The sequence below is a fragment of the Aptenodytes patagonicus genome, chromosome 24 (assembly GCF_965638725.1).
Source record: "Aptenodytes patagonicus chromosome 24, bAptPat1.pri.cur, whole genome shotgun sequence".
Classification (NCBI taxonomy): Eukaryota; Metazoa; Chordata; class Aves; order Sphenisciformes; family Spheniscidae; genus Aptenodytes; species Aptenodytes patagonicus.
The window spans coordinates 2,615,876-2,684,951 of NC_134972.1; the positions used below are offsets into that span (position 1 = coordinate 2,615,876).

A 69,076-nucleotide genomic window follows, 5' to 3' on the forward strand; every position below is an offset into this window, starting at 1 on the left:
CCGGCGTGTGCTGTAACCAATGGTGCATTATTGCAGCCATCATCTCTTTACCGTCCCCCAAAGCCCTGTTAGCCGTCAGCTCCGGGCCCCTCCACTTGCACTTTATGACCTTTGCTCCTTTGGGCTAATTGCTCCCCTGGTTTGCTCTCATCAGCGAGTTTCAGGGTTGCTGCACTCTCTGCCTCCTGGGTTATTGATCCCGAATTCCCCCCCGTGGGGGACTTGCTCTCTTACTGCTTCGGTTTTTTCCCTAGCTGCTCTGCCACTGCTCCTCTGCAGACCCCCACGCCCCAGCAATCCCACGCAGCTCCCCAGCTCTGCTGCATCGAACACGGGAGCGTGCATTGCACACGGTGCCAGGCCTGGGAACACCAGGCTTTTGAGAGCAAACTGAACAGCAAAAAGCAAAGCACAAAGCTGTCAAGGAGGGACAGCTTAAAAATGGGCACTTCTGGGCGGGTAGCAAGCAGCGTTTTACCTGTACGGTGCAGCGCTGTGAGCTTCTGCTTCAGCTCAGTCTTGAAAGAAAAGCAAGAAGCGCTTTTTCCCTTGTAAAAGAGGAAAGAGAAATGCAACGCACCCTGTCATGCCCCAGCAAACCCCAAAGCCAGCCCTCTCCCCGCCGCCGGGCTTTTACTGCCTCCCCAGCTCATCGGTCCCAGCCGGGGGGCAGCTCTTTTCCCAGAGCTGGGATTTGGCCGCTGCTACTGAGCGCACCCAGCCCAAGAGCGGCTCTGAGCTGATGTACCTACAGCAGAGATATATATTAATGACTCCAGGTTTTTGTAGTCATCCTTTCATAAGTGCAAGGAGTTCTAGGACATGAGAAAGACTCTGCTGGCCAAAAAGGCATCGCCAGCCTTTTTGAGGCTTGTGAGCTGTGAAGACTGCTCATGGTGAATAACTAAGAAAAATGTGATCCTTAAGGGCTTTTTCCGACCCAAGCTGTTGCGGCCAGCGCCTCTGCCCGTCTCCACCCAGCCGCCGTACCCGGCTGCCTCGCATCCATCAGGATCCGCAGCATCCCCGGCCCTTTGCTTTTGTAGTTTGTTTGTTTGCGCTTGCCTGTCAGCTCCCCTTCCACCGGCATCCCAGATGAGAGCAGATTGCATGCTAATAAATTCTGGATTGGCAGCCGCACCCGGAGACAGGGAAAAGCCGCTTGAATTACAAAGGGAGCTTCGCTTCTGCACCTGGATTTGCTTCTCAGCCCAAGTTTCCTCTCCTGGGGCAGTGACGCTGTGCCCTGGGGCCGCTGTGGCCAGTGGCAGAGGCAGGGGATGGGCAGGGAAGGCAGGAGGTGGGATGCGGGGAGTGGGATGAAGGAGAAGCAGGTGATGGGACTTGGGCCATTATAACGGTGTTCGCACCGCGAACGGCCTGGCTGTACCCCGTGCCCGTACGTGCTCATATGTCGCCGCCTGCCTCCGCGGCGCACACAGAGCCAACCCAGCCCAGGTCACTCAGAGATGCTTCCCCAGGCCCCCGCCAGCACCCGGGATCCAACAGCAAAGATTAGGGCTGTTTCCTTTTCTTCTGCGAGGAGTGTAATCCCCCCTTTGAAAGGCGCATCCTCCGCTTGATGCTTCCTGACATTAATATTATCATCTCCAACCAGCCGCAGAGCCCAGCTGTCGCGTGCGATTAGGGCACTGACACAGATCGGTGCAAGATTTCACGAGCGTCTCATTACCGCTGACTCCGGTTCTGCACGGCTTATATAACTCATCTTGCATAAACCTGTCACCGGCGGGAGCTGCTCCGCCGCTCAGCCCCGGTGCATGCTGATGAGGGGTGGCCGAAGAGGGGAACGAACGCCGCTGGGGCCCCCCCCCGTTCCCGCACCGCTGAGCCCCCTCCAGCTCAGGTCCTTGCAAGGAGGTTTTTCTTCCTCTGGAGCAGCCTGTTGCCGCACCGGGCACCGGGCACTGGGTGCTATGGGATGGCAGACTGGTTACACTGGCAGGGGAGCATCTTCCAGGGGCATGTCGAAGGTCTGGTAGGGGTGACAGGCCCCCGGAGCCCCCCAGCTTCCCCAGCATCCCGGGTTCGCTGGAGAGCTGTGGATGGAGGGGCTCCTGCAGCAAAACACAACCTGCTCCAAAAACAGCCCCCAGCGGGGGCCGGGGCCAGGGCACGCTGAGCCGCACGCTAATGCTCTTGCCCATCTTAATTGCACAGGCAGGGGAGATCTTAGGAGGCAGAATGTAATTACTGTGGCTGGAGCCGGTCCAGGGCTTTGCAGTGAGCGCGGGGACTCTTTCAGAAAGCGCTGTGGGTTCATTAATGGCCTCAAACAGGCAGGAGCTCGCTGTTTGCTAGTGGTGGGGTGGGTTTTTGGTGCGTGGCTCATCGGAGAGCTGCTGCCTCCAGCAGCACGGTGGCTCCCGAGCTCTGCCACACAGCTTCGGCTCTGCTCGCCCTGCACGGGGACCTGTGGCACCGCTGGCCTTGCACCCTGTGCTGGGGACCAGGATGCCTCCTGATGCAAAGCTTCCTCCCCAGCCCTCTGCTGTAAAGGGAGGGTGTAAGGGAGAGTTTTTCCCAGCTCTCTTCATTCCTGCTCATCCTCACTTTGCAGATGCAGCTTCCTGGGGGCTGTGGCGCAGGCACGCAGCCTCCGAGAGCAGGACCAAGCACTGTCGCTGGGTGCTCACATGGAGCAGGACCTGTCCCCCAGCTCTGGCAGCTTGCACATGGGGATCAAGCTTAATGCAGTAACATATGCCCGATTGCAGGGCCCTTCCGCCGTGCAAAAGCAGCAGGGTGACAATCCATCCCGGCGAGGCTGCCGGCATTCCCCTCCCTGCATCCCCCGCTGCAAAGTCAAAAGCCACTTTCGGGTCCCTGTGCACCCCATTACTTTGGCATGGAGGTCCTGGGCCCCGGCAGGGACCGGGAGGATGACGGCTGTGCTGGGTGACCCGGCGTCAGGCACGGGGCTCGAGGGATCCCGCTCCTATGCCATGGCTGCAGACCCTCCCCGTGCACGGCTCCAGCCCTTCCCTGGGCAGGAGCAGAGCTCGCAATGTGACCCTGGTCCCCCAAGGGCTCATCAGCGATGCCAGCAGAAACGCGTCGCTTCCCTGCAATTAATCAGGGGAGCTATTTGTAAATGAAGGCGACCGCTGCTCATCAGCTGGAAAACACCTCTGCCGCTCCTCTTGCCAGGCGTTAGCTGGCGAGCTGAGCACGGCAGACAATTAAAATGAGGCGTCTTGGATTTCTCTCACGGCTGGGTCTTTTTTCCCCTATTTTCAAACATTTCGAGTTTCAGCCTTCTGCCTGAGTTCCCAGCCCGTGTGCCGGGGGGTGTTTTGCCGGCAGCTCCATCTCGGCTGATGCTGAACCCGTACGGTTCCCGCAGAGGAGCCCTTCGGGGTGTGCAAAAGCCTTCGCTGGGGCTCGCGCCTCGCTATTCCCTCCTCAGTCCCTCTCCGCGTAGCCGTGCGTGTGTAGCCGTGTGTTTGCCGTATCCGTTACTGGCAACGTTCGGGATCAGGCGCCCGGTGAACAAGAGAGCTTCACGAAATCTGAGCTCACCTAGTTGCTATGTAATTATTTCCACGCTACCTAAGGTGGGGAATTCATTCTCTTGCCAATAGGTTTATTGTTCCCAGACACCTCGGTGCCGAGGATGCCAGAGCATAGTTGCAATGGACAAAACAGCCTAATTAAGAATAAATCATTAATGACGAGCCCTGTCTTGCTGGCAAGGGGAGGGCTAAGCTCCAGTTTGGCTCCTCCAAACGCTGCCTTGCCCTGCTCCATGCCGGTAGCACTGGGGAGGGATGTGGCACGGGTTTAGCTGCATGCAAAGGTCCCGTGCACGCGCCGTGGGCATGCACGCTGGCCCTGCCACCTCGGATTCCTGCTCCCCCTTCCTCTGTGCCCCTCTTTCCCCTCCTGCTCTGCTCGCCCCGACACAGGGAGCAGCGTCGCTATTAACGCACCGATCGTGCGACATCTCTTCAAAACACCCAGCCCCTGGCCTTATCATTGAATGCAAATGCTGGGGAGTAATTGCTGGCAGTAGCAGCAAGGAGAGAAAAATGACAGAGAGCCCAGAAGCAGCTATTAGATGGGAAAGTGGAAAGCGTAAACAAAATATGGACCATTAGCCTGTAGTAACACCGGCCGTTTTTCCCCTCCTAACGCCTGGCACAGCTAGTTGGTGGCTGATCGGGGTTTCTCTTGCATTGCTCGGGAAGGAGATGGCAGAGAAGAGGGGCTGCATCGAACCACCGTGTCCCAGTGCCCGCTGTGCCCCCGGGGGGCTGGAGGTGGCCGTGGGCACCCTGTGCCGCTCAGGGTGGCAGCGACCCCTCTTCCCGCTCCACTTCGGAAGCGAAACTCCCTTTTCCTTGTGCCCTGGACCTGCTGGCGGGCACAGACGGAGGCGAGGTGGGAGCCTCCAGCCTCGTCCCCGGCTTAGCCTCGCTAATCTCTGCTTGTCAGCGCCGCTGAGGCTGTCAGCTGCCAGCGAACGGGGCTGAAATCTGCCTGCTAAATCCGACAGGATAATTAAAATCAGGTAGGGTGATGGCTATCAGCTAATTTCTGCAATGCCCTTCCCTCTCCCCAACTCCCAGTTTACTTGCCATCCCTCCCTGGCAGTCCCTGCCTCCTCCTCCTCTTCCTCTGAGGAAGCAGACAGGCTCACCGAGGATGCTACGGGTCTTGGCGGTCTCCCTGTGCCCCCCCGTCCCCTCCCCACGCAGCGCAGGGACCCTTCCAGCCATCTCCGAGGCTCCTCTCCAGCCCTGCCAGCCTGCAGGAGCAAATTCTCCAGGGGAAGAGCAACACTGCAATCAATTAGAAGCATAAAAAAAGATAATTTTATCAATGGAGAAATCTGAGGCAGGGAGGTGGGATTCTCTGTTCTGGGTAATGGGAGCATCATGTCTCCAATTAAAGTTTGGAGGATTCATCTTGGAGCCCGGGCCCGTCAGAAGCTGACATTTATTAGGCTGTCAAAGTCAATCTCTTTCAAGAGCTGCTTCCACAAGCACATCAGATTATGTATCATTTATGCCTTTTCTACCAGGGCACCGTTTTCGGTGGGTTTTTTTGGTTTACGTCTTGTTTTTTTTCCCCTAACAGGAAAGAAACCCAGTGGCACAAACCGATCCCATTTTATGAAAGCTATTTCTGATTAATTATCATTATTGCTATGCACCGAAACCTGGAGCAAAGATCAGGGCTTCCTCGCACTTGGCGCGGTGCAGACACAAGCAGCAAAGAGACCAGGGTCTTCCCGGGGTAATCGGAGAGCCAGCCAGCTGGCAAGCGAGGGGACACAGGCTGGGAAGCTCTGGGCTGTGCTGGGAATGTGGGACATCCCAAAAACAGGGGTATGGAGGGATGCTGCTGCCCTGGCTGTGTCTGCACCGTGCCTTGCTCGAGAGGGATTTTGGCGTTGCTGGCTTGGGAGGCAGGCAAAGCTACAGGCTCCCACCTGGGAGACCTGCCAGCCTCTCGCTCAACTTCTGGATGCCCCAGAGATGCAAAGAGGTACGGGCCAGCGGATGCTGTCAGTTTAATTGATCACGGCAAGGGCTGGCACCGGCGGCAGCGTCTCGTTACCTGCCGTGTGTGCAGCGGACGGGTGACAGGAGACTTTGCTGTACGCGTGTCTCCAGCCAGGACTATTTTTGCTCCCTTCTCAATTCCAGCGATGGAGGGGTGTTTTCTCTTGATCTCCCTCAATGTATCTGGCAAAGGGGGGAAAAATAGTCTCCTTTGTGCCTGCCTGCCAGTCCCGTGTCCCAGGGGGGTCGGCTCTGCTCCCCAGCCAGCGCCAGCGGTGTCAGCATCCCTGAGGAGGGGCAGCCGGATTGACGGCTCCGTCTTCTTTCATTGCTCGATGCCGGGAGAAGAACTATTTTTATCATCTCCTTTCACTGCTCCCAGCTTCCCTACCTGTGTGAAGGGATGGGAGGGGTTTTAAAGAGAGCTTTTATCCAGATGCCGGGATGTCCTTTGGCTCCTTTCACCCCATTTTTCCCCTGTCCCGGCTGCGTGCCTGGCGTGTGCGCCCGGGGGCTGTGGCCGTTCTGCCTGGGGAAGTCTCGGGGCCCTGCAGCTCTCAGCGTGCGCCGTCCCATATCGATCCCTCCTGCCCCTGTCTGAGTCTCTCTGTCCCGGTGATTTATCAGGCCGCTTTGGAGATGGGAATGTGGTATCTCTCACTAAGCCTGACCCTCTTTAGCATCCCTGGGGAGGCCCCACGGAGCAGGAGCGGCGTGGGGGTCTATGACGGCTGCATGCATGGGGGGGGCATATCCTTGCCCAGCAGCAAACCCACCCGCACCCCAAGGCATCTCCCAGAGCTGGCTGGAGGCTCCCCCCTGCCCAGGTACCGGGGAGGAGGGGGCTCCAGGGCTGAGCGCTGCCAGGGGACCAGGACTCGTGAGCCTCTGCCGCCTGCAGCACCCAGCCCTCGCCTGCTGCTGCGAATGAGCCTGGTCAGATGCCCTGTTACTGGAATTCAGCCTCCCCGGAGCTGCCTGGACAGGGTTATTACAGGATATTATACAGACCATTTGCATGGCCACCTCCAGGTCATTTCAATCACTTTAAGCTACTTATCTGCCCATTTTCTTCCCCATAATATTTGCCTAACTCGATTACTCTGCAGCCTCAGCATGCTGCAATGAAATAATCAGGAGATATTACCCAGAGCAAGTCAACTGGATCCGTGTTTCCAGCTGCTTCTCTCCCCAGCTGGCTCGCCTGCGGGGCTCTGCGCCTGCCCTTGCTCAGGGACACTGGGGACAGCCCTGGGACCTGTCCCTACTGCCGCTGTGCTCAGTGCAAAGGGCAAGGACTCTGTGGCCAAACATTACAGCCTGCCTTTCCCCCGTCTGTCTGTCCCATCACAGCCCTCTGTCCTTCACCCATCTCACTGCAAACTGAGCCGTTCCTGGCACGCTGCAACGTGCGCCCCAGGACTTGTCCCCTCCTGGTGCTCGGGGCTTTGGGCTAGATGAAGCGGCGGCTGGGTCGGCGTTTGGTGTGCCCTGGTCGCTGGCAGGGCAGGACCAGCCTGGTCCTGGGTCTGCACAGGGGAAAAAGAGCCTTTTGGCCGCCAGCCTTGGTTCCCCGTGGCTGCGTGGGTGCTCGCCTCTGCCCTTGTATCTGTCCAGAAACAGAGCCCGGAAACGCAGCAGCCGGGGAGGGGAGCCTTGCTGCTCCCAAGGAGAGCCTTGCTGCTCCCAGCCCGTCCGCGCAGCCTTTCCCGGAGCACATTACCGACCCGCTAAGCACAGAGCTCGTTTGTGTAATGACCTGTTTGCAGAGAATCAGCGGGCATTGCCCAGGCACCCACCAGCTCCAAGCCGCAGGCTCCTGCCAGAGCCGCCCTCCAGCGAGGTGTCAGCCCGTGCCTGAGGTGCAGGCACCCACATCTCTCCCTCCGGAGGATGCTGATGCTTTAGTTCCAGGCCAAACAAGAGGGTTCGGGCACCAAAGTCCTGGAGCTGAGCGGGAGCTGAGCTGCAGGGAGGGGAGGTGCTGCCGCTGCAAAAAAAGTTGCTGCCAACTGGCCTGTTGCAACGGTTTTTGGGGCAGGCAGGAGGGTCAGATGCCCATGGGAGGAGGACCAAGGGCAAGCCAAGGGGAGAGCAGAAGAGGCTGAAGCACGGCGAGGATGGGAGAGGGGGTCTGCTGGCCCTCCCCAGCCAAAGCCCCTTGACACGGCTTGGAGCTGGAGGAGCCAAATCCGCTTCCAGGCTTGTTTCAGCCACGGCAGCTCCGCGTGGAGCCCTGGCAGGCAAATCAATGCCAGGCCACTAACGAGAGGCCCTGAGTTAATTGTCAGGAGCGGCTGCCTAAACAGAGATTCAGTATGCGCAGGAGGATCTGGGGAACTGCCTGTTTTCGGAGCTGGGCACATCCAATTTGTGGCTGCAGCAGCCTTGGGAAGCTCAATTAAGCCGTCTCTGGCTTTTCTAATCAAACCCACTCCCGTCTCCCCACAGGGCTGGGAGGGCGGCACGGGCAGCAGGGCCGTGCCTGGGCGCTGGCTCTGGCAGCAGGATGGAGATGCCATCGTGGGAGCGTGCCCCACGCCTCTCCGAGGAGCAAGGGCAGATCAGCGCTTTGCTGAGCTGGTTTGAGCCCAGCAAACTCCATGTAAGACCTCAGCCGGCTCCTGAAATACCCAGCTTCGTTGCTCCGGGGACCTTGGGCTGTCTCCCTGTGTTGTGGTTTAACCTCAGCCGGCAACTGAGCACCACACAGCCGCTCGCTCACCCTCCCCACCCCCGGTGGGGTGGGGGAGAGAATTGGAAGAGTAAAAGTGAGAAAACTCATGGGTTGAGATAAAAGCAGTTTAATAATTGAAATATAATAATAATAATAATAATAATAATGAATATACAAAGCAAGTGATGCATGATGCAATTGCTCACCACCCGCCGACCAATGCCCAGCCAGGCCCCGAGCAGCGGCCCCCCCGGGCAGCTTTCCCCCAGTTTATGTACTGAGCGTGACGTCCCATGATATGGAATGTCCCTTTGGCCAGTTGGGGTCAGCTGTCCTGGCTGTGCCCCCTCCCAGCTTCTTGTGCACCCCCAGCCTTCTCGGTCAGTAGAGCATGGGAAGCTGAAAAGTGCTTGACTGGTGTAAGCATTACCTAGCAACAACTAAAACATCGGTGTGTTATCAACTTTGTTCTCATCCTAAATCCAAAACACAGCACTGTACCAGCTACTAGGAAGGAAATTAACTGTATCCCAGCTGAAACCAGGACACCCTGCTTTCAGCCCTCCAGCACGCCACCCCTGCCCCTTCCCAAAGCAGAAGAGGATGCAGGAGCCCCTCCGAGGTGCCTGAACCCAAAGCTTTCCTCCAGTGCAGGCATGGGAACATGCTTCTGCAGTGCTCCACGGAGAGGTCGGGACACAGAGCCGAGCCTGGGGATGCTCAGCCAGCTTCCGTGCCCACGCCACGGGGTCTGCAAGCCCCGGGGAAACAGCAGTGGCACATTAGATGTCTTGAAATCCAGCACCTCCAAGGACCTGCCATCGGGACCAAAGGGGAAAGCTCTCTCTTCCCAGAGAGAAAGGCATTTCGGGGGGCCCCGTGCGTGCAGCTCTGCCATGCAGCGCCGGGCTCCCTCCCCGCTGTAGGCTTAATAGGGAGCAGCAGATGCACAGTTGCTGGTTAATAGACCCTGACGCGGCCGGCTGCAGGGCGGCATTGCCAGCTTCGTGGCCGTTCAAGTGCCGCTGTCCATCCCGGAGACTGAGCCTCCTGCCGTCTCGGCGGAGCGGTGCCAGCCACGGCCGATGGGTGATGGAGGCAGTTTTGCTGCTCGGTGCCAGGTTCAGGCACCGGGCAGGAGGATTTGCTCCACATGGAAATGGGGGTTGGTGCCTGGGGATCGGCCCAGCAAGGTGCTGGGCGTTGCTAAGCTGATCTGCCCCACCAAAGCCTTATAAACCCCCCGGGGTGGGCTTGCTAATTTGTGCACGCTCATGAAATGCAAACCCTTTTCACCAGGTCCTCGGAGCCGCAGCGGTTTGCTGCTGGGTGGTGGGTGGCCATCTCCCCTCGCCCTGCATCCCTGTGCAGCTGGGGCTCACGGCATCCCGGGGGATTTCTCCCATCTACCTTGGGTGCGGGATGACCCCCCGCGGAGCCACGTGTGCTGCCGTGCCCCGGTTATCCAGGAGGCTGGAGCGCTGCCACTGAAGCAACCCAGAAAAAAAATGGGCTAATCCTGCCCGCTCTGCAGAGGCGGCTGAGCCCTCCGCATGTCGGTGCCAGTGCTGCTGGATGTGCTTTTAATAAGCTCTGGTTTCAACACCAGGTTTGCATGCGCCTCCCCTCCCCAGCGCTCCCTGCGCCGAGCATGAGAACTCTCCTCTGCGTATCTGCTGGGGCAGACAGCGACACTCCGCCGGAGGCGGCTGCGTTTCCCTGCCTTCACAGCTTATTAGTATTCTGCTATTATTATTTGGCTTATAAATAAAAACTGCATACTCTCCTTTGCAGAGAGGTAGGGGGGTTCCTGGAAGAAAGGCTTTTTTTTTTTTTGATGGTGCTTGAAATGGCTTTCCCAAGGGAGGCTCGCTTTGAGCTGCAGGATCTGCTTCTCAGAGAGGGTTTTGATTATTTGGAGTATTGTCATTGTTCTTTGCACCCTCTTATCCTCCTTGATGTTCCTCAGAGGAACCGAGGAGTAAATGACAGTGAAACGTGTACTCGGTCTGGTTTGCAAACGCCGTGCGTGTCTGTGCCCGCGCACACGAGCTCCGGGGTGCAGAGGCATTGCTCCGCCAAAAGGGAAGCGTTTCTCCAGGGCTTTCTCTAAAAGGGATCCCCTGCCCAGCGCCTCTGGTGAAGCCGGGCCAGGGTGCCCCGCTCGGATGGAGATGGGGATGGGCGCCTTGGGCTCTTCCCCCAGGGTGGGAGCCTGCAGCTGGAGCTCCCCTGTGCTCGGCCGAGCTATCCCTTGCTGTGCTGGGTCTCCCCAGCAGTTGCAACTCTCCCCAGGAGTTGCATGGGGATTATTTTCCCCTGCAACCACCCTTGAAAGCAACCCTGAGGAGCAGGAGAAGCAGCTCCCAGCAGCCGAGCAGCAGCACCAGGGATTTGTCCCACCGAGGAAGAGGAAGGCTGGGACCAGCAATAGCCCCCCCCGGTGCTCCCTGGGGCCAGCACACATCTCTCCTGCCTGCGTTTAGGAAGGGATCGCCTTCATTAAATGCTGCTCATCCCTCCAGGATCTGGAGAGCCGTAACCCAACCTGTGCTTGCCTGGGCAGCGTCCCGCACTAACAGTATTTCGATGAAAGAGAGCGCTGTGTGGGGCTGGGAGAGCTGCCTTGCCACCGCTGCCCCCCAGCTCCCACCCGGAGCAGAGGTCCTCACTTCCCTCGCCCCGCTATCCTGGCTTGCAGCGCTGCAAATATTATTAATGCACATAAAAATAGCCTTCATTAAGCTCAGCTTCCAATGCCAAGGAAAATGAAAGCAGTAAATCCCAGGGAGGAGGAGGGGGAAGCAGCTGGCTGGAGCCGTGCTCAGGGTCGCTGGCTCAGGAGCAATGGACACTCACCCCTACCCCTGCCGCAGCCCCCCCCAGGGCATGGACAGCCCCTTGGCAATGTCCCCTGGGGCTCCCTGTCACCCGAGAGCTGCCTGCAGACATCTGGAAGGTGTTTGCGTGTGAAACATGGTGCCCATGAGGAGCAAAAGCTAGCTGCAGAGAAAACGTGGCTGCAAGCGCGTTGGCCAGCCTGAGAAAGCCTGGAGTGACAGGTAGTGATCAGCCTGGGAAAGGATGCTCCTGACATCAGTCTGGGAGGAGAGCGATGCTATAAATACGCCTGCTGACACAGCAAGAAGGGCTCGGAATGGAAGAGAGGGACAATAAAAATAATCAAGGGACTTGGGGATATTGCCAGGGACCTGAGGGGCAAGTCATGACAGCGGAGCAGGGAATGGATTTGGACACCTCCTGCGATTTTTTTCCCGGGGGTCTGTCCCCTCTGCATGCTCTGATGTCTAACAGCGGGGTTGCACCTTCTGCTGCAGCCTTTCCCGCGGCAGGGATGCAGATCTGAGCTCTCTCGTCTATCCCCCAGCCTGTTTTATGAAATGTGTGGGATTTCTTCACTATCTTCCCAGCCCGACAGCCGAGGCAGCGTTCGCCACTCGGTGCCAGGCTGCCGGGTAGGTGGGAGAGCTGCTGGATGCTGGTGGGGAGCAAGCGTCCATGTCTGCATGGGATGGGGAGCATCGCCTGGCACCCAGAGACCACTGTCCAGAGGTTGCAGAAACATCTGGCGCACACCTGCAGCAGAGCCTGTCCTCTCCCATCCCTCCCAGTCCCCCTGCACCGGCAGCAAAGGACCCTGCATCCCACCCTAATTGCATCGCTGTGACAAGGGAAGCGTCCCACAACCTCTGCACTGCTCGGGGCAGAGAGAAGGCAAAGCCACTCCTGAAGAAGGCAGCATCTCCCCGACACCCCCCCACCTGCCACCACCACCACAACGGCTTTTCTCACGGAGCCATTTCTCCTCTCCTGCCGTGGGAATCGCAGCGGAGTTGCGCTGTGCCGGCAGTTAGAAATATCTGCTGATGGCTGTGGGCTTGCTGAGATTTCATTGCCCTTTCCACCCGCTGCTTTGATTTTTCCCCCAGTTACCTCTTCCCCCTCCTCGATCAGACCAAACCATTCTGGCTCCCCTGCCCTCCCCTGTCGTACCACAGAGAAAGGGAGACATCCCGTGTGCCGCGTCTCTGGTTTCCTCCTTGCCATCCCTTTGGTTGCTTTTATCCCTGTCTCTGCTTCTTTCCCAAGATTTAAATGATCCTAACAGTTCATAAAGCCATCCAGCTGCTATTTCAAGCTCCCAGTGCCCAGCTGAACCTTGCAGAGGTTCGTCTTGGGTGGAGGGAGGAGCAGGCAATGCTGCTTTAGAAAAGGGTGTGTTTGGGAGCAAAGATTGAAGAATACCCTTTTAAATGACACCAAATTCTGGGATTATGCCTGCAGAGGTGCACCGAGCATCGTTTGTACTTCAGCAAAGCCATTCTGTCCCCAGAAATTAGGAGGGGGGACAGGGAAGAGCTGGCATTCCCAAAATTTCAGATGGCTCGCGGCACAGAGCACCCTGACTCAGCTGCTCTGCTCCTCTGCCCTCGGCGCTGCCGGGTTGTGGTTATCAGCAGCGTCACTGGGGTTTTCGGTGGCCAACCCTGGGGCTCCAGGCTCCACCTCCAGCCCAGCCGCTGCACGTCGGACCCTTCTTTAGCAGAAACCAGCAGCGCTCCCCGTGCCTCCTTCCCTTCCCCTTGCTACCTGTCCTGCCTCGAAGCCTTGGCATCTTTGGAGGAGGATGCACGGAGAGGGTCCCCCCCGGGGGGAATGGGAATGGGGCAGGGGTGTGACACCTCCTGGGACCCTGCTTGCAGCGGGGGAGGATGGAGTCAGCCGTGCATCGCTGTTGCTGCCCGTGCCAACAGCCTGGCCGGGCACCCTCATGCTTAGCTCACCCTCCGTGCCCGGGCCGATGCGGAGCCATCTGCCCGCCTGCCAGATGGCCAAGGGGGTCGGCTGCCAGCACGCCGGCTGCCAGCGCGGTGCCGGGCAGAGGAGGCAGAGGAGGGAAGGGGACTCGCGCCATGCACCAAGGCTGAGCCCAGCCCGGCAGCAACTCCCCGCATCCCCCAAGGATGCGTGGGCACGTGCTGCAGGGACCCCTGCCCTGCCTGCAGCCAGGACCCCCTCCAGAGCGCATCTCTGCTGCCTGCACTGCCTGCGCTGCGAGCGTGCTGATATATAGGAATTTAATGCTGTTTCCTGACGTGGGCCCCAGTCCTGCTAATCCACTTGAGCAGCGAAGGCACGGGAAGCGTCATCCAAGGATGCCGTATCCACGCCAGCGCTCCCTGCCCCAGTGCAGACCGCGGCAATTACTCATTTAACATCCAGGGAGTGGATGGAAATCTCATTCCTCGGGACCAGGGAGCACGGGGGCGGGAGGGGGCTGCCCAGCCCGGCTTCCTGAGCTTTTAGTGAAACTCGATTTGCTTCATTGCCTGATTAGGGCTGAGTGCGTGACACTGGAACCAGCCCTCATTACCCTGCTTTTCCCCACGTCATCCCCAGAGCATCTGAAAAGCCCCTTTTCTCCTCTCTGCCTTTGCCTTCATCCCCGTGCCCTTCATCTGATGGGAACGAGGAGTTGCTTGCACAGGGAGGGGTCTGTCACTCTGTCCCAGGAGGGTCCCAGGCTAAAATCCGGGGTGTCCCCAGGCTGATGTGCCCAGCAAATCCACCTCGTGGGGCTCCGGGGCTGGGAGCCTCCGCTCAGACACTAAGGAGAGAGCAAAGTAAAACAAATATGTTCCTTCACAAGAAAATCCCCAACTGCTTCCCTTTCAGCTCGGTGTCTCGCTCAGGTGCCGTGGGGTTTTATTTAAATGTCAGCTGTAATTTGGGGCTGTGGAGGCTGACGAGTGTGTGAGCATGAGACCTGACAGCTCGACTCCGCGCGTCCCTAAATGGAGCTAGCTGGGCTGATTGTCCCCCTCCGAGTGCCACCAGCTGAATTGCCCGTCCCCTTTTGGGTCGCTGCAAACTCTGAAAAACTCATCGAGAGGAGGGGAACGGCTGCAGCATCCCCTGAGCAGACCATGGGGCGTGATGACGCAGCATCACTGATGGCACCTTCCAGCTCCCCAACCCTGGGACACCCCCAAGCACCGGGTGAGACTTGTCCCCTGTCCCTGGACACGCTGCCACCCCAGCTTCCTCAATGGGGAGGTCGCATCTTAGGGATAACCTGGCTCTGGCTTGGAAATCCCTGGCAGAGCGGGACCTGCTCCTTCCCACTGCCTGTGCGCTCGGCATGGGGCACGTAGGCAGATCCGCTGCCTGCACGGCAGCTCGTGGCGTTGATCGGCACCGTCAGCGTGCCGGCTGGGGCCCCGCGCCAGAGCATTCAATTAGCAGGGAGAATCATGTCCTCCCTGAACTATCGCTTTCTCTCTGGCAGGACAGAGCTGGGAATGAGATCGATAGGGCTGATGGCTGTCACCACGGCGCTCTCGTTAGCGAGAGCTGCAGAACGAGTGGAGGACGGGGTAGAGGAGGAGCTGCTGGCTGAGCCGGCCAGGCAGAGGGCTGAGGCAGTGATGCTCTCCGGTTCGGCAGGTTCGGGACCTGACAACCAGCCCTGTGTTTATTCAGAGGGGTCAAAGTGAGATTTGGCATTGGCTGGGCTCCTTTTCGTTCAGTGCCTCTCCAGGCACCACTTCTTTCCCCTGTGGTCCCCAGGACATCAGTCGATGGGGAGGCAGGCAGGGGAAGGGGCTGGTTTCCCCAGCGGAGGTTAAAGAGGGAGAATAAGCTGGGAAAACAGCAGCGAGGTCAAAAATAGCCTCTGCTTTGCATGTAGCTGTCGGGGTCCATCAGTGTCGGGGTGTTGTAAGGACTCCCGTAGCCAGTGGCTACAAGCTGGCTGCTGTCAGCAGTCCTGCAAATGTGATCCCCAAGGAGACACCCGGAGGGAGCGGGAGTGTGACTGTCTGTGCCGGGTGAGCCCCGATGGCATCAGCGGATTCAGCCCCTGGGGATCGGCTCTTTGAGGGCACCCTTGAGTGGCAAACCCTGGTCAGACACAGCGTTTGAAGGAGGATGGAGATACAGGGCTCCCCCAGCAGCAGCAAGCGTGCAGCCGGCTGCAGGTGCGCGTTTTGCACAGCGAGGAGCAGTGCAGCCTTTCCCCATGGGTGCCCCGTGCTACATGCATGGTTTTGCACGAGCAAATTATATGTGCACGCAGCAAATGCGCCCACAGTGAACCAGGACACGGCAGCCATGCTCCCTCCACAGCCAGGGCTCAGGCAGCCCCTTGCATGAGTTTCTTCCCCTCTTGTTAAAAAATAACATAAAATAGAGTCCCATCTGCAAGGGGAGGAAAACAAATGGGCAAAATCACAGGGCCTTGGAGCTAAAAGGCACTAAACAAATGGAGCACGCCTGCGGGCCCGGAAAGTTATGTGCCAGTGATACCTGCACGGCCGCCCTGCCGTAACTTAGTGCCTCTCGCAGCACGGCTGAGTTATGGGGCACTTTGGCATGGGGCCTGGCTCCCATCACTCATGGTCCCTGCAGAAAACCCTCCAGCGAGCGCTACGGGAGCTGCTGAGCGTGGGCTGGGGGTCACGGGCAGCCCCGGGGCGGGCAGCTGGTGCTGCACCGCAGGGAATTTGGTTTGCTACATGGCCCGGGAAGGCAGAGCCCTGACCTGGGAACTTGCAGCCCCAAACTGGGCTCTGCAAACTGAGTTGCAGCCTGGAGAGACGATGTGCTGGTCCCGCTCTGCCCCTGGGCTGCAGGACCCCCCCAGGACTGGGAGCAGAGGCAAGGTCCTGCCTTCCAGCCGTCCCTGGGACCCACGTGGGACCCTGCAAACCCCTGGAGGTGCAATAATGCCTGCGTGGGACCCGGCTTGCTGCTGATCCCTGAAATACAGCATCTGCTTGGAGAGCAGAGCCAGGAGGGGGAAACAGCATCCCTGTGAGCCCCGGACATCCAGGCAGGGACGTGTCCTCATCCCCTTGGCTAGGCGTCCCTCTGCCTGACCCCTGCCCAGCCTGTGCACCAGCTGAGGGCAGAAACCCAGCACAAAGCCGGGGACCCTGGGTCAGCCTCCCACTGCTCGGGGAGGTGCTCATGCTCTTCTCATAGCTGTCAGGACTAGAAGAAGACAATGAGTGTTGGGGAGAGCTCCGAGGCTGGTCCTGCCCCCATGGATTACACTGTTAATGCATAATCCATCATTTTAACAACCTTGACTCCCATTAATGTGATAACGCTTTGCAGAATTAAAGTCTAAAGTCAGGAGGGTAAGCAAATCCAACTCATATTAATGGGACTTAAACGGGAGGACGGGAGAAATCCTCCGGTCACATTTATCAATTCCTGTGCAGAAACAAAGCCCAGCTGCAGGGGAGCTGTCCCGGCCCCACAGAGAGGTCTCGTCCCCGCTGCTGCCAAGGGGATGCTTGAGCTGCCGGGAGTGGGACCCCCTGGAAGTGGCTGCTCTGACAATTTGGAGAGAGGAGCAGCAACCCGTGTCCGCCACCCGCTGCCCATCACTCTGAACGTGCCCGGCCCCGCTGAAGGCAGCAGGAAGCACCACAGCAACTGGCAGCAGCGCAGGCAGCCGGCGCCAGCCCAGCCACTGTGTTTCTGTAATCGGCTTTGGCAATCAGTGTTGTCATTTCACAAAGGGTCTGAATTTGCCCAGCGCTGTGGCGTAATAAAGTTGTTGGTTTGGGGTTGTTTTTTTTTTCCCCTAAGCATAAATATTTGCAGGGTTGTACTGGTGCTCGATCCTCTTCCCTGGCACGATGGTCCCTTGCAGGTGTCCCTTGGTCCCAAAGATTTCTGCCTCCCATCCTCCGCCCTCCGTGCCTCCCTTCTCCCTCCGACTGAGACCAGCAGCTCATCAATGGCCACACAGCTTCGCTCCAGACAGAGCCCTCTTTGTGCTGCCAGGGCTGCGGAAGGGAAAGCCCCGCGCGTGCCCCCACAAAGCTGCTGGTGGAAGAGCCGCCTCCGCCATCCCACCCATCTCCCCTTTTGCTAAAGGAGACTGCAACCCCCCCTGCCCCCAAAACAGGGGCTGGGAGGGGAGGCTGGTCGGCGTGATGAGCCCCTGATTTAAGGAGCTCCCAGTGACAGAGGCTATAAATTCCCCTGGAATAAATTCTAAATGAGAGGCCAGGTAGCTGGCTGCTCCTGATAATGCTAGAGCGGGGATGCACCACAGACAAGGTCTGCAGTGTGAGCACTGCTGGGATTAACCCCACGGGACGTGGGGCTCGATGCCCCTGCCCAGCCCCTCCGTCAGGTGGCTGCTGTGGCCGTGCTAATAAATGTGCTGCTTTAGCTCGGGCAATTAGGGGCGGGTGCTTTCCCGTTAGATCCCACGGTCCCCGGCACTGGCCGGGTGCTCACCCGGAGGATGAGCCGTGGCTGGGTGTGTTAATGTGTTCCCAGAGCCCCTCCGCCCTGCCTGGGGACGGGGACGGGGACAGGGACAGGACGTGCAGAGTCCTGGAGGGTTTGGAATGGGGTTGGCTGGACACTGCCCGCAGGAGCAGGCGGGGAGACCCGTCCCGCAGGGCTCCTGCACCACCCAGGGCCAAAGCGGGCTCAGAAGCCCAAGGCTGCCTCTGCTAAAAGCAGCAGCAGGCTCTGGCGTGGCGGGGCTGAGGTCTCTGTTGGCATCCTTGCACGTTAAGGAAACAAAATGCAGGGAAAACGCAGGTTTGAAGCTGTGCCTCTCCCTCCTGGGAGCAACTGTGGGGACAAATGTCCTCAGATGACACCTCGACGGGGGCTGAGCAATCCTCGCCCTCCAACACAGCCCAGCCTTGAGCCTGGGAAGGCAGGAGAGGGAGGCAGCGGTGAGGCCGAAGAGCAGCGAGAGGAGAGGAGAGGAGAGCAGTTCCCTCTTCTGGCGGAGGAAATCCTTTCCCTCTGCTTGGCTCTGAGGTGGCATTAAAGCAGGTATTAAAGCAGGTGTTCGCCTCCCTGAGGAAGAGGCAGAGGTGCCTGGCGATGGGCTGGAGCTGCTGTTGTTCCTGCTGCTGGGATCCCATCTCCGGCGCAGGCGGGGGATAAGCACAGGCACAAAGCGGAGAGAGGAACGGCGGCTTCTTCGCGTCGGGACTGGCACTTTCGGGTGATCTTACTGCAGGAAGACAAGGGTAACACACAGTGCAATGAGCCAGTCCGAGACCTGACAGAATTAAAGCGATGCCGGGCAGCTAAGGACACTACTTTTCACTGCTGTCTCCATTTAGGCTCTGTGAAAGCACAGTAACAACCCGCTAAGTCGGAGTCTATGTGTTGTGTTTTTTTAAAGAGAAGGCAAGGCAGGGAGAGCAAAGAGCAGGGAAAGAATAGGATGGGGAAGGATGTTGTTAAATGGGAAGCTGCACTAACGCGGATTGCTCTGATCTGTTGTCTGTCGTGCCCCCCTTTCTTTCTGTCTGAATCTTTACTCAAAGAGCAGCGTGATCCTGCATGCTGTTTGCCAAGGCAACGTGCCAGCCGATTTCTCAAAGCCCCTTGCTCCAGAGACAAGGCTATGTGAACCGGGGGGGCTTGGCACGGTGCCCCCCCGACCCACGGTGCAGAGCACATGCTGCCTACGGGGCTTAGCAAAGCGGGGCTGCTCCCCCCCCCCGGCTCCCCTCCTGCTCCCGAGGCCCTTTATTGCATTGAGGCGAACGGAGCGGAGTGTCCTTCCCCGTGCTGCTCATGACCTTCACGGGTCTGGGTCCAGGACCCCCCATCGCTGGCGCTTGTAGGGTCCTGACCCCAAGTCAGGGACAGAGAGAGGGGCGAGAGGCTCCACCACCTTACGCAGGGCTGGGAAGAGGAGGAGGAGGAGGCCGGGAAAGCGGCACCATGCCTCTGCAGTGAGGACCCTGCCCTTGCAAGGGCCTGGGAGCGGCAGAGGGGTCGGGCTGGCGGCGGCGGCCCCCGTTCCCAGCCCCGGTGGGGGGCAGAGGGGCTGGGTGCCGGGAAGGGCTGAGCAAGGTGCTGCTGCCTGGGAAGCCGGGCTGTCTGCGGAGCCTCAGACGTGAATGAATAATTCCCCCGGCTGGATGTGCGTGTGCGTGTGTGCACATGTGCGCGTGCAATTCCTCCCACACACCCCGGCAGCGCAGATCAGCTGGTAGGTCCCCGTTTGGGTGGGCTCCCCTGCCTCCCTCCCCCCCGGCAGCTGGTGGCATTTCACCGATTCGGGGACGAGGCACCCACGTCCCTGTGCCCCCGCGGCCCGATGGGTCCCCCCCCTCTCCCATCCCCATGGTCGGAGCAGAGCCGGGGCCCGGGGCTGGTCCCGGGCGGCCGAGATGGGGGGGGGGGGGGGCGGCCGGGATGGGAGGGGGGGCGGCCAGGATGGGGGGGGGGGGGGAGCGCGGGGGTCTCGCCTTTGGCTCTGCAGCAGCGGGGCGCCCCGGGGGTCCCCCGTTGCGCGCAGGCAGGTGCACCCGCGGAGGGTCGGAGGGAGGGAGGGATGGGGAGCCGGGGGTCTGCACACAGCCCCCCCCCGCCCCCGCCGCCCCGGCTCCCTGCCCCGGCGGAAGGGCGGTGGAACGGCGTCCGCGGCTGCGCTGCCCTCCGCGGTGCGCGGCTCCCGGGCCCGACGGAGGGGCGGAGAGGCGCGGGGGGGGCAGGGGCGGGGAGGGGACGGGCGGCACCGCCGGCTCTGCCCCTTCTCCGCCGCCGGGGCTCGGCGGAGCGCAGCCGCCCCTCGCCGCGCCTTCCCCCCCCCCCCCCCCCTCAGCCCCGGCAGCAGCCAGAGGCTCGGCACAAGCCGCCGGGAGCCCGGCGGAGCGCGGAGCCCCGGAGCGCGGAGCCCGGGCGGGGATGCGGGAGGCGGCGAGCCGCGCTGCCCGGCGCAGCGGCTGAGGGCCCCGGCTCCGCGCCGGGCGGAGCGCACACCACCACCACCACCACCACCCCCCCCCGCCTCTTTTGCAGCCCACCGTCCTCGCCGGGATTTGGGATCTACCTGGCCGCCTTGGGAATTATTATTATTTCTTTTTTCTTCCCCTCCTTTTTTTTTTTTTTTTTTTTTTTAATTTTTGCACACGTGGAGGAACGCGTGGATTTACTAACATGATCTTGGCAAACGCCTTCTGCATCGTCCTCTTCGTAGGTGAGTGGCCCCGGCGGGGATGCCCGCAGGCCGGGAGGGCTGCTGTCGCCTGGCCGGGCAGGATGGCAGAGGTGGCGTGTCCTTCCCCTGGGCGGCGAGGGGCTGCGGGGGCTGGAGAGAGGGACCGGCGCTCCTCCGAGATGGGCACTGCTCGGGTCTCGGTCTGCATCAGGAGAGGGACGAGGATTTTAACTAGGGGCAACTTTATTTTCCTATTGTCTATCAAACTTAAAACGGGGGGGGGGGACGGACAACCCCAACCGCCCCTTCGGGGCAGCCCCCGCCGCTGGCATCGCACGGCCGCGATCGCGATCCAAGGGAGCGGGCGGGATCGGCGATCGGCGTGCGGCAGCGAAGCCCTGTTCGTCTTTGATCCCCTCTCCCCCTGTCAGCCTATGTGGATTTGCATTTCGGAGGATATCTACCCCTCTCTCCCTCCCACCCGCGTCTCCCAGCGCCCTCCAGCCGCTGCTGCCGTGGCTGCCCCCCCCCCCCCCCCCCCCCCGCCGTTCCTGCTAGCGCCTGGGAACTCGGCATGGAGAATCGGTTCGGAAAGTTGAGTTAATTGCATGTGTGTGTGCGTGGGGAATTGCTGTCCCCTCTGTTGCAATTCGTGCGTGTTGCTTTAGCTCATGTGTGTTATTTAGGAGCCCTGTCTCGGCCAGGAAGAAAGCTTAGCGTTTCTAGGGCAGCCTCCTACAGAGACGGGGAAGGTGCAGCCGAAAAGGGGGAGAAGTCAGAGATGGTGGTGGGTCTGGGGTGAAAAGGAAGCAAATGAGAAAGGTCCGTTTTTTTCCTCCTGCGAGGCTGGGTGCACACAGGACCGTGACTCGGTCGTGTGCCGTGTCGTGCTCCAGATGCCGTTACGGCAGCGCCCGCACCCCGCTGCCTCTCCACGGGTGCCTGTGCGTGTGTGATCCCCAGCACACTGCAGCAGCGAGCGCCCGGAAAAACTCTGCTGAGCTCGCCTGGGCTGGAGGAGCGTCACCCTGCCTGTGAGGAGAGGGAGAAGGGACGGGGAGGTGCTGAGGGAGACTTGAAGGTTGGCAGAGCGAACCTTCCTCCAGAGCATCCCGCCGTGCGGGGCTGGGGATGCAGGCAGAGAGGGACCGCCGTGCGCGGGGTGCTCGGCAGCCCTGGGGAGCGCTCTGCTCCCTGGAAATGGGGGTGACAGGCTCTTCCTCTCCCCTGCTCCCCAGCGCAATCCCCGGCTGGTGAGGGGAAGGGGTGCCGTGCCGGCGGGGGGGGGGGGGGAAGCTGGTGCCTCACCTGCCTTTGTGTGGGGCGGGACACAGGCCTGAGCAGTTGGGGGCTGAGCGCCGATTTGGGGGTGCATTTCCCCATGACCTGCCAGCGGCAGAGCGTGCCGGGGAGTGTCAGGGCAGGGGGGCACGTGCCCTGCCGTCTGAGCCAGAGAGAGCAAGGAGGGATGCTCTGAGGGCAAGGTGGGGGACACAAGTGGGAAGACATCTGGGCAGGGGAGAGGAAGGGCTCTCCAGCGCTGGCTGGGGGGCAGCTGGCCGCTGGCCGTTTGTACGCATGTCTGACTCGCTGCTGGACGTCTCACGAGCGAGATTCAGGAGGACAGGGACCTCCAGGATGCCCCACCTAAGGCATCCAAACCGTGATCCATTTGCCCTCGTGGGGGAGGTTGCATGAAAACAAGACCATCTGCCCCCTTTCCTGGGTGCCCCAAAGGTTTCATGGGCGCAGGGGGGGAGGCCGGGTGGGGAGGCTGTCCCCCCCCAGCCAGAGGAGCTGCAACACCCCGAGCAGTCATCACCGGGAAGCCGTACCCCCAGACTGAGCATTAGGGATGGGGTGCCCAGGGGACCTCATCCTGCTGCTTTCCAAAGTAGCTCCCCACGACGTGGCCTCGTGGCGAGGAGCCCGGGAGAGCGGGGCCCGGCGTGGAGGAAGCCCAGCTCTTCACATCTGGGCTCTTCTTTCTGATGAGCTAAAAAAGCCCTTTGCTTGGGATAAAGCGATCGCTGCCACAGCCGCCGGGCTGGGAGGCTGTACGTTCCTGAGCAATTTTTTTTTTTTTTGAGTTGAGTTGTGGGGATAAATATTTACCTCTAAAGCTGCCTGTGTCCAAAGGTCTCTGGCAGGACCGGTAAAAGGAAACATGTATTACAGCTAGAAAAGAGGCAACACAGCTTGATGCTGCTCGGGGAAGCTGTGGGAGCGAGAGGAAAGCGGGCCATCGCGTTGTTTGCTGGCTGACTGTCGGAGGCTTGTGCATCTGCCTGCAAATCCTTGCTGTGCTCCGACACCCCGGAGACTGCTGAGGATTAGGTTTAAATTCTCTGCAGATGTTTTATTGATATGAGTTTAGCGAGTGTGCGTCTGTGAGGCATTTTTTTTTGGGTAGGAAAAAAACCCCTCAGCCTGCCCCTCCATCCAAACTCCCCACCTTACATCTCTGTGGGGGTCTGCGGAGCTCTACCTGGCTTGGCAGCGCCACGAGCCGGGAGGAGAGGAGGGCTGCAGGAAAAACCACCGACCCGGCAGCCAGGGCTGAGCGTGCTGCTGGATTTGGGGGGACCAAGCTGTCCTGTGCGGGCTGTGAACCCTGGGGAAGGGCTGCTTCTGCCCTTCCTCCTCCAGCAGGATGGCTTTGTGCCGTGCTCAGGGGTCTGCTGGCTCTCCTGGCTTGGATGTGGTGTGGGATGCTGCAGGCACCCTCCCGGGGCTGCTGAGGGGGCATGCAGCACCCTGCTCTCTGCGAGGCCGTGGAAGCAAGGTGGCAAAAGACAGGAGGCCGGGGCCAGCTCGCCGCCACGCATCCCTGCCAGCTCCCCAGTGGGTGGATTTACTGTTGGGTTTCCCATCCCGGCATGAGCGAGTGCCCACCCCAGCACTGGGGTGTGCCACCGAGGGTGCTGGGGCCCCTCGCAAAGATGCTCCCTGTGGTCCAGCGCTTTTTGCATCAGGGCAAGGTTGTCTCCCTTCCCTGCCTGCCTGCCAGCACCTCCGGTCCCTGCCTGGGAGGCCCATGGAGCCAGCCGAGAGATGGGATCGCAGCTGGAGCGGAGGCTTCGGGCGGTGCTTCGGGAAGAGGCTTCATGGCATCGGCTGGAGAAGACCGAATTGGAGCTGAGACCTGGGCTTGCTCAGGGCAGAGGGCTCGGGGCGAGCACCAGACGGATCTGCAGCTGGGCTGGGCGAGGGCGGCGGAGGAGGAATGGCACATGGTGGAGCTGTGGGATGGCTCTCGATGCCTGGGAGCCAACTGGCATGGGGCTGACGGCTGCAGCAGGAGCAGGTTGTCCCAGCTGCTGCACTGGGTGCCTCGGGCTGGGGTTTCCCAGCGTGTAAAGGTGCAGAGCTTGCCCCTTTCTACTCAAAGTGCCAAAGCATCATCCATCTCATGGCAAAGAGCTGGCATTTCTGCCCTGAGGAGCGTTTGGGGATGCCTGTTTCTCCTCCACCAGTCCAGGCTGTGTGCCTCCACCGCTTGTGGATCCTGCCTGCCTGCCTCCCATGTGGAATATAATCCTGAAAGGCCGAGGAGGGCCTTCCCAAGGGACATCTGCCACCCAAAATTGGATGTAATGTGGGTGTAGGGGTTCTGCACCTGCTCCTAGTTACCCAGACACCCAGACCTCTCTGAACCCAACGGTGTTTGTTCGGGGGCATCGGCTGAAGACCAGGAGGATGGGATCTGTTCCTTGGCCTGACCGCAGGCAGTGGAGGTGTTTCCACCCGGGGCTGCTGCCCGTCCTGCTCGTTCACCCCCTGGCATTGCCCCGTCCCTCCTGAAGAGCCACCTGAGCCCCGAGCATCCCCTCTCCTCTCCCCGTGGCCCGAGGAGCATGTCCCGACTTGGCGAGGTGGGCAGAGGCGTGCATGGCCGCCTGCTCCCGTGGCCGCTTGCTCCCGTGGCACGCAGGAGGCAGGGCATGGGTGTCCGTCCCAGGGTGCTGGCAGAAGACGAGCCCTGCCTGCAGGCAGCTGCCTGCGTGGGGGAGCCGCTGCTGGGGCTGAGTGCCCGCCGAGCTTGGGAGCTGCCTGTGCGTCCTGGCGGGTGGGGGGGACACGGGTGGCCCTTGTCACATGCCTGTAGGTGTCACTGTCCCCCTGCCATAGCCGGCCGAGCGGCCGCGGGTTGGGAAGGGGCTGGGAGCTGGAGGCTGAGGATGGCTGTGCCCGTCTGGTGCCTTGCATGTGGCAGCAAGGGGAAGGGGAAGCTGCTCCCCAGGGCGCAGGGGCAGCGATGGGTGTGGGCATTGCACGAAGTGGGGTGTCCCCGTGCATCACCCTCCGGGGCGGCTGAGGATGCCCTCCAGGTCCCGTCGTGCCTGTCTTTGCCTGCTTCAGGGCTTTCCCTGCCTGCGGTTACAAGCTGGCGGATGGGGGAGTCAGGAGTGGCAGGGGGTCCTGCCCACCCCGTCCCCATCGCTTGGCTGGTGCAGGAGTGGGGGGACCAGCCGCGCCAGCGCAGCCTGTGCCCCTTCCCCATGCACCCGTGATGGGATGGGCCAGTGGCCTTGCCTGGGATTGACTTGGCAAGAATTTATTTCAAAAAGCAAAAGAAAATGATAAAATGGTAGAAATAGCGTGAGAGCTGAGGGAGTGCCGGGCGGGAAGGGGAGGGCTTGCCAAGGCAGGGTCCGAGGAGCAGGCAGTGGCCGTGCACGGGCAGGAGCCAGGTGAGCTGGATGGTTGCCACCCCGAGGGGCAGCTAGCACGGAGGCCATCCCCGGGGGGAAGAGTTTGTACCGAGCTGCAGCCGTTCTGCAGCCCTGCCAAGCCCGAGTGCTCAAAAACCCGTGAGTCAGATGCCCTAAAAATCCCGTGGCGGGCCTGAAAACGATGAGCTGCAAAATAAAAACCAAACAGCAACGTGCGCAGTGAGTTTGGATGGGCTTTCTGCTTCCCTTGACTCTTGAGAGGTCATGTGTGGAGGTTGGTGTCCCCAAGCACAGGGGCTGGAAACATGCTGTGTTTGTTTATTTGCCTGTTTGGTTCTAATAAGAAACAGAGTCCCGCGGCTCCGGGAGCGGAGGCATTGGGTTAACCCTCCACCTTCCCCACCCCACGCCTTGGGGCACGTCACCGCTGCTGGGGTGCCCTGTGACATCCTGCTTGCTTTTTCAGGCCACTGGCTGAATTTAGTCGTATTTAACAGCCCCCGGCGGGGTTATGGCTGGGGACACATCCAGGCTTGTTTTAGGCACGATGGAAGGATGCTGTCCCTCTCTAGAGCCCAAAGGTGGCTCTAACGCCGGGGATCAGTCGGGGACCGTGGCTGGGGCAGGGGCTGATGTGTGGGGTCCCGGGGAGGGAGTGCAAGGGGTTCACCCCACCTGGTCGCCCTCCCTCACCTCTCTCTGCCCTCATCTCTCCTTCCCCCGCCCCTCGCCCAGATGAGATCCTCCGCTCGCTGGCTGGCCCCCCGTCCCCACCGGGGCAGGACCCCCATGGCTGGCGGGTGCCCGTGGACTGCGTGCGAGCCAACGAGCTGTGCGCGGCAGAGCCCAGCTGCAGCTCCCGGTACCGCACGCTGCGGCAGTGCCTGGCCGGCCGAGACAGGAACACCATGCTGGCCAACAAGGAATGCCAGGCAGCCCTGGAGGTGCTGCAGGAGAGCCCCCTCTACGACTGCCGTTGCAAGCGAGGGATGAAGAAGGAGCTTCAGTGCCTTCAGATCTACTGGAGTATACATCTCGGGCTGACCGAAGGTACGGGGCAGGGCTCTGTGGGGTTGCAGTGGGGTGGAGGGTGCTGGAGGAGAGGTGGTCCTGACCCACCTCGAGGTTGGGAAGCTCCGAGGGCACCTCGCTGCTCTAGTAAAAATGGGTTGAGCAGTGCCCTGGGCTGCACGGGCACCCCAGGCAAGGCAGACGGTCCCCCGTTTCTTGGAGGATGCCGATGGGGGCCGGGCTGAGAGCTGGGCTGCCCAACGTGGGCGCGGGGCTGGGGGCTGCGTTTGCAGCAAGAGCTGATCGCTATCATGGCAGAACTGTTGCGCCCAGGCGTCCAGGCACCTGCAAGCCGGGGCAGGGCTCCTCTCCAGCTGGGCTCCCTCCCTCCTGCCTGCCCCAGAGGAGGAGATGTGGCCGTAGGGTGCAGATGGAAGCAAGGCTGGGGCACGGCTTTGCACCTCAGTACCGGCTGTGGGTCCTGTAGGGATCCCTCTGGGGTGCAGAGGTTGTCACTGCCTCCTCGGACCCCCCAGCCCTCCATTAGCCTTTGCTGCAGCGGGGTTTGTGGGCTGGGGAACAGCAGGGAGGGCTCACTGGGGTCTCGCCTTGTGGAGAGGTGATGCACCAGAGCCTGCTGTAATTGCAGCCTGGTGAAGGAGTAAATCAGAGGTTGGAGCAGTGCGGTAATTGAAATTGGATTTTGCTAGCCCAGGGCTGGTTTGTTCATTGAAGGCAGGATTATCTACTGCCTGAAGGCAGGGGGAGGCAGCGGGCTTCACCCACTGCCCCTCACCCCTCCGCAGGGGCATCACCGGGGCTGGGGCTGCCCCCGGGGCTCGTGCTGCTGGTCCAGGGCTGCAGAGGGGCACTTTACTGGGCTCAGAGGAAGGAACCAACTGTGAGGGGCTCAGCTGGGGCTGGGGCTGGTGCCGGTGCTGGTGGGGTTTGCTTTGCTGTCCTGTGGGCTCTACCCCCACCTGCCACCACTGCGCAGCTCTGCCAGCGCCCGGCTGGCCCCAGACTGGAGAGGAGCAGAGCCAGCATCAGTTTAACAGTATAGATCCCTTTAATGGGCTTACGACTGGCTCTGCACATGGAAGCTCTTAAATCCAGCTTCAGCTCGTGCAAAACCGCCTGTACCAGAGCCCCTGAGTCGCGGCACAGTCCTTGCAAGGGCACGTGCCCGCCTGGCCGGTGGCAGCTTGTGAGCAGACGGGCCCTCGGCCACCCGCGGCACAAAGTGTGTCGGCGGCTTGGCCCCGCTTCCACCAATGATTTGGGCCTGTAAAAATCCCTGTTCCTCTGCTGTTTCATTACCTTGGCTGAAAGCCACCTCCTTCAGCAGCTTGAGCTAAAGGGGTTCATTTGATAGAGCCTGCGGAGGAGCCTCCGTCCCTGGCAGCCACGTTCCCGCAGCGGGCGGAGGTCTCTGACCTCCCTCCTGAGCTGGGATTGAAGCCAGAGGAGGTGGAGGTGGTGCTGGGGGGGCTTTGGTGGCAGCGGCGAGGATGTGGGGAGCTGTACCCAAGCATGCAGCACCCCGGGTGAAATTGCCTTCAAATCTGGGTCAGCACAGGGACTAGTGAGCCCGAAACCCAGCCCAGAGCAGGCATTACTGCTTCATTGTTTTCTACCCCTCATTAGCAGCCTTCATTCAGCGATTTCAGAGGGCTTTGCAAACATGAATGAAGGATGCTTTACTGCTTGATGCGTACTCCAGGACCTGTACCTGGAGGAGGAGGAGGTGGGAAGAGAAGTGATTATACCAAGTCTTAAGGAGAGGTAGAAGCTTTGGGGAGATCCAGCAGCTCATAGCTTTAACGTGCATAAACCAGTGAGTGTAAAAGCAATGAGGAGCCCAAGGTAGACCCTGATCTTCTGCCTTTTAGCAAAGATGCTGTGCCCGGTGGCCTCCCGTCCAGCCCCTCGGCTGTGGGAGCTAACCTGTCCGTGCCATTAAGGAGGACTGCTTTCACTCCAGCCTCATTCCTGGAGGTTAATTGTGTCTCAGTAAGCTCAAGAAAAGTCCGCTGCCCTTTTAATGCTCAGTAATTTTCCTAGCAAGCAGCAGGATTCAGCTAGTATTTAATTATTTATTGCATTGGCAAAGCAATATACCGTGAGGTTACAGTGTTTCCTAAATGCACTTTAATAAAGGTACTATTTGTCATCGGAGCATTAGGAAACCTGTCGAGGCAAAGGGGTTGGCCTGAAGCAGGAGGACTCTGCAGGCTGCCCGGAGTGTGTTTCTTTTCCCATGACCAGCAGCAGCAGCAGGAGCCACCCTTGGCCCCGGCGGGGGCTGTTGCACCCATGTAGCATCACCCAGCATCGCCCTCAGGGCGGTGGCAAGGCCAGGCGCAGGGTGATGGGCTGAAAACCCACAGGCGCTGGAGACAGCCCAACCTGGCATCCCACCGGGGTCTCCCTGGCCAGCCACCCAGCTCTGCCCCCCCCAAATTTCCAAGGAACGGCGCTGAGGAGCTGCTGGGCTTGGAGCAAGCCCTCCCGCATTGCTCCCTGCCTCTTAATGAGATTGTTTTCCAGCACAGGGTTTCAAGTGGCTCCTTAATTACACAGGATAAATGCTGCCGCCTTGGGCTAATAATAACTCGGTAGAGCACGCGTGGGCTGGAGCGGTCCGGGCTGCCGGGGCCCGTCCCCGGGGCAGACCAGGCTCACCCGCAGCGAGGGCACCCAGAGCGGGCAGGGATCCTGCCGAAAGGGCTGCCGGGCACAGCAGAGATCGATGCTCCGGGCCGCTGGTCAGCCTCTGACTGGGGCTTTCGAAGTCCAGCCATTGATTTTTTTTTTAATTTTTTATTATTTTTTTTTTTCCTGTGGCTGCTGGGGTTTGAGGAGGGTGTTTCCTCTCCTGAGAGCCGTGGCCGGCTCTCCTGAAATCAGCCTTTTCTGGAGTTACACGAGGGGCAGGCAGCAAAAGCACGTGGGTTTGCACTGAAATCAAAGATGGGAGAGAGGGGGTTTGCTCCCAGCCTGGGGACAGATGGACCGTGCTCAGGTTCCCTCCGGAAAGTGCGGATTGCGATGGATGAGCCCCTGGAGTGCAGCGTGGGTGGGTCAGTGGTGGGGATGCTCTGGTGCTCAAACGATGAGGCTCTCCGGTCGGGTCTGTATCCCCCCACTGAAATATTTCCATTTTCCCAAGGTGCATCAGAGGCAGAGCAGAGTGGAAAACAATCTTTACAGTGTTTTTTTAGGCAAATGCTTTTTTTTGCAACAACAATAAAACAATCCAGTGTTGAGTATAGACCCCAAAACTTTCAGCTTGCAGCTGGCCCAGCCTCTGTGGACGTAGTCATGAAACACGGAGCTTTCAAATCTAAATTCCCTCAACTCTTGAGGTCAGTTTGAACGCAGCCGCTGCCAAACCTGAGCTTGCAGCAGGACCCAGCCGTCAGGCAGCTGCAGGCAGCAGCGCAGACCTGCCCGCCCAGCCACAAGTTCCCAGCCAGCAAGAATTAAGCCGAGCTGGTCCAAAATGGGCTTTTCCTTTTGTTGCAGGGCAGTGCTTTAAACGCTTTTTGGTTTTCCCTTCCCAAATTGCAGATTGCCACGCTGGGGGGTGCCCGCGCCCGGCCATAGCCTCAGTGGTGGCTGAGGTTATTCGCTGTGGTTTTTAATTTGCTTTTTCTCCCCCTTCTCTTTCTTCCCTCCTACTCTAGGAGAAGAATTTTACGAAGCTTCCCCCTATGAGCCGGTCACCTCTCGTCTCTCAGATATATTCAGACTTGCTTCAATTTTCTCAGGTAATAAAAGCAACATGCTTCCGCTGTTTTATCTTCTTTTGCGCGTGAACATAGACCTGCTACCGAGCTCCCTGGCAAGGAAAACCTGCAACTCCTTCCCCCGTGGTTTGGTCCTTTGCTCCTCCAGCTCCTATGGCCGCTCTCCTGCCCGTCTCTTCTCCCCGTCACCCCGGACCTGATGCCTTGAGCATCCCCCGGGGGTGACACGTGTCCCCCTGCAGCTGGCCGGGATGCCGGTGCCTGACAGAAGGGAGTGATGTAGGGGCTGGTTCCCGAGTGCTGCTGGGGTTTGATGCACTTTGGGACAGATCCTCTCTGTTTCAAACCTTCCCGGTGGGATCAGACGTGCTGGGAGCGGGTGAGCCCCTGCCCGGCAGTGATGGCAGAGCCACAGGCAGCAGCCCCCTCCTCGGGCTTCCTATTTCCCCCCAGGCTGTGACTTAGGTTTTTACCTTTTGGACTCAGCTGCCTCCAACCGTGGGCTTATATCAAATAGCTGAGGTGGGCTGGAGAGCCGGTAATCCCCTCGTTTGTCTTGTGGACGTGTCCCCTCGTGCAGCCGAGCGTCACGGCATTAAGCAGGGGAGGAGGGGGAGGCACAGGCACAGCCCGGGCTCCAGGAGGGACCAGGCCCTCCCGCTGCCCATCCATCGCTCAATGTAAAGCATTTTGTCTTCTGGAAGACTTGGGACCGGCAGGACGCCCCATCTGCGGGGAAGCTGGGGGGGACTCTGTTTGCTGTCCCTCCCCGGGGCAGCCGGCCTCAAGCCAAGCTACGGGATGCTGCTGGGAGAAGGATGCCGAGCCCTTCGGAGCATCTCTCTGCCTCCATGTCCTCCTCTCGGGAATCCAAACTCCACCATCATCCTCAGGAACTTTTTTTGCCATCTATTTCCATGACAACCCTCCGTGCTGCCATCCCCCCCCCCCTTTCAAATTAGGTCACGCAATGCCTTGGCTTCTCCTTGCTCTTCCTCCTCTTAACCCTTTCCCCAAGAGCCTCCCACCACCGTGGGGTTTTGGGGGTCCCTGCATCCCCAGACTTTGCAGGGTGCACATGGGCAGAGGGTGGTGGCACCCCGGTGACCCTGCAGCGATGCCGTGCCCCCCTGGGCTGCGCAGCCCTGCCCACAACCACCCTGGCTCGCTTGGGGACGCCTCGGAGGAGGGCTGTGATGCCACATCCCCTCGCTGCTGTCACCTGATGGATTTTAGCTCCCGAAGCAAATTTGCCAGGCTCCCTCCGGCGAGCTTAGCACCGGTTCAGGATGACGATGCCACCCCCTCCCGTCTCCCGCACGCCTTTTTGGATTACATTAGCGTCAAGGAAATATTTTAGCTGCTGGAAAGTATGAAAAGCAAAGTGTCTGGAGTGGGGGATTAAACGCTCATGGGCTGATTTATTCATAAAAGCAAAGCAAGAGGAGAAGGAAGTCTGTCTGGCAATTTTGGGGCTGGGAGAAGTGGGAATTGGCTGCTGTCATGCTCCAGAGATGTGCCGTGGCCATCGGAGTGGCCTTGATGCTTCTTCCACTCCTTCTCTGTCCCTCTCGCGTGGGGCTGGAGTGGTGGGAGCGGCAAGCGGCTGCCCCCCGGGACCCCCAGCCCTGACCCGGAGCCCAAGCAACTGAAGCAAATGAGCTGTTAGTGGTTAGTGTTGTTTCTCGATAACAAGGCTGAGGCAGAGCGCTGCTAATTGCCTGTGGGGATAGCGGAGAGATTGCCTTGCCCTTCTAGAAAGAAGGGGCTGTGTAAGCGAGGAGAGCGGCGATGCACGCTGCCGCGCTCTGTTTGCTCGTGCCCTCCATGGGCAGCCTGCCGGGGCTGGGGTGGCTGGCGGCACCACGAGCGAGCATCGCGAGCGAGCACCTCGAGCGAGCACCGCAGCCCGCCCCGTGCATGGGGCTTTGCGCTCCCGGACCCCCCCATGGAGCAGAGCATCCCGGGCCGGCGGTGAGGATGCTCTGCAGTGCCAAGGGGTGCCGGAGCCTGCCCTGCCCTGAGGAAACCACAGCCTGCAGGGAAGAAGGAAGAGGCTCCGGTTGGGAAACTAGCCCCACGCTGTGTTTCTGCCCGCGTGGGCACCAACACGGGGCAGCAGCACCCAAGAGGCGGGTGGGCGTCAGACCCCCAGCCTCAGCCTGCGCTGCACGGCACGGAGTGGGCTTGCAGCAGCACTGCCTTCCCCATCGCCCTCCTCCTCCTCTGCCCCTGACCCCGTCCTGCACCAAAAGGCCAGGCAGAGCCTGCCGAGGGGACAGCTGGTGGCACCAGGTCTCCCAGCGCGTACCCTCCCCGGCTCCTTGGCCCCCGTTTCCTTCTCGCCTCATGAAATTTTCATGCTTGTGCTTTATTAATGAGCTCCCCAGAAACCCTGCGCTTTCAAGCACCGGCTCTATTAAAATGCATCCGGGTCCCTGCAGGTCTCAGGCAGGGCAGGAGCGATGCTCCGGAGGATTAGACAATAAGCCGGCACTTTGCACAGCTTCCACGCTTGTGCTGGAGAGCCGCCGCGCTGGCTGTTAACCGCTCGCAGGGCTCGGAGCCGGGATGGCCGCCAGCACACCCGGGTGCAGAGGGTGCTCGGTGCATCCCCCCAAAACCAGGAGCTGGTCTGGCCAAGGAGAAGAGCGAGCCATGTGTCCCCCATCCTCTTCAAGCATCTTTTTCCCCTTCTGCTCCTCTGACATCGGTGTCATGAGCTGTCTCCATCCTCAGCCCTCGGCTGGAGGGACCCTGTAGCATCACCCGGGCTGGGGGGTTCTTGCTGTGAAATGGCAATTTCTGCCCTCTCCCATCCTTGGGGAGGGTGCAAAGCCCTGAAGGACTTGTCTTCACCTCCTTTCTCCCCGGCTTTATTCCAAACAGGGCTCCATGAGGAGCGGGGAGGAGGATCCCCCCTCAGCGCAGCACCGCTTCACGCTCTGACCATCTGTCAGCTAAAATATCTCTCTTAGCTCAGGCAACCTTCTTGCCTCTTGCACTATTTTTCAAGGCAGATCTACTTATAAATCATGTATCATAAGAAGTATTCGCTTTACATGTGTCTTATCAAACTCCCCCGTCCCTGGTAGATCTCCACGGGGGGTGTTCATCACTGGGATGACACGTTTGGCATTTCGAGGGCTCTCTCTGAGCAGCTTTACCCCCCTGGCTCTGGGGTCTCATGGCATCTCAGCCCAGCCGGGGGGTGCTGGCCTTGGGTGAAGGGGGCTGCGGGGACGCCACAGTCGTCACGGCACAGGTCGGGACCGGTGGCACCGAGCTCCCAGCAGCTGCAAACGTCCCCCAAGGGCAGCGGGATGTGGGTCGGGTTTGCATGAGACGGCACCGGGGGGGGGCTTCCAGCTTCGCCTTTTAATTGGGGCCAGTTAACGCAGGCAGTGCCGTGCTGGCGGCTCCTGGCTCGGAGGCTCACGCCGAGTTGGATAAGACCGTGGGAAAATGAGGCAAAGTCGGGTCCCGTGCTGCAAATGACACCCCAAAACGCTGCTCGCCTGCAGGGCGGCCCCCGTGGGCAGCTGGGGGAGGCAGAGGAAGGCAGGGGGGTGATGCTCACGCAGGCAGCTGCTTGCCATTTGCTAATTAGCAGGGCCCTACAAATATGTCTGTTAGGAAACCCTCCTTGATGCTGTCATTTGTCTTTGCCAGCGGAAGCCGGGAGACAACGGAGGAATCCACGGACTTGGCTGGGCTGCGGAGGGGAGGCAATGAGGGACAAGATGGCTGGTGCAGTCAGGTGGCTTCTAAAATAGCACCTGGGCTGCTGAGGGTGATCCATCACTTTGACAAAAAAAAGAAAAGAAAGAAAATTCAGCGTTTGTTCCCATGCGGAGGTTTGGCTCTGTCCGTCCTCTCCCCATTTATTTGCTGACGGCTGGGATTTCTGGGGCAGATGCAGGATCTGGCTGGTGCGGGGCAGGTGGCCGGTGCCCAGCTCTGGTGGCAGCCTTGTCCCCATTGTCCCTGCCTGGGCAGCGCTCAGCCCTGTGGGGGGGCTGGCTGGGGCTGGCCTGGTTTTGGGGAGCCCCAGGAGATGATGTGGGGGCTGGGGGGCACTGTGCAGCTCAGCAGATTATTCTGCTTTGGAGCAGGCTGAGTAATTAATAATTATTCTTTGAATAATTGACAAGAAACAAAATATTGCAAATTCATGGCATGAATTATGCACTGAAGACTGTTTGACCAGGTTCCCCCCGCTGCAATCGGTGTGCATTGACCCCTTCCATGCTGGAGGAGGACCTCCAAATCGTGCAGGGGGATGGGGATGAAGGGGGGAAACCTCAGTGGTGTATCCAGCCCCCTCGCCGCTGCCAGCAGGGCAGGGCCAGGCCGTGCCGGAGATGCCAGGGGGTGACACCAATGCCAGCCCCCTTCCCCGTAGCATCTCCCTGGGTTGAGGGCATCTCCCCATCCCTCAGTGCCATGCTCACCCCTTCTGCCTCTTGCTCTCCGGGCAGGAATGGACCCCGCCACCAACTCCAAAAGCAACCACTGCCTCGACGCGGCCAAAGCCTGCAACCTGAATGACAACTGCAAGCGCCTGCGCTCGGGCTACATCTCCACCTGCAGCAAGGAGATCTCGGCCACCGAGCACTGCAGCCGGAGGAAATGCCACAAGGCTCTGCGCCAGTTCTTTGACCGCGTCCCCAGCGAGTACACCTACCGCCTCCTCTTCTGCTCCTGCAAGGACCAGGCTTGCGCCGAGCGCCGGCGGCAAACCATCGTCCCCTCCTGCTCCTACGAGGACAAGGAGAAACCCAACTGCCTGGATCTGCGCAACACGTGCCGGACGGATCACCTCTGCCGGTAAGGGCTGCGCCGGGCTCTGCGCGGGCTTTTCCCAGCCCTTCCCGGTGCCGGGGGGAGACCCGCAGACTGTAGAGCGGGGTTTGTGCAGGACCGTGGCCGGGTTTGCAGCGCTTTCTTGTTACATGACCCTGTTCCAAGTTTATCGGTTCCATCTTCCCGATGCCATGGGGCATTTGCTGGCTGGGTCTCCTCCAGTAACAGCTGTATTCTGCGCGTAAAATGGGGCAGAGTTAATGGTTTTTGGCTGCTCATGGAGAGGTTGAGGCGCGGCCTCAAGTTTGGTCCCCCCTTGCTGCGGGGTGAATCCATGGGTTTGTGTGGGGCTGCGTGTGGTTTGCCAGCATGGGGGCTGCCAGCTGAGCCCCCCGCCCCAAGCTCTGATCTGCTCCAAAACCCCCAGTGCAAAACCACGGCTCTGCCTTTCCCTGTGCTTGGCCCGGGAGCTGCAGTGGGGCAGTGCCCTCCGGCAGCGCTCAGGTCGGGTAGAGACGTGGGGCAGAACCAGAGCAGCGGGGACGGAGCTGCCTTTCTGCTGTGAACGGTGGAGCTGAGTCCCTGGGGGCCGTGCTGGCTCTGTTCCCCACCTGGGACTGCTCCGTCTCCCCAAGCTGTGGAGGGGATGAAGGTGCAAAAGGCACCGCGGCAGCGGCGGCACCCACGCCCTGCAAGCAGCAAAATCCCTCGGCGTGCTTTCAGCATTCCCAGCCGAAACTTCATGGCTGGTGAAATCCGCTGTTTTCCCCGTGGCGGAGTGAAGTTGGGAGATCAGGCTTTTGTTCCGTTATGAAACTCATTATTCATACGGCAAAAAACCTCCTGTCACCCTCCGGGGGCTGGATCAGCCTCATAAAGAATATGTTTCCTACAAGGAGGAGGGTCTTTTTGCCATCAAGGTGATGGAGTTTCCCAGAGCCTGGTGGCGAAATAAATGAATAACACAGCTTCAGGTCCTCCTCTGGCTGTAAGCAAATGTGTTTGAAACGTGAGAATGTGGCTTTTTATCAAAAAGTAATACAATAAGCCAATGCCTATGAATAAAAGATACCAGGGCTGTGCTGAGTCGCGGCCAAATTAATGGTAGTATCTCTCCGTCAGCAGGCCTGATGCTTGCTCTGACATTAAATGCTGCGGATGCATCTGCTCACGGAGGGGGATAACCTGCATTAGCAGCGCGTTGGGGGGACCAGAGAGGCCACGGAACTGCCGAGCATTAATTACAAGCCCGTTCCTGCCTGAAATGAAATTCCACCAGAAAGAGATGAAGCAGCAAAGGGGGAAGTGTGTGGCAGCTGCTTTGGCTGTTTGCTCCGAATTGGAAATGCGTTTTTCCGGCAGCAGCATGGATGCTGCCCGGCTGGTGAGAGGCAGCCCTGGCCGGGGGCTTTTGCTTCAAAGCACCCGAATCCAGCATTTATTTATGCATCCAGCTTTGGGCATTGGTTTGCAGTTTTGCCTTAACCTCGGCTGTTCTCTCCCCATGATGGGGTGTTGCAGGGCTGTGCATGGATGCACTCCTTGGATCTGGGCTTGCAAGAGAAGGTCCCATCCCATCCACTCCCCTCCCGCAGCTCTGCCCCGGGGGGGCTCCGGCAGTGCTCCCGAGGCTCGGGCAGGCGGGTTTGCTCCAAACCCCCCATTAAAAGCGGTTGCATTAACCAGGCTGTGGCACTGGGGTGCAAGAGGGGTTAAGAGCCTCCAGCGGGAAGCCCGTGCCCAGGGACACTCGGAGATGCTGACATGCTCCAGCAGCTCACTTCACCTCCTTGTGTTTGCAGCTGCGAAAGTGTTTAGAAGCGGTGACCTACCTGAGGTGAGCTGTGCCCGGCACCTGAGCTGAGGCAGGGGGAAAATAAGAATTTTTCTCTACTGATGTTGCCTTGCAAGTGAGAGAGGGTCTGGCTTTTTTCTCCCTGGCTTTTGGGATGGAGATGGTTCTGGCAGAGCCTTCTAGCAGGGGCTGTATGTGCACTGTGCTTGCCCTGGGAGCGGGCATACCCATGCAGGCTGCACTTTATGGTCCTTGCTGCTGTTTTTCCCCCTCCATCTCCGTCTGGAGGTCTCCTGCTGGCACGTCTTCACCAGGGATGAAGGAATGGCCCTGCATGCTGTGCCTGATGCACACATGGGCATCATGTGCCCTGGCCCACGGGGAAAGGATGTGGAGGAGAGCTGGTCAAGGAAAACCATCGTTAGCAAGAGACTTGTCTGAGAGCCTGCTGCCCTGTCTGCTTGACGCTAGCTGCCTGACTATCCAACGGCTGTGAGTCCATCTACCCCAGCGCTGCCCCAAACAGGGGCAGGGAGTCACAGCTCCCATTGCTGTGGGTCTAGTTTCCCAAATGAAGGTTGGGCATGGACTTACTCACCAGCTGAACCCCGTCTCCCACAGCCTCGTCTCCTCCGTGCGCGTTCCTGGCGTTTCCCAGCTGCTCCAGGCCGAGAGCGCCTAGCGAGCCTGGAAAGCCCAGGCTCAGGAGCTGAATCAAACCTAGGCTGTCTAGCCACCGTGTGGGTAAAGCAAACTCCTCCAGCAGCTGCTGCTTGCACTTCGTCGGAGGGTTTTAACCAATGTGGAGGTGCCGTGTATTTGGGGTGGATCTGGCTCGGTGCAGGGGGGTCTCATTCAGCGGTGATGCAGAGGTCCCTGCTGCAGGCTCGGTGCTTGGAGCTCCTGTGCAGACAGGGCTGCACCCAATGTGGGGATCTACAAACTGGTGCGTGGCTCCAGGACCCCTTGAGATGCTGCTGGTCCTGCTCTGGGCGAGCAGCTTGCTCTGCTCTTCTGCAAAAGCCTGGGGGGGTTTGCATCCGTGTGCAGGCTGGGTGAGTTTGGCTGTTTGGCATCCCCTTTGCCGAGCGGCTCTGGGCTTGTTTTGCAGGGACAAGGTGGTCTGCAGGGCTGCCTGGTGCTGGGGGGGCCTCTCCTCTCTCTCTCCTGCCTCTCCGAGGCACTCTGCATTTAAAAATAACAAAGCATTGGCAGGCAGCCGCTGCCAAGATCATCACCAGATGCTGAGAACGTGTATAAATAGAGCGTGCAGGCTTTGTCCTCCTTCCCGCAGCATCTGCACCCACCAGCCTCCACCCAGGAGCAACTGGGCATGAAACCCCTCCGTGTCCCGTCATCCCAAGGCCCTGCCTGCGGGCAAGGCAAGGCTGGGGTCTGCCGTAGGATTTCCCGTCAATGCCTGTGCTTATCGGGCTGCCGTCGCGGACTGATGCTCATCTTCCTTATCTGCATGTGGGACTGGCAAGGGCATTGAACTCAGAAGCAGATCAGCAAGCTGCTCTGAAACCCGGCGGTGACAGGAGATGAGATAATGTTCCCGCGCGGGCTGCGAGCGTAATTAAGCCTCCTGGCTGAACGCCTAATGAACGGCGAAGCCCTTGGTAGCAGGATAGGACTTTGCGGGGAGATTTTTGCTGCCATCTCGCCGCGGTCAGTGCTGAGCTGGGTGCGTGGGGATGCTCCTCGTAGGGGCTGCTGCTCCTGCAGGACGCAGCCCACCCTGAGGTCCCGTTGCTTCCTTCCTGAAAGAAGCAGAGGAGTTGGGGAAGAGGGCAAATTAATGGTCCAGCATAGAAAACAGTCATTTTGGAAGTTTTTCCATGGCTTTCTGCTGCTGCTTTCCAGCTGCTCAGGGCTGGTGGTGAAGTGGTCGTTGAACACCAGCCCCTGTCCCATCTGTGGTCGCAAAAGCTGGGGAGATAAAAGCCACCAGTTCCTCCGTCACCGCCGGTGGAAGGTGATGTTTTCTGAATGCTTTGGGCTGGGGTATTTTAACCTGCGGGCAGCGTCCCAGCATGGAGTGGGCTCCCGATCACCCGGGGGTCCCCGCGGCTAGGAAGAGGGTGCTGTGCAGCCCCTCCATTCTGCACTGCACAGGGAGGCTGGGGACACGAAGGGGCCAGGATGCGGCCCCCGAGCTCCCGTGCACCTCTGCATGGGCTCAGGTCCTGGCGAGGGCGAGCACTCAACCTGTGCCCTTCCCTTCCCTGGAGCAGGGTGCAGGACGTGGGTTATTCTGGGCTGAAATCCTGGGCTTTGCTTTGGACAAAGCAATTCAAATGGCCTTGACCTGTGAGGCTGCTAAAAATCCCCTGTGAGATGCCCCAGCCCCTTCGCCCAGCTCCTGGCCGTGAGAGCAGGAGCAATCAGGCTCAGATCGCTGCAATTTGTGAAGCTTTTCGTGCCGGGAAGCTTTTCCTCGCACAACGGAGGAGCCTGACAAACTCCCCGAGCTTTGTGTCTGATTGCAATGGACAGGTTTTAGCTCCCAGAATATAAAAACCTTTTGCAAAACACTAACCTCAGCTAAGGGGAGAGGGAAGGAAAGGGGAGAAAAGAGCTGATTTCAGCAGCTGCAGTTTGCTGTATTTTTCATCTTGCATCAGCAAGTCAGGAACACAAATAATCTGGTCTTATATGCTTCAGTGATGCTGGTGCTGAAGAATTTCCCAGCCTCCGCTGGCTGTAGCTCCTCAGCATCCAAAAGCAGGGTGACGTTTCATTTGCCTGAGTTTTCTCCTCTTTTTCAGCGTATTTGTGGCTGGGGCAGGGGATGGATCCTGCCCAGCTCCTCGCAGGACCCTCATGTCTGCGTGCATTGGTGAGGTGCATTTCTGCACGGCAGAAACCATCTCTCTTTGGCTGGGGTTGGGGTGCTAATTCGGGAGCGATACCCCGGGGAGGGGAAGCCCTGCTTCCTCGCCCGAGGACCCACGAGGGAGGCTTGGCTCGGGGTGTGTGCGAGGGAAGGAACGGATCCAGGCTGGCTTGGTATTGATTAAACACCAAATATGGGAACAAAACACTTTTTTTTTTTTAAACCCACGTCCTTGTCTTCACGCCCTTTGTTTAGCACAGACAAAATGCCATCTATAATGGATGGTTCCTTGATAAACAGCAGAGCGGCAGCTCAACTTTCTCATTACGCCATGTAATGAGAGCGGCTCAGAAGTCCAGCTGGACTGTCCACGTAGCTGACTGGGAAGAAGAAGAAGAAGGAGGGAGAAGTGCTCCTGGATTTAACAGCGGCTTTGGGAGCTGGTGGAGAGGAGCAATGCTTGTGTCTGGAGGGGGACAGGGCACGGCTGATGGGTCCCCAGGGTGGGTGGCTGCACCAGGGCTGGGCAATCGGGGCTGTAATAACCTGCCGGGGGAAGCCCCCAAATCCGACCTTAAATTAGCAAATCTGCAAAGGTTGGTGGCTTTGGCTCCCCGGTATGGGGGGGACAGAGGGAGGGGGCCAGTGGGGCAACACCCCCCGGGTACCTTCTCCCCTGGGCACGCGTGTACAAAGGCAGCTGGAAGGGATCTCTCAGCTCCGCGGCCACCTTGCTCAAGGCTAACTGCGCTCTTAACACAATAATAAGTCAATTCGCACTGAATAATTAAATAGAGAGCCTTCATAAATATTGACTTAATGTGACAGCAAGTCTATACTGACTCAGGGTTTGCTTATGTAAACACAATCTCCTGTTCGGCTTAGTTAGCAGTTCAATGAAATAGAACAGTCCTTCAATTAAAATCAAATGATGCGTGCGTTTAATTCTTCCCTTCTCTTACCGGGTAATGATAGGGTTTGAGCATAGGCAAGAGGATAAAAAAAAAAAGTCTTTCAACTGCTCTTATCTGTGATGAATCAAAATGCGGTGTCCTAAAAATACACATGGATAACTAAACTTCTTAATTAACGGCTCCTAACTTAGCAGTTGGTCTGTTGTCTGTTTGTCCTCATTTATTTTTTTGCCTCTTGCTGGCTTAGCTCTGCTTACTCTAATTTGGGGATTTCTCCTTTGCTTCTCTCTGGTTCATTCTCTTTTTGCCTCTCTCCTGCTGCCCCCATCTCTCTGGGCGAGGGGCAGCTTTAGGATGGGGGACCAGTCCTCATCCTACAGAGAGATGCTATGCTACCGCAGGGATATGGTTTTCACTAAAAGCAGGAATAAAACCCTCCTGGCTCGTACCAGAACAGGCGACCCCAGTCTCCAGAGGTGTCAGATAACTTTTCCTGGATAAAACAAGTATTTCCATTGATCTTTTTCCCCCCCCCCCGTGAACTATTTACTAGCTTTGGTAGAGGGTCATCCAGAAAAGTGGAGTTTTGCTCCAGCTTCCCTCATTTCTTTAGCTGATCCCCATCCCCAGGGCTCTTTGAATTACCTGGCCGCTCTTCTTGGTGTTTGAGGCTAATTTTTTTTTAATCTCAGCATCTCCTGGCTTTGAAAGCATTCATCTCCAGCAGGACGAGCAGGCAGAGCGAGTGTTGGGAGGAGGATGCCCAGCGGGCCCACGGGTTTTTCGTGTCTTGCTGAGTTTTTGCATGTTGTCGCAGCTTCTTGAACATCCACCGCTCTGCGGGGGGGGGAGAGGCGCGTTTCCGAGCCGCCTCTCGACGCTCGTGTCTATTAAAGGCATTTTTCCTTGGTCCCTGTAAATTGCCTGTGAAAAACACGTCTTGAGTAATCTCTGCATCTTGGACATTTTCTGCATGAAATATTCAAGAGCCTGGTACTGTTTGCTTTGATGGGTGGTGAGTTATTACCAGCGCCGGGCTTGGACTCCTCATAGGCATGCGGTGATGGGAACAATTAGCACCCAATTAGGCACCTTGCATCTGTTCTGGGGATTTTTCTGCTTAAAAAATTGCAACGCACCAACAAACGGGAAAAAAAACCCCAATCAAAAATCCTCTGCTGTAACTTTTAATGTCAGAGCGAGGGTGTCTTGCTGGAGCTGGCAAGCTGCTTCTGAATTCCTGCACGGTAACAAGGCTAGGACATAAGTTAGCGGCCAGGAGTTGATGGGATGGTCCCTGCAGCGATGCCCAAAGTCCCCTAAACGGGGGATATATGCACCAGGGGTGTATGTGCACTGCAGGGACCCAGGTCCCCAGGAGGTGTCTGGAGTTGGGCAGGGAGAAAGAGAAGTATTAAAGCCCCCGGATCCCTGGAGCTGCCTCCCCTTGGCATCGTCCTGGTCTCTTCACCCAGAAATCAAATGTATTTTCTAGATGCATCAAAGAGAAGCAGCTTGGAAGCCCCTAACTTTGAAACCCAGCACTTGGAGCAGGTTTGGGATATGATATATGTGCATATATATAAAATTAATTTTTGTTAATCCCTTTTTCATTCTTTTTTTTTTTTTTTTTTGGACTTGGAGGCCTTTCAGGAAAATAACGTGCTGGCCGAGGCTGCGCCCTGCAGCTCCCCGCGCCGTCGTCCTCCTTCCTCATCCCTGACCCAGCTGCCAGCCCAGCTCTCCCCAGCCCAGGTCTGGCGTTTGCAGGCAGAGACTGGCCAGACCCACCTGCTGCCTCGAGCTGCCAGCCAGCAATTTGGCACCAATTTCTCCTGTTTCTGCTAAGATGGACTTGGCTCCCTCTCCTTTTTTTGCCTGGGCACTTAAAAGCAGAAATCTGAGAAGCTATGGCCCGGTTCCAGTAAGGTTTATTCCTGGCAGTTAGAGTCTCATCCAGTGACTGCAAACTCATTGTATACAACGGAAAGAGTGACATCTGGCTTGGATATTCTGGAAAGATTACCAGCTGGCTTGTCATGTATTATGAAAAGAATAACATTTGCCTTAGAGGATGCTACAAGCCAGGAGCAGGGCCCCAGGGAGCAGCGTGACAAATTTTCGTGGCGCTCGGTGATGAACTTGCCACAGTTCTTTAAGAGAATTGACGTGCCTTCGCCTCTAATTTGAGGAGAGGGGAAATGCTGTCGGAAACTTTATTTATCTCCCACAGAGGGGAGGAGGAGGGAGTCCAATACCTTCCTGTGATGGGGATTGTGTGAAAGGAGCGGAGTTGGAGCTTCTCTGCTCTGCAACGCCCACCCTGGGCTCTCCCCTCTGCTCCCACCTTGCAAGTGGGGAGCAACATCCCTTGACCCGAGGCTGGTTTTGGCTGCAGGGAGGGCTGAGCACTGCAAAAGTCCCCTGGCAAAGCTTTTCTGCACATGCTGGGCTTTGTGCACGGCTCCGGCAAGGGAGACTGTGTGCTGAGAGCTGAGCATCAGTCCCAGGAGTGGATGCAGGATCATAGAATGGTTTGGGTTGGAAGGGACCTTAAAGATCATTTAGTTCCAACCCCCCTGCCGTGGGCAGGGACACCTTCCGCCAGACCAGGTTGCTCAAAGCCCCGTCCGATGTGGCCTTGAACAATTCCAGGGATGGGGCATCTACAACTTCTCTGGGCAACCTGTTCCAGTGCCTCACTACCCTCCTGGTGAAGAGTTTCTTCCTTACATCTAATCTAAATCTACCCTCTTTCAGTTTAAAGCTGTTACCCCTTGTCCTATCACTACGTGCCCTTGTAAAAAGTCCCTCTCCAGCTTTCTTGTAGGCCCCCTTTAAGTACTGACAGGCTGCAATAAGGTCTCCCCAAAGCCTTCTCCTCTCCAGGCTGAACAACCCCAACTCTCTCAGCCTTTCCTCACAGCAGAGGTGTTCCATCCCCCTGATCATTTTTGTGGCCCTCCTCTGGACCTGCTCCAACAGGTCCATGTCCTTCTTGTATTGAGGGCTTCAGGGCTGGACACAGTGCTCCAGGGTGGGTCTCACCAGAGCAGAGGGGCAGAATCCCCTCCCTCGACCTGCTGGCCACGCTGCTTTGGATGCAGCCCAGGATACGGTCGGCCTTCTGGGCTGCGAGCACACATTGCTGGCTCATGTTGAGCTTCTCATCAACCAACACCCCCAAGTCCTTCTCCTCAGGGCTGCTCTCAATCCGTTCTCCACCCAGCCTGCATTTGTGCTTGGGATTGCCCCGACTCATGTGCATGGGATCGGTGGCTGTGAAACCCCGTGACCTGGAAAAAGCCCCAGTCATGGATGGCTGGAAACAGCAAAAGTCTCCAGGAAACCGCTGCATTCCTCCATGGAGCATCCAGTGCTCTGGTTCAGCCCCGAGCAGCTGTGCTTTATTCCCTCTTCTGTCCTTTCCCCAGTGCGTAGCCCATGAAACTGCAGTGGTCTTCTGGCTGCGGGCTCAGCAGCAGCATCTCTGCTCCTCCCTGGCGCTGGCTGTGTTTCGGTGGTACCTGCCCCCCCGCTCCCTTAGCGCACTCGAGATCGGGTGTGATGAAAAGTGCTGGATGGATGTAAGGTATCACTGCAGATCCCTTCTACTTCATTCAATCACTGCTTCATTTGTTCCTCCGCTTAATTTGATCAAAACCTTCTGAAAACAAATCATTCCTATTTAAAAAAAAATAACACAATTTCTACCCTTTATTTTCATCAGTTCTTATGGCTTTAGGCAGGTACTGTTGGATGATTCAATCACCGGTTGGACAAAGATGACATTTAATTAAGAAGGAAGGAAAAGGAAGCTAAAGAAAATAATGTATGCCTCTTCTTTCTATATGAAGTGTGCAAAAAAAAAAGAGCTGAGGAGATTTTCTGTTGTGAAATGCAAGGTCTCACCTACAGTGTCAGCAACTTGGCTGCTTCGCAGCAATTCCTCCCTGTGATTGAAACCCAGCCTGGGCCACAATTCAGCCTCGTGTCTATTCATTTAATGACTGAGTCAATTTGGAAAACTGCTCCCCATCCATCTGCCCACCTGGTCCATCTGTCCATCCTCTTCTACATCCTTCCCGTTTCTTTATCCTTCTACCTCGGTGATTCGGATCATCCCAAGAAAAATCCCCAGAGCGTCGCATGGAAAGCGTGGGTTTGTGTCAGCAGAGCCAGATTACCGATGCACCTGGAAATAGCTGTGCTTCCATCGCTCCTTGTGCTTTTTCTGTGCATTACACCGAGCAGTGAGAGAAGATGAGATGGGGTAACCAAGCCAGTAATCGGGTTAGGAGTGGAAATCAGCTCCTCTGCTCCTCTTGTCCCTCCTTTATTCCTCCTGGTCCTGCTGCCGTTCTCCCCATCTCTGCTCTTTCTGCCTTCGCTCTGCCCCCAGAGCCGAGTCTGGCAGGAGGGCAGGCAGGGCACGAGCATCTCGGCCCCCGGGGTCTCTGCGAGGCTTCCTTTTGTTTTTTCCCTTCCCAGCTGCAAAAGAAGAAAGGAAAATGTAACCCCCAACCTCGGGCATTTTAATTGCACTCTATGCTTTAACATTTCAGAGGGGAGATAAAAACAAGCAGTGAAATTTTACAGTCGTGTAATGATGCCGGGAGCAGCGCGGCCAAATGAGGTTGTGAAGTTTATGGTGTGCTCTGCCAGTCGAGCAGCGCTTGGAAAGGGCTGGGGGGGTGGGAAGCAGTAAAGGATGGAGGAACGAGGGTCCCACGCTCGGGGGCTCGTCCCCAGTGGGGTACCCACCTGCAGGCAGGCACCCCTCCCTTGCCCGTGACCCTCCGGCAGGCTGGGGCGACCGGAGGCGAGACAAAAAGTTGCACCTCCTGAGTCTAGATCTCATTTAGAGCTCTCTCTATCCCGTTTATCCTCTTTTCTCACCTTTATTTTTTTAAAACGTTGCTCCTTGCTGCTGAGTTGTTCTGTGCCGGGAGCAGCAGTGTAATCCCGTCCCTCTCCCTCTTGCTCTTTGCACCCAGGTCCCGGCTGGCCGATTTCCACACCAACTGCCAAGCCTCCTTCCAGTCCCTGACGAGCTGCCCCGGGGACAACTACCAGGCGTGCCTGGGCTCCTACGCGGGGCTCATTGGTGAGTGCTGGGGGGGCGGGATGGTGAAGGGTCTCTCCCACCGCGGCCCCTCATCCCTCTTCCTTCTCCTCGCCCGGGAGCAGGCTTCGACATGACGCCCAACTATGTTGATGCCAGCACCACCAGCATCACCATCTCGCCCTGGTGCTCCTGCAAAGGCAGCGGCAACATGGAGGAGGAGTGCGAGAAGTTCCTCCGAGACTTCACGGAAAACCCCTGTCTCGGTAAGGCGCTTCCCCGTCCCCCTCCTCACCCTGCCCCGTCACCGCCGGGGTGCAGCCCCCCATAAACGTCTCCTGCCCCAGGAAACGCCATCCAAGCCTTCGGCAACGGCACCGACGTGAACATCTCCCCCAAGAACCCCTCACCCCCCGTCACCCTGCCACCGAAGACGGAGAAGAGCCCTGCCTTGCCGGATGACGTCAACGACAGCAACACCATGTACGACACGAGCGTCATCACCACCTGCACCTCCGTCCAGGTAGAACCTGAGCCTGGTTGCTGCTGCAAACTGGGGACACCGGTCTGGACCCTCGGTGGGTCCGTCAGCCAGGAGATCGGCTGCAGCCCGTGGGCAGCAAAAAAGTCCTGCTCAGTGCACGCATCTCGGTCTGGATGCAGTGTTGGTACCCAGGTGCCCGGCAGGATCCGGCCATCCCTGGTAAACGGGGGTCAGGGCACTGCCCGGGGGTCTGGTATGGGGAAGGGAGGGATCCGTGCCCTGCCCATCCCCTTGCCTCGCTTGGGGCATCGTCCCCTGCCTGGCACGGCTCTGTGCCCGGGGCAAGGTGAGCTGGCATAGCTGCCCCGAGCGCAACTTCTCCTGCCCCCGGCTCGTTCGGGATGAAAACAGCTTGAATTCCACATGGTTTGGGAAAAGCTGAAAAATATGTTTTATCTTGCATTGCACTGGGCTTGTGGGTGGTAAGGTGCTGCCGGGAGAGGAGCGGGACAGGGGGACCGTGGCCGGTGGGTGTCACAGGAGCGTAGGCAGCATCCTCGGCAGGAACATTTGCGGCAGGGCGCACGGGGGGCAGCGAACCCGGGGCTGGGATGAATCTGCGTGAGTGCTTGCAGCGTTCTGTTGCTTGCACTCTCTCATGCTTCAGGCAGGAGCCCAGCAAAGAGCCTGAGCTGCCCGGGGAGAAGGGATGAGCCCCTTTTCTTTCTTCTCTCCTTTCGCAAAGCTCTTCTGACAGCCCTGGGTGCTTGAGAAGCACGCGGAGAGACTTCACGCTTCGACGCCAGCCACGATTTCCAATGCCCCGTGCATAGGGCTGCAGGCATCGCCCCGTGCCCTTGCAGGGCGGCTCTGCAGCTCCCGGGGGAATCGGGGGAGCCCAAACCCTGGGGTGCGACCCCAGGCGGGAGCGGCCCTGGGTGCACATACCTGCTCTAAGCCTTCCTCCTTTCTCCTCTCCAGGAGCACGGACCGAAGCTAAACAAGTCCAAAGAGCAGAGTCTGTGCTACTCAGAGGTACGTTTGGGGCAGGGGGGAGTGCAGGGAGGGGGGGTCCCGGGGCCGGGAGCTCTTTCCCACTGCAGATGGCTCGGGAAGGATGTGCCAGACAAGCGCGGTCCCGGGGATCGCTGGCTTCGCTGACTGGAGGGCAAAAATAGGTGTTTTCCAAGGTTGGATGATTTTCCCCCAAAAGGACCCTGATGAAACCCTGCTCTCCCCTCGCCCGCAGACCCAGCTGACCACGGACATCATGCCAGACCAGAAGACGTTTGTGGACCAGAAGGCAGGCGGCAGCCGACACTGGGCGGGCCGGATCCTGCCCGTTGTGCCCATCCTCCTGCTGAAGCTGGCGTTATAGAGGGGCGAGGAAGGCAGCGGCCGGCGGGACGGGGACGCTTGAGCGCGCACGAGCGCGCGCTGGCAGCGCCTGCCGGCACGCTCGCTCTCACCTCGGTTCCTGCTGCGGCGATGGGGAAGGGAAGGACCGCCTCGTGCCGGAGACTGAAACGCTCAGAAACACCGGGGATGCCGAGCCCGGGCACGCCAGGCAGCAGGAGGACCCTCACCACGCTGGGAAACTTTGGTGGTTTTCTTCCGATTTTCATTTTTCCCTTTTTTTTTTTTTTTTCCCCCGGTCTTTGATGGTGCGTTGGGTTTCTTTTCTAAAGCAGGAGCCCACAGCTCGTGGTGAACCCCCCCCGCGTGCCCTGCAGCAGGGGATCCAGAGCTGCGAGTGGCACTGGGGAGGGAAAATAAGCGTTGAGCAGAGCTTTGGCAGAGGTTATTTGCAGGATCCATCAGCCCGGGTGCTCTGGGGTGGCCGTGGGGACGGCGAGGTTTCCGCATCGGAGCATCCCGGAGGACGGACTCGCCGTCAGGAGGCTCTTCTGCATCGTTTGAGGGGACTCGCTCGAGCTCTCGACATTGTTATTGGGGGTTTTGGGTTTTATTTTTTTTTCTTTCCCATGGTTGGCGAGAGTTTTGAAATGGAAGAGAAAAGAAACTCCTGTTCAAACGTTGTGAGGTTGTCCTGATGTTTTCAATCTGTCACTTCGAGGGGGAGGTTTTTCTTTTTTTTTTTTTTTAATCTTCGTCCAGTTGAATTTGGGTTGGGATGGGATCCGACCCATCGGTGGTCGGAAACCTCTGTATGTTCCTCTCTGTTTTCTTTCTTTTATATATACATATATAGTGTACGTATATACCGTTCACCTATACCTACATATATGTATGTATATACATAATCATATACATCTACAGTGTGGCTTTTTTAATTTCCTTTTTTCCTTTATTTTTAAAAAAAATGCTCAAATGGCAACAACAACTTTAAAATGTATTATTGTAAAGTTTATTTTTTTTAATAATGTCTATAATGGAAAAAAAACAAACCAATAAACCAAGAACCAAGGAACGAAGCAGCACCGAAAGCCGAGCTCCACCGAGCATCCACCTGTGCCCGGGTGTGTGTCCAGCCAAGCGTCCCGAGCCCGGGGGGGGGGGACGGGGGCCCCTTCGGCTGCAGAAACGCAGGGCTTTGGGTCAGTCTAAATATTTTGCAATGCTGCGAACAGTTCCCTGACTGTTTTGCTCCGGGAGACAAGCAAACAAGCAAACACTTCACAGGAGCTGACACGTTCCCGTGTGCCAGGTTGGCTTTTTTTTTTATGTGCAATAACTTTGTTTTTGAAAATACCATCCCCTTTCCTTAATGTCTTTTTGTTTTTTTTTTCTCCAAGCAACCTGACAGTGCTTAAAACCAAACTGAAACGTTGAGATTTGGGTCACACAAAACATCACGTTTCTCGAGTTAGATGAAGATAATTCCCCCCCACACACACACTTCACTGCTTGTGCAGGGAGCAGAAACGCCAGCCCCCATCTGGCTCTGCCCGTGGAAAATCTCGGGGACCTGGGGATGCCAAAATGTGAGCTGAAGGACGGGCTGGGCTGTTTGCAGGGAGCTGGGCGCTGGTAGATAGGGGAGGGATGGATATATATTCCCTTTTGCAGCACGGAAAAAGAAAACACGTTTGATGTGGAAGTTGGTGCAGGGAAAATAAACATGTCACGTCTCTCGCAGGAGATGCTTTGCAAACCCAGGCTGCTCTTTACCATATTCTCTCCTCTAACAGCCAGGAAAATGACAGCTCTGAAATAGAGTGCCAGATGTGCTGAGCAGTTTGGCACTGAAAAAAGCATCTAGGCATAGAGGGTGGCATTTGAGGGGCTCTCCAGCCAACTTTGGGGTCCCTCGTGTGTGGGGTGAGCCGAAATCCCAGCTGCCCCGACCCAGGTGCTCCCACCCATCCTTCTGCTTCAGCCGTGGCTTCGAAGTTTCGGCAGAGGTGCGTGGATCCCCTGTGTTTCTTTAGGAAAAGGGTTGTAAAATACAGTGGAGATGATTGCTTTTCTTGGTGGTGGTCTGATTTCCTTCTTCCCCGAGAAGGCTAGAAACACCCGTGGCTTTTCCAAAGGGAGCATGAACTCCTTTGCTAGGAAATATCAGGGAGAAACGTCTCCATCCAGTAGCTGATGCCACATCTGCTGCCCGCCAGGTACCTGCACCCCATCCGCAGGAGATGTCCAGCCCACTCCCCAGAGGTCCTTGGGCCTTCCAGCTAAAGAGGCATCAGCAGAAAGCAAAGAGCTTCGAGTAAGCCTGAGTTAAGAGGTGCCCCCTCGCTCGCGGGAGTGTTTTAGCAGTGTCGTGCCCTCCCCAAGCACCCGTGGCCGTGCTGGCGGGGTGAGAGGCAGGGCAGCGCCTGGAGCTGCCGGCTGCAGCAGGGGTGGGATGCCATGCCCCCCAGCTGGGTCCTAGGCGCAGAGATTGTGCTGGAGCTGCTGAGTGTTCATACGTTCGGGATGAAGGCATTAGCCGTGCTGATAAACATGCCGCCTTCATCCAGGTGCCTCGTACCTCGAGCTGCTGAAAGCAAAGCTCTTCAAGGTGGAAGTGCTGATCCTGGGGCTGGGGACGCCGAGTCTGAGAAGCAAAATCCTAGTGAGTTATCCTCCCAAAGCCTTGCTAAGTCTTTCTCTCCAACCACAAAGCCTTTCCTGGAAGAAGGGCAAGGGGATGAGAGACGCTATCTGCTTGTGAAGCGGCTGAAGGAGGCTGTGGGAAATTGCTCTGGAGAATGGTGGAGCTAATGCAGCGTGCTAAATCACTGCCTTTCCTGCTGGCAGAAGCTATGTGATGTATATGAGGATTTAATTTGCATGGCGTTGTTTTGGGAAGGGTCCTTTTCGAGGAGCAGCACAAAAGGAGCCGTGTGGGTCCGGGGGTTTCCAGCCCCTCTCAGCCAGAGGCAAGCCTCATCTCGTCTGCGTTTGGAGAGAGCCCGTACACCGGAGGGATGTTTGGAGACCTTGTGCAGGCTCTCCTGGGGCTGCATTGCAAACCGCAGCATGGACAGTCCTGCTCCAAACCGCTGCAACCCTTGTCCATGCAAATCGTTGCAGTAGGGATGGGTCCCACGTGCCGGACACGGGCGTGCGGGCAGCAGAGATGCTCTGGTGGTTTTTGGCTAGCTGCAGCTTCAGCGTGACCAGAGGAACAGAAACCAGCCTGCAAAATCCACGTGTGGGCACAGCCCCAAGAAGCTGTATGGACCCGGTGGTTTCCAGATGTCCCAGCTGAACGTGGCGTCCAGCAGCTGCAGGACTTCCACCTACCCGAGGGTTGTAAAGCGCCTGGGACCAGGACTGCCTGCAAACAGGGGATTTTCCTTCTCTTTTTCCTCTGCTAACCCAGATAGGCAAGCAAGATGCCGCAAGGACGTGTCTGCCATGGATTCCCAAATCCTGGGGAATACCCTAAGCCATGCATCCCACGTGCAGCCGGTGTGCACAAAGCCCTTCCCTGCCCGATTCTGCGGTACCCCCCCCGCCCGTTCCCATCCTCTCTCCATGGCTCTCCCTTCACTCCAACTCACTCGCAGAAAGGAGACAAAAAAGGGATTAAGGGCACTTCATTTCTCTAAGAGCAAGTTTTCTGGTGCGCTGGTTTGGGGTTTGGTCACCCGCGGTACAACCCGTTGGATTTTGGCCTGTCTCTCACGGCAAAGGCGGCTTTCTGCCGCCGCACAGAAAGACTTTTCCAACGTGAGAGGTGATTAAAAATAGATGGGGTGGCACCTTTGCCCTCTATAATTAATTTGATGTTCTCCTTTAGGCTTTATTAAGTAGCCGGACCAGCGCGGTTGGGCAGGTGTTACCTTCCTTCTCCTCCTTCTTAATCCTCCATTAAATAAGTTATCACCTTGGGGTACTCCTGACACCTCCAGGTTTCCCGTGAGCAGATACTTTTACCTCATTAACTTTCCCGAGCTGCTTCACTTCACAAGAAATACTTTTTTTTCCCCCCATTGTGTTGCATTTACTTTTAAAGGCATAAAAATAACCTCTTGCCGACCGCGTGGGGATGAGCAGAGCTGCGGGTCAGGGATGGGGATGTGCGTGGAGCCGGGATGCTCAAGTTTAGAAACCTCTTGATCCTTGAGCCCAGAGGTTCACTTGATGCTGTTCCAGCGAGGAGAGAAAAAGAAAGAGGAGGGCGTAGGAAACCGGTCCCTTTTGTTAAATAGGCGCAATTCCAGTGAGGCACCAAACCGTCTCCTCAAATCACCCATCATTGTTATCTGGGATAATCTCACCAGAGGAGGAAGCCAGCAGGAGGCTTGGTGAAGTCTCTGACAAGGAGAGGAAAGCAGAATTTATTTTCTTATCTTTAATATTGTAAGTGAAGCTCTGGAGACTCTCACAGGTCCTGGGGCCTTGGATGACCCCATGAAATTTAAAGGATTTGGGGGCGCGGGATGCCACGCAGCAGGAAATCCAGGACCCTCAGCTTCAATTTGGGGAGCAGCTGGAGAGGTGCTTTGGGGGGTGGCAAAGGGGGGCTCTGCCCCACGAGCCGTGTCCCAGCGCTGCCAGGGCTGGGGACACCAGGGAGGCGAAAGGGAACTTGGACTCATCCAGCTGCAGCCATTGTCCCCGAGCGCTGTCCCAGGAGAAGAAGGGCTCAGGGGGTGCCCAAAAGAAGACCCCAAAGCTCATGAGGCCGGCTTGAAAACACAGAGGGGTCCTGCTTTACATATCCATATAAAAATGTGATTTTTTTCATCGGCATGAGTGAGCTCTAAAACCTCCCCTATAAAAAAAAAAAAAAGCAAGCTTATTTCAGCGATCTCGCCAGGCAATGAAGGAGGTGGCTAGCGAGCCGGGGCTGCAGCGGTGGCGTGGGGCTTTGCCCCAAGTAGTCTCAGCTGCAGCATTTCCCCGTGGGGAGCCGGGCTGCAGGATCGGCCCCGTTTCTCTCAATTACTGCCCGAATGGCCTCGTTCCAGCAACAATTAGCAGCCTCCGAGGGACTCCTGTGTCCTGTGTTACACTTTCCTAATATAATTACCGCAGTAAATGAACAATGAATTAAATCAAGGAGAAAGGCAGGGGGAGATACCAGTGGTGTGCTGCTGCCAGGGGTCACAGCTCTGTCTCTCTGGAGGTAGGCAATCCTCCTGGCTCGCTCAAGGCTTTTCTTTTTTGAATCTTCTTCTTTGGGAAAGGGACGTCAGCAGGGATGGCGAGGAAACTCCCAGCTCCAGCATGAAGAGGTGCAGGTAAGCACCCAGGTAGGTCCCTGCAGCATCACCCTGCTGCCTTGTAGCTGCAGCACGAGCTCCTCCAGAGATCACAGAGCTGCTCGAGGGATGCAGCAGCCTCTGTGCACAGAGATGACTTCCAAATGTGCATTATGATCAGAAACAAAATCCACAGCTGGAGCAAGACCCCAGCACAGGGACAAGCCACCCAGGCTGCCCATTGTGGGGCAGAGAGCAGGGGTAGAGCTGGTGGCTCTGAGCTGACGGTGGATGGAGGGACATGTCACACCTCTGCTGTGAGACCTTACGAAAGTGGAAGGCGATTCTTATTTTAAAGCAGATTTCACTCACTCGTAGCCATGTGCTCCCACAGCAAGGCACCATCCCAGCCCCTTTGACATGCTGGTACCCAGACAGCCCCACTGGAGCCAAAAAGAGGGGAGTGCTCCCTTCCCTTGGGCTGCTGGCTGCAGCTTTGCAAGAGCAAAGGGGCTTTGGAAGAGCAACGTGGAGCCCCTTCCCCCTCAAAGCTCGCTAGCATCCTTGCTTGTGTTTGCTTTCCCGCTTTGAACAGATGCATTCTGTATTTACTGAGGGTCTCCGTGCCTGGCACGGAGCGTGGGACATGGCAAGGCTCTGCCATGGGGATGCTCTTCTGCTTTTGCTGTCGAGGGGTGGGCAAAGCTGGAGAAAGGGGACTTGAACGCATGCTCTGCTCTTGGTGGAGCTGGGTGCTCGCTCTGCCTCGCTTGCTGCCTCAGGGCAGCGGTGGCTTTGAGTCCCTCCCGCAGTGTCCTGCCTGGGCTCTGGGCAGGGCAGAGCAACCCTGGGCTGCCCTGCGCCGGTGGGCTCGGGACCGGGAGGCGAGGGCCATGCCTGTGCTCGGGCGTCTCCTGCGCGGAGACGGGGCTGAAAGGGTCCCTTCATCAGCACCGGAAAAATCTCCTCTGTGGAAACTGGCCACGGGGAGGGAAGGCGTCGAGGAGGCTGCTCATGTCTTCCTGACTCGGGAAGATGCTTGGAAACGCTGGACTGATGACAGCAGCCACTTCTGCTTGCTGGAAGCGCAGACCAGTTACCATGCACACGCAGGCTGCCAGCAAGCAAACCACCGCTTCAGCTGTGCAAATTTAAGTGCCAGTCCACATCGCGCTGGCAAGAGCTCCGGGTTTCCTTTTTCCTGGCACGGGGAAGCTCCCGGTCGGAGCAGAGTTCCCCGTGCTGGCCCCTCGCGTGGACTTGCTCTGCTTGCTGACAGGCAGCTCCGAAACCAAGCCTGGGTTTGGGGCCATCTCATCCCTCTTCCCGGGTGCAGGAGTCATCCAAGCCAGGCTTGAAAACAGCCCGGCTGGGCTCGCTCTGCCTTCCTGGTGTTCCCGTCCCCTCTCCATGCGGGTGGCTAATAGCTCACCTCCAACGCGCGTTCCTCCAACCGAAAACCAACCCCCGATACTTTCTCCAACATATTCCGAGTACATTAATTACAGGAAAGAAAAATGCCTGTGCTTCCAGTTACTGCGTAGTAGTGAAAAATGACTGAGTGTAAAACATGTCTGCTAGATAATTAACTTCATAGATAATTTCTTCTTCATTTTGATTCAATTACTTCCTTCATATGAGAAAGTGCTGAAAACACTTTTTTTTTGGATGTTGCATAAAACAATAATTGAAGAAAATGGCTAAAGGTTTCCCAGAGAGAGCCTCCCTTTCCTTAGACAAAGGAGCTAGGGAATAAATTGTATTTAATTCTTGTTCTAGAGTTACAGGGTACAGCTTGGCACTTACACTCCCGTGCATTGCATCTTGGTGGTGGTGGGGGAAAATAGCGCTCTGTGTCTCTTGGCAAGCCTGGCAGAGCCAGGGTGCAAACATCATGGCTATTTCTCGGAGGCAACGCTGCCCTGGCAAAGCAGGGTTCGCTCTGAATAGCGGCGCAAGAAACACTGTGCTGCGAGATGCGGTGTTTGTGCTGGCTTGTTTGCAACTTCAGGGGAACACAACTTAAGGGTGGGCTTAAATGAAGAGTTTGCATCCGTGAGCATCGGTGTGCGAGGGCTGCTCCTGCATTTCACCCCGGGCTGGCACCCAGCACCCGATGCACCGCCCTTTGCAACGGCTCCTCCGACTCTCCCACCCAGCGCTCCTGTGAAAGCAGTGTCAAAGTTGCCGCAAATCGTCTAATTATAACAGATTAATCCATTAGGGTTTCCTCCTCTGTTTACTGGATGGAAGTCTCCATTTCGCAGCTGTGCCTTGCATCTGACCAGCCAGCAGGCAATTTAAATACAGAAAGCAATTTAACCTAGTTGGAGACCAAAGCATCTTGCTTAATGCTGTGCATAAATTTCCAAGCTCTTTGCTCCTGGCCGTCAAAGGAGCAGCCAACTGCTCTGTGCCCCCAGACACCTGGGGAGCAGCGAGGGATGCTCGGGGACAGGGCAGGGGCAGAGGGGGTGGGAAGCTTGTGCCTGCTAATGATTTCACCTTCAGCATCCCGGCTTGCTGGTTTGGTTTTTTTTCCTTTTCCTCCCTGGGGCACTCACCTATGCTCTGTCGCTCGCTGCCATAAATCGAGCTCAGCGCTGGCATGAGGTCTGTTCGAGGCGGCTTTCTGCAGATGGGCTTTTTAAGCAGTGAAAACTCTCTGTGCTCCTTGCAGGAAATGCCAACTGGTGGGAGCACTAAGAAAAAAATAGAAGAAAAAGTGTTTTCAGAGACATTTTTAAAAATAGCTTCCGTTTGTACCAAAAATACGAATGTACAAAACTAAGGTACCATCAAACTTGGGGGGAAAAAGCACTTTCTAGAAAACTGGTTTTAATAACTCTCTATGAAGAGCCGTCATTCCCTGGAGCGGTCTATGGGAGGAACAGCAAGGTCTTGGCGGTCTGGGGGTCCCTGCTGGGAGGGCAGCACGTGTCAGCTCCTGGGCAGCTCCGGGTCCTGCAAAAGCAGGGAACGGGGGTAAAAAAGGGTGGAGGAGGGATGCAAGGCTTTCCAGCCACTTGAGATTTAAGAGGAAACCTCTCTGATGCTTCATCTCCTTCTCTCCCAAAATCAGTACCTTTGCGGGAGAGGCCAAACCTTCCACGGGAGAAGAGGAGATTTAAACCCCAGAAAACTGCCCTTCTGGCGACTGCATTGAAAGAACAAACCCCTCACCTCCTACCAGGAAAAACTACAACCACCAAAGCTCTTTTCTTTCACCTTTGGCCTTGGGAAGAAATATATGGACATAAGAAGAAGCTCCTGGGCTTTACATAGGGTTATATAAAGCAAATTATGAAATGCACTTGTAATAATTCTCCGACAGCTGTGATACACGGCGTGTTACCCCGGGGTGTTAGGTGGGACAACCGGCAGGCTCGTTCGGTAAAGGAATTCATTTGGTTTAGCCGGTATATTTTAAAGGGCTGTAGAAATTGGAAAAACTGTTTAAAGCCTCTGCGGTAAGTGGCTTTTCTGTTTTGGTTTTCCTGTTATGGCCAAAGCCAGGGCAAGGCATGTGCCGGAGCAATGCTGCTCAGCGCCCGCCGGGCTCCCTCCTTCCTGCCCAGCCGCGTCCTCGTGAATTATTCCTCGATGCCTGCTCGAGTGCCGCATCTTTGCATACGTTAATTAGACTCAGTGGGTAAAATAAAACCGAGTGCGAGCTCTTCTAGTTCCCTGTCTGTATATTCATTATAGAAGCAGCAGCAACTGGGATGTCAAGGAGGATTAAGTAGAGAGCTGGGAAGTCACAGGTGGTTGCAGCAGGAATTGCAAACCCTCCTTGCGTGCACGGGGAAGCTGTTGATGGACCTTGCTGGAGCAAAAACCATCTGCCCCTAAAAGCATCATCCGCGCTCCCCATCGCCTCTCCTCAGAGGAGCATGGGCTGCTCCGCTTTCCAGTGCTCCCAAGAAGGGAAAACACCCAGGCTGGCAGTGAACTGGTTAAGGTGTCTTGGTTGCAGCCCTGTTTTGCTTGGGTGCTGATAAATGGGGCCGGGTGCTCCAGCCCCAGAAACCCCAGTTCACAGACCTCGCAGCATAAAGGCAGCATTTTGCAGAGCATCCACCCCCCGGCTTGTTGTGCGGACGAGGGGGCCGATCCCCCGAGGGGGCACAGGAGGAACAAGGGCTTCACTGTTTCCTTTGGGCTCTGCGGCCTTGGGGTCCTTTCGGTGACCTTGCATGGTCATTTTTGGAGAAAATCAAGTGTGTGGGGAAGGGGGAGGCATGGGGCTGGTAAGCCTTGACATTTCCCACCCAGGTCTGCTGTGGCTCCCAAACCATCCCTGTGCCTGGATGATGCTGGGGGGCACCACGGGGGTACCCTGCGGGTACCCAGAGAGATGTTGGTGCGTGCGCGTTGCTCACCCTACCTAACCCAACCACCGGCTGAGCTTTTTAAGGAAGCAAACCTGCAGCTCACCCCGGCAGGACGGGTGTCTGGAAGCCATCACACACGCCCAAGGGTCAGCCAGAGCCCAGCTGCATCGCGCTGGCCCCGGCAGCGCGGAGGTGTCCCGGCGAGCCGGCTGCACAGCGAGGCAGCAGGCTTGGCCGGCAGTATTTAATTAGCTGCTGAACATGACGCTTGTTTTAATTCCGTGCGTTCGGAGACGTGTGTTGCTGCCCACATACACCAGTTGCCATAACAACTTTAATTTGTTTTGTAGCCTCCGCTCTGATGGATTTGGGGATTTTTGTTTGTTTGTTAATCTCCTTTCCTTCCCTCCTTTCTCTCCCATTCCCTCTTTCGTTCCTTCTTTCTAACTGCACTCGCTCCCCCTCTGTTTCCCTGCATTAATAAGAGGCAAAAAGTCATTACGTGGGTCCTCGACCCCCGGCCAGGCATCCGCAGCCCCCTGCCTCCAAGCTGGCAGGATGCAGCAGCCGTGATTTATCCCACGCAATCCCAGTGCAATAGTAGGGGCGAAGCCATTGCCTTCCCAAATTGCTGTCCCGCTACTGAAACATGAAGAGATGCACGGCTTCCCCTTTGCCCACGACCCTGTCCTGCACACACTGGGTTGAAAACCATGAATAACCCTCTTGGAAGGCAAGGCTGTAGTGTCGGGACCTCAGAGGGACTGCTTGGATCTTTTTAAAGGGACTGACCATCTGCCGAACTGTTTAGAGAGAGAAGTAAATGCAAAGCGAAGGAGGGAGAGCCCTGCCTCTGCACGCGCAGGTGGGAAGCTTGGAAAGGTGCCCCCCTGCTTTCGGCAGGGCTTTGGGGTCCCCCCAGCACCCCGAGGGGTCTGTGTGCCGTGGGGGGCTGGAAACCAGGGACCACTGCCACCAGCCTCTGCCTTTGCACTGAAACGCATGGCGGCTCTGCGGGTGGCTCAGCAGCGACCGGGGCAGCTCCAGGAAGATGCTGAGATGGATCAGTTGGTGCCACCAGGTCTTTCCCCGGTGGAGGAGAACTCACAGGATGGGGATTTCTGGTCCTTACCCTTTCCCTTCCTTAAACCTCCTCCCCTGCTCCTGCCTCCGGGGTCGGACCTTGTCCTGCCTCCTCCAGCATCGCGTCCAAACCCTGGCGCGATGCAGCCGGAGAACGTGACGTGAAGCTGCTTCTGCTCAGCCCGCGGACTTGGTTTAGTTTCCACTGTGCTCTGGGGTTTCTCAGGAGGGTGGAAGGGCTGTGACTTATTATACTTGCATCAGAGCAGAATGATGGAAAAAAACGCAGTGCTGGCCAAATGGGGCAAAAAGCAGCAGAAAAAGGAAAACCAGAGTTATCTGCAGCTCCTCTAGATTCAGCAGCAGCAGATGCGCTGGGAGCGTGTGGAGGCTGCCTGGGCGGTGGGGAGGTGCTGGGAAAGGGGTGACCTGGAGGAAGAAGAGCTCAGCGGGGAGGAAGGTCAGGCTGTCGGCCGGCACGACCTGAGGCCAGAGCTGTCACGCTGACTTACAGCAGCTGCCAGCCGGGTCCGTGGCCCCCAGCTCCCCCTCCTCGGCCATGCGGGCTCTGCCTCGCCAGGTGGGTGGGTGCAGCCTGGCCCCCCCCCGCCCGAGCTGCTTAGCCCCCCCCCCCCCCCCCCCCCGGTCCCGTTGGGGTGACTTTCTGCAAAGGGACTGGGCTGGGAGTGCAAACCGTGGAGCGCTTGCGATGGCTGGGGGTGCAGGGAGCGCGTCTTGTGCGCGGACGTCCACGGCCCAGGAGGTTTCCGCTCCCTGAAGGATTAATTTGCACAGGAAGAGGTTTGCAGCGGAACTGACATTAATAACAGGCTGAGTTAGAGCCCTGCTGCGGAGCGGGATGTAAATGACTCTCTGCAGAGATGGAAGGGGGCTGTTATTGAAAACGATCTCTGGGCTGATGGTTTTTGCTGAACCCTGGAATTAGAAGGAGTTTGGGAGGAGGTAAGCCCGTCCCCAGCCGCTGTGGCATGGGCTGCCACTGCCCCAGCCCCGCTGTGCTGCAGGGCGGCTCGGCCACCCGGCCCGCAGCACAGGATCCAGACCGGTGGCCCTACGGTGGGGTGAACCCTGCCTTTTGATCTCTGGATGCTCCGGCATCGCTTGGAAAATCACAGCGGTGATCCCGAGCAGTTTATCGGCTTGTCCCACCGAGCTTTGCAGGTGGGATGGGGAAAGGTGGCTACAGGCAGATAATACTTGGGGGTTCAAAATGTGTGTGTGTGTTGGCCTTTGGTCGGCCCTGTGTGTGAAGGGGATGCAGCCGACCGGGATGCAACAGCCTGGGAGGCAGCAGAGGGGGATGCAGTGGAGGTGGGATGCAGCGGGGTGGGACGCAGTGGTAATACTCTCGGTAGCTGCAGTTTTACGGCTTCCCATAAACAGTCCCCTCCATCTCTCTTTCCATTTTTAATTACCTAGAAAATAACCTCCATTCAATTTACAGCTCATTTGAAGCTATGAGCAAGGGCCCATAAATATTTAATGTGTTTAGAAGTGGCACCAACTGTCCAGGGCTTTTTTTTTTTCCTTTTCCAGGAGTTGCCTTTGTTTTAGCATATTTATTCCCCCACATCTTTACTTCTTTCCGCTCCCCCCACCTATAACCTCCCTTGAAGAAAACAGCGGGTGGTAAAAGACAGCTAACTGCCGGCAAAGGATTCAACCTCCAAATTTTCTTAGGAGTGATGGACCAAAACCGGCGTTTAGGGCAGCTTCTCCTCTAACTAGGGCAATTAAGAGGAACAGCTTCCCGAGCATCCCTGAGCCCTCTTGCCCTCCACGCTGATGCCTCTTCCCGGGAGAAGCCGGGTTACGATCCGCTCCCCAGCGCGAGCTCCCAGCCTGGGTTGTAGGAGGTTTTGCTAGATAAAGGTGATTGCACGCCAGGATTTCTGCCTCCTAATTGTGGCTGTGGCTGAGCGTAGGAGCGGGTGGTTAGAGCAGAATTCAGCCTGAAAGTCTGCCCTGTCCTACTTAAAAATAGTAATAATAAAAAAATCAATAATTATTGCAGTTAAGAGGAATAACTGAGAATTTCTGTTGATGCTGTAATTTCAGCTGCTAAGATCGCAGCAAAAGCTGTGCCTTGCTTTGCCTTTCCTCTCCAAAGGAAAACTTCTCCTACCTTCTGAAGTCCTGACAGTTGCCCCGAATCCCAGATACTATGCAAGCAAGTGACTTCTGCTCCCAGATTTTTGTGGGTTTACCCAGAACATATTTTGGTTGTGTGTATTAATCACTACAACACATATTTTATTGTAACATAATAGATATATTTACTGTACAAGGAGTGACAGCATTTATTAATTATGCACGAACGGGCCTAGAAAACGGATTTGTTTGCTTTGATGTCTAATGCGGCAGACTTTTTCTGCTTGTTAAACTTAATCAAAAGCAATCAAAATACACTCCCATAAATTATAGCAAATTAATTTCAAACAAAAGGGAAAAATATTAGGTAGCACAAATGGAAATAAAATTTAAAAAGAATAAGCCAGATAGGAGTCAGGCTAATTTAAATACTGTATTTGGTTACAGTTTTTCTTTTCCTCTGGGCGGATGGATCGGGAATAGAAAAGGTGCAGAAATGGGGTCTGAGGGGCTCAGGGCTTCGGTTTCCCCCTGAGGAGCCGTGTCGGCACAGCCGAAAAATAGCAGGGACCGTGATGCTCGACGCGGGCTGGATGTTTTATCGCACCTCGGTGCCGGTGCGAGTGGGTGCGTGCGGGATCAGGGCTGCGACACCAGCCCCGTCCCTGCAGCCCTCGGGAGCCACAGCATCCCTGGGGGCTGGCTGCCTCCGCAGCCCTGGGAGCATCCTATCTCCAAACCGCCCCGTGGTCCCTCGTTTACCCTCTCCAGCTGAGCACAAACCAAGCCGCCTCTCTCTTCTCCTGTCCTTTCTCGTCCTGCAGAGTGCTTTGAATGTTTACTACATCCTTAATTAAAAGGCGAGCAGCTAATCTATTCCTGTCAATTGGCGGTTGGTGCTAAAGGACATTCCCCTGTGTACGGGCACCTTCTCCTGCGTGCGTGCACTGCTGGCACACGCTGTCAGCACGAGCACGCCGGGCTCTATTTACATAATGCTATTGACATTTTGAGGGTGAAATTATGTATGCTGCTTTAATTCACTGTTAAATTAAATTATGAATGTTTGGAACGTAGTAATTTCTTTTGTTCTAGGAACAGATTGTTTTATATATCTGCCTATATTACCAAGTTATTAATTTAATGATTTCATAATAGCGGTTCATTCCTTTGGGTAATATAAAGCGAAAAGTGTGCTCGGTGCACAGCTTAGGCTGACTTGCTTGTCCCTACACAGATTGCAGGGGGTTAGGAATAAAGACGCTGGGTTCGGCAGAGTGTTTAGGAGGTTGCAGAGCGGGACGAGGAGTTCTGCTTGTGTCTCCCGCTCCTTGGCTGGCGCTGCCGGGGATGCGGGATGCCGGACAGCCTCCGCGCTCTCGGGGTGCCCCCTCTGGGAACGGGGCACGAGCGCAGGGGGGCCTTGCTCAGCAGCCGGAGGGTTGTGTCCCTCCTCTGCACCCCCGGGGCTGGGTTTTTCCACGCGCTCGGCTCCCAGCCATGCGCTCAGAGCCAGGCTCTCTTTCCCACATGCCCCGACAGATGCGCTCAGAGCAGCCCCTTGCCTGAGGACTTCAGCTCATCCAGATGCTGAGCTGCTCACCTTAACGGCACCCTCGAGGTGTGAGTAGGGCTGGCCGGGATGCCGATGTTGCATGGGGAGAGGAGGGAGGTGCACGCCTCGTCCTCATCCCTGTCCCCGTCCCCCTCTACTCCTCCTGAGCCCCATGGCACTGGCACCAGCCACCTGCAGACCCACGCAATACCGGGATCGCCCCGAATCTGGCTGCGTTTCTGCTTTTCCGAAACTTTAACGACTCTGCTCAGCTGCCTCTTTTCATTGCTAAAAAGTCTAACCAGCTTTGTAAACGTCAGAGCTGACTCCGGGTCCGTCAGAGCATCCCTGCTGGCTCCCCGGGGCTGGAACCAAACCTGGCGACATTTCAGTGCGGTGCGCTTAAGGTCTGAGCTCCCGGAGCCAAGTGACTTCACAGGTTCTTGTATATATATTTATATCTATTTATCCTTTTATCCTCCCTGGCACCACCCGCTGGGAGGTGGTGCCAAATCTGGGAAAATTTGTCCACCTACATGCTCAGAAATCAAGGAACAACAGCAGAAGCAGTGCCTGCGATTTGTTCTTTAAAAATGGGACTTTGATAAGAGACGTGACGCGGGGCCGGGGACCAAGGAGTGGGCTGCCTGCTGACGCGCGTGGATTTTAACATCCCAGAAAAAGTGGAGCAGAGTCATCATTCAAAGCCGATCCTGGCTTGCTGTGGCAGGGGAGCACCTGGGCAAGAGGGAGGGCAGGAGGGTCAGGCTCCTTGCATCCCCATCCCCAGCTCCATTTCCCATCTCTAACACTAATTTGCTTTTCCAAACACACAGGACCTTCCCTGCTCCCTGAATTTCCCAGGGGCTGGTGCCATTCCCTGCCCAGCTGGCTGCCTGGGCGCCCGTGCACCGTGTAAACAGCAAAGCAGTGAGTAAATCAATGACCCGGTGATGAAGCGGAGAGAATTGCTGAGCCCTGAACAATCCCTGCCTGGCCCCGCCAAGACTCCCAAGTAATTTCCATTCTAATCCGTGCTGCTTGACTTCTAAGAAGGTAATAGCTCCTACGGCACTTCCTTATCCTTTAGCTGAACAATTTATGGCTTCTGCTCTGGCTGCCTTGCACTCCCGAAAAGCCTGAGCAGGGGGAGGCCTTCGCATTATTGCACTTTTGCATGATTGCATTACTCTACCGACGCAGGGTTGCCTTCCCCTGGGCACTTGTCCCAGAACAGCAGTTCAGGTCATTACCGGGTGCTAACGATGCTAAGGGCAGGGATTTAAGGGGGCTGGGGAGCCCTGGTAGGTGAGTGGTTCTGCAAAGGGCTGAGTTGGCAACTTGCACCAGCTGGGAAGCAGGATGGAGCACTGTTAAAGCAGGTCTCTGCTCCTGGGTGGGACCTTCTCAAGCTGCCCACCAGCCCTCCTCAAGCGAGAGCACACCAGGCTTAGCAGACCCGCTCCCTTCCTGAACCACCTTGTTTGCTTGGATTTGTTTTTTTTGTTTTGTTTTCCAATTCTAAATGGTAAACGTATGCTGCAAGAAGGGGAAATTCAGGTTTTGGCTCCCTAAGTCACCAAGGTCTCGCTGTGTGTGTTACAAGCAAATCCATCGGTAGAGCAGACAAAACCAGAGCACTGGGAATCCCGGAGACCAAACCAGCCCCAAGAGGTGTCACGAGTCACCCACCAGCATCACGCCGCAGACGAGGGAGCGCTGCCGGTGCTGCAACCTGCCCGTCAGTACAGTGAGTTGAATGCATTAAACTCTTAGGGGTGGATTTATGCGTGAGACATCAGCGAGCCCCCGGTGACTCTGTATGGGTTGTATCTCTTCGTCCCGGAGATCACACAAATTAACGCTGCCGTGAGCTGGATGCTCCAGGCTGGCAGGATACGAGCAAGCCTGCGCAGCCCAAACGAGGAGGGGCGAATCCTTCGCTTCTGCTATCTGCAGTGCAAAACAAAGCTGGTTTGTGAGACTCCTGGGTGAGCGTTGGAGGGGCAGTCTGTGTTGTGCATTGTCTTGGAGTTCAAGGCTCAAAAGGGACCATGAAATAATCTGGAAATAATCAGTTCTGGCTGCTTTATGTGTCCTACGCCTTCCTATTTCACGCGGTTACCCTTGCATACCAAGCAGAGGTGGGAGCTGGGCTGACCCCTACCCAGAGAGGGACCTGGCCTGGATTTGAAGCTATTAAAAATTGCAGAATTCATCATTTTTGCTGGCATGCGCTCCAACAGTTAATCAGCCTTGCTGTAAAAACATGTGCCTTATTTTTCCAGTGGGAAGCTGAAGCCAGACACGATCAACTCCTGCCTCTTGTTATGTCTTTCTTCACTAGATTAAAGATACTTTAGTAGCCTGTATTTTCTCCCAGGAAGGTACTTAGTCATGGCAATCAAGTCACCTCCCTTGTCCTTTTGACAAACTAAGCAGCCTGAGCTCTTTAAGCTCCTTCCTCCGCAGAATTTTTTCCAGCGCTTGTGACCTGTCTGTGCATCTTTCCTGCACCCCTTCGGGCTTCCCTGCTCTGCCCGAGGGTCTCCGTTCCCAGGTGATTTTGCGTAGAAATATCCATCCGCGGGACAGCCCAGGGTGCTGGCGTGATGCTAACCAAGTCAGGGAGCAGGAGGGGGTTTGGTGGGGGTGACTTTAACAATATTAGAAGAAACAGTGAGGCAGAAAAGAAGCGATGTCAGTGAGTGATAGTGAAATGAATTGATGCCGCTCGCAATGTAAAGATGGGTTTGTTCCGATGTCTCTTCTGCTGCCGCCTTGCACGGTCTGTCTCGTATCATCTCTCCTGGCTCTGTGACATTTTTCTAACCTCCAGGTTTGATACCCAAGGGATGGGTGAAGCTTTTCTGCCTCCCTTCCAGCCATGGGGGAGAAAATGCTGGTTTCCCCCTAAGCAGGAGGTGTTTCCTCAGTGCTCCGGGCTGGGATAGCTGCCTGGGCTCAGGAAACACCTGCACGGGCACTGGAAAATGAGGAGAAGAGGCTGGAGGTGGGAAAGGAAGCCCCAAAATGGGGGGTCTGCATTAGGAAGCAGCCGCCGCATGCGTCCAGCTCCCATAGAGGTTTCATGTTTGCACATACGTCGGGTCAATGCATTGCGATACGAGCTTGTCGGGATGTACATCAGCAGTGCTAGTTACCGCCTGCTCCGAGACCGAGCTCTGGGTGGTTGCAGTTAAGGGGAAAAATACTGCAAAATTGCTTAAAAATGGGAACAACCTGTTAATCGGCGTCTGGCCCCGATTGCACCAGTTGCCTTACAAATGCGCAGCAAGGAGGCATCCAAAATCAAAGCACTCATGTTCTAATTCTCCTTACCGTGGCTCATGCCATGCAAAATACCCTGGATACAGAGTTGGATAAATGAGGCAGTTTAAACATTAGAATATTTGCAAAGTGGTGCTCTCCAGCAGCAGACACTTGAAATAATCTGTTTAGGCATCGGGTGGATTTGCTCCTACCAAAGGGCCATCATCGGTGTCAAAGGCACTTAGTGTCAGGCGGGCAGAGTACCTACTTCTCGTTAGCTACCCAACAGTAAACACATTTTGCTGTTTTGCCATCTTAAGAAGAGGAAAAAAACCTTTCTGACAGCTTGGTTAACCTTTCCCCCATCCCTTTCTCACTTGTAAGTGCTGAAGTTCTCAGCTAAGGGCAGCTGTGAAGAGCAGAAAGGGAGGGAGAAGGGGGGGGGGAAATGTGTCAGATATCTATTTTTTCGCGCTGTCTAAAAATACAGAGAGTCTCACACGTTCTGCCTTCTCCCTTGTAATTAAAAAGGCTGGTTTCATGCTGCTGCAAAGGGTAACCCTAATTAAAAGGTGTCAAAGGAGGGAGAGGAGCTGAGGGCTCAGCCACCCCGATCCTGAGCTTGCCTTTGCACTCTGGTTTTATGGATGCAACAAACCCTGCTGGGGGAAAAAGCTAATTTCTCTTAAATAATGAGAATGTTATTTTAGTTTTCAGCCCAGGAAACGTAGAAGGAAATGTCCCATGTGGGGTATGAGGAAAAAAAAATGGAGAAATACTTAGGATTACGTAGCTATTGAAGGAAGCGTGTCTCCATTGATGTCTGGAGGGGAATTGCTCCTCAGCCATCGTGCATCACCGCGAGGGGGACGGGGTGGGTGATGCTCGATGGGGATCAGTTCACCAAGGGGTCCAGTGATTGAACCATTCCAGCTGTTATGCCTGGTTTTTCAACATGTTTGCATGACTTGTGAATAAATGTGGGGGCTTGCAGTTGGTAAGCGGTTGCGCCGGCACAGCTGGGAGAGCGTGCGGGCTGTATGTCGTGAGCAGAAACTTCTCATTGCAAAGAAAATATACTAAAACTTGGGGAAACATGGCATTTCTTTCCATCTTATAGGCACAGGGCAAAGATACTGGGATGAACAGATTATTCAGGTGATATCACCTCCGTTGCATGGGCTCGGGCAAGAGAGTTTCCCTCTTCCCACCGCTGTTTCAAAGCTCTTTTTTGGGGAACTTTAGCAGCAAAGCCCTGCTCCAAAAAGCCTTCTTGTGCCTTTCCCAGGGATCAGCCCTCATGCCTGCACCGACAAGCCACGGTCCTGCTCCCGGCACGGGGGCCGGGCGCTTGTGTGTCCCCTCTCTGCCGGGGACTCGGTGCCAATGACGCACTCGCTTCCTCACGCAGCACCAGCGCGGAGGAAAAGACCCAAACAAAGCCGAGGCTCATCAGCTAATTGCGGTTTAAAAGCAAATAATTGCATGAGTCAAAGTGATTTACTAAATTAAGTCGTTCTGCAGGGGCAGGGGATTTTTATTTTATTTTTTTCCCCTTAAATACAAAGCTTTAATGATGCCCCTCGCTGGTGGTGCGCAGGGGAGGCTGGCTCTGTGCCGCAGCAATGGGGTGCCTGCACCAGCTCCTGCTGGGACCGACTGCCTTGAAATTTGGGCAAGGTTCAGCGTTTCGCAGCTCCTGCCAGGCTGATGCCTTGGTCAGGCTGGGGGGCTGCGGGTTGCTGTTCAGGGGAGGGAAACACAACGGCTCCATCCTCCCGTTGCAGCAACCCCAGTGCCTGGTTCCGCTCCCCTCTGCAGGGGGCTTGTCCTACGCACCCACCTCCCCCCTTTCCTGCAGCCTAAGGGGTCCCAGACCTCCTGCTCAGGGTCCCCAGCTGGGCTGGCCCATGACCCCCCCCCTTATCCTGGCTATCTGCCCCAGCAGGTGGGAGCTCAGACCCTTCTGGAAATGAGTATTTTACCCTTCCCCCCCCCCCCCCCCGATTTCAGTGAGTCATACAGTTCCTTTAGAGAGAGCTTTTGCTTGTGGGAGCTGTAAAATCCTCAGCAACTGAGAAATGCAAGCCTTAAAGCAAGGCTTTTTTGGCAAATGCCGGGCTGCAAATCTGGACCTGGATTTTTTCAATTAAGCTTTTTTTTTTTTTTAAGGTGAATTAATTGATATTTACTTAGTGTGTCAAAATAGCTCCAGTGCGTTGGAGTGCCACTTGCCATGCGGTTGGAACAGGGTGCTGGGGAAGGGAGGCATGAGTCAGTGGTAAATGAATTAAAAGCAGCAGCTCCTGCTCGAGGCCAATTATGTTTTGCTTGAAGAAATGGGAGGGAAGCACATGGACTCTGCTGCAGAGAAACCGTTCCCAGGAAACCTGCCCTGGTCTCTTTTTGGAGGAATTTGCCTTGTTTTCCCTGGGCAGGAGTGCAGCGTTACTGAGGATCTGATTGCATGGCAAAAGTAGCAGCACCCAGTTGATGTCCTTTACACCATCATTTTGCCTAATACGACAATCTTCCTCGGAGGATGGAGAGAGGACGGGCCGTTTGCTTTGGGAGATGCTGACGGTGTGCTTTGGGCCATGGGTCCCGTCTCAGGTGGTTGGATAAACATGTCTCATATAAGTAGATGTGTTTTTTCTCTCTGATGGAGACGTGTTTGCATGTCGGATGATCGCTCAGCGAAGCATGGCCTCTTAGAAACTTTAATTACACCTATTTATATATAACGAGATATATATATTTATAAATATATATATAAAGTAATAAAGAGCTGAGAAAATGTATGGGTGAGGAGTTTGGGTGTGGGAAGGAAGGTAGCTAATTGCTTACAACAACCCATCAGCTGGAGCCCTGCGGGGACGTGGGCTCCCATCTCCGCTGGCGGCCCTGGAAGCGGGGCGCTCGGAGCGGGAGCCTGCCAGGGCTCCCAGTTGGCCCAGCAGCCGGCGGGTACCGGGGCGGCGTGTGGCTCCCCATCCTCGTGATGCAGAAGTGCTGAGCCTTACAAAGACGTCTTTGTGGCCAAATATCACCATTGCTGTCCTGTGGCCCAGGATTGTTCTGCAAAGTCATTTTTCTTTTTTTTTCTTTTTTTTTTTTTCTCTTGTCTTGCAAGTGGAGGATCCGCCGGGATGCCCTCCCGGGGCTGGGCCCCTGCGCTTGGCATGGGACAGGCTGGCTGAGCACCCGGGGGTGCCCAGGCAGGGCTGGCTGGCCCACGGTGATGGGCAGAGGGATGCTGATCCCAAACAGCCACGGCTTTGTCTGGGGACTTCAGCCTCGGTTCATCTCTCCTAGAGACTCATGAGCTGGTCAGGCAATTAAATAGCATCAGCTGCCTTTCACCAGGGAGTGCCCTGGCTTCCCCTGTGCCTTGTCCTTGGGCTTTCCCCTGGCCCACAGCACGTGTGATTTGCATGGCAAAAACCTGTGGATAGAGAGCAGCTCTGTGGGCGCTCTGCAGAGGAATAGCGACCCTTGCGAAGGCGCCGTGGCTGCAGCAAGGCTGCAGAAAGGCTGGCTGACCGGCGGGTGAAGGACCCCCGGCACTTTGGGGTGAGCACCTTGGCCACAAGCTCTGAGCAGCCCTGGACCCGCGTGGCTGCAGAGGAAGCCGGGGCTGTGTTTAATATCAGCTTTGCCCGGCTCCAATTGTCCAGCAGTATATGAAAGCCATATTTCTCAAGTTACTGGGGTTACGGCTTACACAATTAAAGCCCTTTTTTTGGTGCCCTGCTGCCCTCCATCCTCCTTCTCGGCTCCCATTTATCTCCTCTCATTTGTCATCTTTATTAGTTCCTAATCTCCCATCAGTGCTGCGGAGTTAAGAGTGGGATTAGGGGGAAGTTTAATTGGATGGCACTCCACGGCCCTCCCAACATCAGATTCAATAAAAGTTTATGAAAAGATAAAAATCACACTGGGTTTTATAGCTCTGGACAGAACAAAAGGGACTGGAGAGGAGAACAAGGTAACTTTTTCCACCTCCTATTTTTTTTTCTTTTAATTCCCTCCCAACCCCATACGAGCCGTGTTTCAGCTTGATTAAACAAGGAAGGAAGGATTTGTGTGAGCAGCAGCGTTATCCCTTTTGCTGCGTGTAAGCAGTAAGTGGCCTGCCGCTGCTTGCCCTCTCCCTGCAATTTCCCCTGACAGGAAGATGAATTGAGCTTCGGCGTGCAAGAAAATAACATTTATTTCACATTGAAAATATGCTGAACTGCTAGAGAGGCTGACCGGGGAGGTCAGGACTGGGGGAGTGGGGACAGGAGAGGAAGGGTGCACACCGATGGGATGGGAAGCCAGAGGCGCTGATTTGGGCAAGGGCTTGTTGCACGCAGCCACCCTGGGTTATTCCAGTTTAACAAGTGCTGAGGCTCTCGTTTAGCATCCCTTACGGTCTTCAGGGGCAAGAAATTTATTGTCAGCGCAGACATTTTGATGGGAAGGAGCAATTTGGTTGTTTTTGGGGGCTATAGACCCTCCAGCCTCATCCATCCTGCGTCCCCATCCTGGCTGTGCTCGTCCTGTGCTGTCACCTCTCCCCAGCACCCTTCTGGCACGTGGAGGGGTCCCTGCTGTCCT

General features: G+C 56.8%; 1 protein-coding gene across 1 annotated transcript; it reads left to right on the plus strand.

The window, feature by feature from the left end:
- The first annotated feature begins 19,962 nt into the window (after nt 1-19,962).
- GFRA2 (GDNF family receptor alpha 2) lies at nt 19,963-47,962 on the plus strand. Its single transcript, XM_076358979.1, has 9 exons — nt 19,963-20,212; nt 25,585-25,899; nt 29,550-29,633; nt 34,094-34,442; nt 44,964-45,073; nt 45,157-45,297; nt 45,379-45,554; nt 46,497-46,550; nt 46,765-47,962. Exons 1-9 carry the CDS (start codon nt 20,173-20,175, stop codon nt 46,891-46,893), a joined length of 1,398 nt encoding a protein of 465 aa, XP_076215094.1. The 5' UTR covers nt 19,963-20,172; the 3' UTR covers nt 46,894-47,962.
- The last annotated feature ends 21,114 nt before the right edge of the window (nt 47,963-69,076 follow it).

Excerpts from the sequence above, each read along its gene's own strand:
- GFRA2 (XM_076358979.1), top strand. The coding sequence starts at position 20,173 with ATGATCTTGGCAAACGCCTTCTGCATCGTCCTCTTCGTAG. Across the intron at positions 25,900-29,549 it reads ACATCTCGGGCTGACCGAAG|GAGAAGAATTTTACGAAGCT; the intron begins GTACGGGGCAGG and ends CTCCTACTCTAG. Across the intron at positions 29,634-34,093 it reads ACTTGCTTCAATTTTCTCAG|GAATGGACCCCGCCACCAAC; the intron begins GTAATAAAAGCA and ends CTCTCCGGGCAG.